This window comes from Coregonus clupeaformis, chromosome 31 (genome assembly GCF_020615455.1).
Source record: "Coregonus clupeaformis isolate EN_2021a chromosome 31, ASM2061545v1, whole genome shotgun sequence".
NCBI lineage: Eukaryota > Metazoa > Chordata > Actinopteri > Salmoniformes > Salmonidae > Coregonus > Coregonus clupeaformis.
Window position 1 is genome coordinate 18,292,128 of NC_059222.1, and position 72,089 is coordinate 18,364,216.

The 72,089-nt window shown below is 44.8% G+C and overlaps 1 protein-coding gene across 3 annotated transcripts; it reads right to left on the bottom strand.

The window, feature by feature from the left end:
• Nucleotides 1-3,183: 3,183 nt before the first annotated feature.
• Nucleotides 3,184-44,255, bottom strand: LOC121547678 (forkhead box protein N2). 3 transcript variants are annotated; one of them, XM_041859058.2, is made up of 6 exons: nt 44,107-44,255; nt 43,898-44,030; nt 13,801-14,387; nt 9,340-9,514; nt 8,520-8,591; nt 3,184-7,047 (listed from the first exon to the last, which is right to left on the bottom strand). In XM_041859058.2, exons 2-6 carry the CDS (start codon nt 44,007-44,009, stop codon nt 6,584-6,586), a joined length of 1,410 nt encoding a protein of 469 aa, XP_041714992.1. In that variant the 5' UTR covers nt 44,010-44,030; nt 44,107-44,255; the 3' UTR covers nt 3,184-6,583. The 3 variants fall into 3 exon arrangements, with proteins under 3 accessions (XP_041714992.1, XP_041714994.1, XP_041714993.1); XM_041859060.2 differs by lacking the exon at nt 43,898-44,030; XM_041859059.2 differs by lacking the exon at nt 8,520-8,591.
• Nucleotides 44,256-72,089: the final 27,834 nt, after the last annotated feature.

Here is a 72,089-nt window from a genome sequence, read left to right on the forward strand (position 1 = left end):
CTGGGTCTTAGTGCCATCCTTCAACTCCATTCAACACCACCCACCTATCTCTTAACACCATCCATATTGGATTTCTATTTGCCATATATTTTTCAACTGTACTGTGATGTTTTATAAAAGTACTGAACCTTTCTACTCTCATTGTTTCTACAGATCGTAAATTGAAAATAATTTTTTTTGTTAAAAGTATTGTTATATTATTGATCGATTGACTATGACTTTTCAGATCACCCAGTAATGCTATCTGCAGGGTTAGCTCCAGGTAAATATTGCAGTCCTTTACTCATACCTGGATCTGTGTCCAAAAACAAGCTACAAATGGACAGTACAAAAACAAATGATCTAATGATTCTGTCTCTTCGCAGCAAAATCTGCAGAGCTGGGAAGATTGTATCCCCCATATAAATAACATTATATTGGTAGCAAGCATTGTATATAATAATTTAAATTGAAAAATTATAAGTTTTGAATCCGGCGTCGTTTTGCGTATCAGTTCATAAACACTATGCCATGGAATCGGTACGTCAAAAATCTCTTCCCAACAATCAAATTGGCTTCTTACCAAAATACTGTACGACAGACAACGTGTACACCCTTATTAACAAACAAACAAAACAAAAGCAAATTCTTCTCATGCTTTGTTGATTTCAAAAAAGCTTTTGGTTTAATTTGGCATGAGGGTCTGCTATTCAAATAGATGGAAAGCGGTGTTGGGGGGAAAGCATATGACATTATAAAATCAATGTACACAAACAACATGTGTGCAGTTAAAATTGGCAATAAACACACATTTCTTTCCTCAGGGCCATGGGGTGAGACAGGGATGCAGCTTGAGCCCCACCCTCTTCAACATGTATATCAATGAATTGGCGAGGTCACAAGAAGAGTCTGCAGCACCTGGCCTCACCCTACTGGACTCATAAATCAAATGTCTACTGTTTGCAGATGATCTGGTGCTTCTGTCCCCAACCAAGGAGGGCGTACAGCAGCACCTAGATCTTCTGCACAGATTATGTCAGACTTGGGCCCTGACAGTGAATCTCAGTAAGACAAAAATAATGGTGGTCCAGTAGCCAAGGCAACAAATACAAATTATACCTAGACACTGTTGCCCTAGAGCACACAAAGAATTACAACTACCTCGGCCTAAACATCAACACCACAGGTAACTTCCACAAGGCTGTGAACGATCTAAGAGACAAGGCAAGAAGGGCCTTCTATGCCATTAAAAAGGAATTAAAAATCTCAACATCCCAATTAGGATCTGGCTAAAAGTACTTCAAACAGTTATCAAACCCATTGCCCTCTATGGTTGTGAGGTCTGTGGTCCTCTCACCAACCAAGAATTCACAAAATGGGACAAACACCCAATTGAGACTGCATGAAGAATTCTACTAAAATATACTTAGTGTACAACACAAAACCCAAAACAATGCATGTAGAGCAGAATTAGGACTATACCCGCTAGTTATCAAAATCCAGAAAAGAGCTGTTAAATTCTACAACCACCTTAAAGGAAGTGATGCCCACACATTACACCATAAAGCCCTCACCTACAGAGAGATTAAACTAGAGAAGAGTCCCCTGAGCCAGCTGGTTCAAGGGCTCTGTTTACAAACACGAACAGACCCCACAGAGACGAAGGACAGAAACACATTTAGACCCAACCAAATTATGAGGAAGCAAAAACATAACTATTTGACACACTGGAAAGAATAAACCAAAAAACATAGCAAATTGGAATACTATCTGGCCCTAAACAGAGAGTACACAGTGGCAGAATACCTGACCACTGTGACTGACCCAAAATTAACAAAATCCTTGACTATGTACAGACTCTGTGAGCATAGCCTTGCTATTGAGAGAGGCTGCCGCCGTAGGCATACCTGGCTCACGAGAGAAGACATGCTATGTGCCCACCGCCCACAAAATGAGGTGGAAACTTAGCTGCACTTTCTAAACTCCTGCCAAATGTATGACCACATTAGAGACACATATTTCCCACAGACCCACAAATAAATTAAAAACAAATCAAACATTGATAAACTCCCATATCTGTAATGCGAAATACCGCAGTGTGCAGTCACAGCAGCAAGATTTGTGGCCCGTTGCCATGAGAAAAGGGCAACCAGTGAAGAACAAACATTGTAAATACAATCTATATTTATCTGTTTATTTATTTTCCCTTTCATACTTCAACTAATTGCACATTGTTACAACACTGTATATAGCCAATAATAACATTTGAAATGTCTATATTCTTTAAAAACTTTTGTGAGTGTAATGTTTACTTAGTCTATCCCCCCTCCCCCGCTTAGACAGGGCTTAGACTCTTATGGGTTAAGGATATGTTTCAGTATTCTATATTTGTAAAGAAGTCCATGCAACAGTTTTTTTGTTGTCTTAAATTGCCAGTCATGTGCAGTGCACTGTCTGATGATGTGTAAGGCTCTTTTGAACTAGAACCATCGCATCAAAGGGCTTAACTCCTTAGTTTAGAAATGAATTATTTTCACAATTTTAACCACGTTAGCGCTCTGTTTTTAAGTAAGAAACTGACATGTGTTGCACATTTTAAAAGGAGAATGACACAAAAAAAAGACTTATTCAGGACAATGGGACCTACAATTATTTGCAATACAACAGTCACTTCTGACCTCCATTACGTTTGACATTTTAGTGATTGCCTCCTTTAAACAGCAGGTGGCGATGTTGATCACCATTTATTACTAAACATGATCTCTTGACTTTCGGGTTTCATAACCAATGACTTTGGCTGAGTTTCCACAGGCAGCCCAATTCTGATATTTTTTTCCATTAATTGGTCTTTTGACCAATCACAGATCTTTTCACATTAGATATTTTTCAGAACTGATCCAATTGGTCCAAAAAATATCAGAATTGGGCTGCCTGTGTAAAAGGAGCCGGAAGAGATGCATTTTTGGTTGTTCAAATGTGTGTTATGGAATGCATAATGATTTTTCCCAAATGCACCAATGTCAATGTCATTTTGGATTTGTGATCAGTGCCTCAGTGGCAATGTGGAAATTAGATGGGGATATAATTATTCTTTAAGACTGATGAAACAGTCCATTTATCCTGATATATCCTTTGATTAGACAGAACTTTCTTTATAATAGACCATTTCATCAAAGTAAACAACAACACATGAAAACACACAAATGATAAAACAATAATTTTTTTATTTTGTAATACCATATATAATGCAATTGCATATCTTTGGCGAAAATAAACTTTATAAACATTTTATTAACAGAGGTTAGCATACAAAAACCAAAAGGTGTGTCTAACAGACATGGCAGACGACTGACACTGACTGATACTGGGTTGGCAGCTTTAGTTAGTTCAACACAAAACGCTTTATCAGAATCAATAAATTGCAACTGCATTTTTGAAAAATCGCATAATCAATATTCAATAACACGTTTTCAAACAATGAAGCAATCCTATGTATGCAGCTTAGAGTCTACCATAATGTATCACTGTGTAAAGTGAACAATATAGACCCCCGGGGTACCCCACGGTGTGTATTCAAGTCTTAGAGCCCCATGTCATGCAGGTAGTCCTAAAGATCCATCTCAAAAACATTCACTTAAACTTTGAGTCTGAAAATATCTTTCTTCTAGCTACAAGTGCTACAGCATGAACAAGTTACTGTAAATTGTCCGCAACTATCTATCTACGTTTAAAGTAAAGTCCATGGGGGTACCAAGACTTTAACACCAGGGCAACCCTCAGATGTTTTTTTTTTTGTGGCAGTAAGTGGGGATGATGACTTCTATGGTGGCAGGATCCTAACATGGAGAAGGAGTGCCAACTAATATCTATGGTGTGACTACTTACGGCAGTCAGAATATTATATAAACATAAACAATACAAATTCAGATAATTTGTGAAGTTTGATGATTAAATCAACTTTCCAGAGAAGAAGTTCTCAATAGTTAGGGAATATCCATTCATCTGAAATGTCTACGTCAGCTTTCTCTGTACAACACCACTGTTGGCAAAAAAGGGTTCAGGATCAATATGTTCATCAATTATCTTCTATCCAGTTCAACAACAAAACATCGGTACACTTGGCAGTCATGGTTAAATTGAAAAAGCCCTGCGCGAAAGACAAAATACATTGGCAAAATACTTTCTCTGACACAGATATCTTTATCACTATATCACATAGTGAACGTATTGGTCTATGGCAGTAAAATATGATAAAATATAATAAAACAAAATAAAAGTCATCAAAAGGATTTTCCAGAGGGGAGAGAGGAAGTAACCTTTCCTCTTGCTTCAAATGACCATTATTTGAAAGAAGTTCCATTCAATCGTCCATTATAAATTAATTATAATAAATAAATTGATGATTTAAATGGGCAACATTAATTTGTTCTTTGTTTATTCACAGACAGTGTATTCTATGTCCATCTTATTTAGGAGAACTGCGGTTTAGTTCTAAGAACAAAATTCCCATTCTAAGAACAAAGCGATTCCCATTCCAGAACAACCTAAATAAACTGCATGTCAGACTAAAGTCAGTCCACAAGGTCAGAGTCCTCCTACATTTCCTGTTAGTAGGCTTCAAGGGTAACAATATTACTGTCAGTCACACAAAAACTGTGAGAAGAGGAACATGGTCGCAATGGCACAAATTAATGTTTGGCACTGCATGCAATCTATATTTATGAAAGTGATTTAATTTAACATTATACAAAACAGGTGGAAAGTTAACTTGCACTTAAGTTGGCTCATGACAGAGGGCAGTATACTGTTATACAGTGAACCAACTAAAAGCGATTCTATCATGTGGGCTTTTGGCGTTTTGCTTACTAATGCAAGTTAATGCATGCAAGCCCCGAAAGAAAACCAGTCTGGCCTCTTCATTTCGCAAGTTCTGTTGCAACATCCTGTACTTCCCGTCACTGAACTCTATGCAATAAACTGGCAGTAAACACACTACTGTACAGCGGAGCGAAGAGAGTGGTGTGCTTCCTTATTTTGCCCACCCTCCCCCTTTGTTTTCTTATTGTGGAGCAAGACAAAGCAAAGCCACGTTCTGTCAACACAGTCTGAACTTTGCAACAGGGTCAGCCAACACAACAGAGCATTCAGGAGGGGCAGTAGTACAATAGCAGGCTGGATTCTCACAATATTGTCAATCTAACCTCACTACAACGTTATTATAACAACTAAATCCTTGTCTTAACTTCCCTTTGGCCTGAATACTAAAACGTTAGTAGGTGTGACTAGTATTACATGATTGAAAACTGACCAGCACATCTGCCAGTGAGTGCTCTCATGCAAGCGCATCATCTTGGGATCACTATGGTTACAACATTCGCTATGTTTCAGCCAGATTAGTCTACACTACACCTTGCATAGGATAGGATAGGATAGGATGTAGGATAGGGTAGGGTAGGATAAATCAAGAGAAGAAATAAAAAATACAGGGGCCTGTATCAAATGTGTTATTTCTCAGTTTACACACTAAATACACAAATAACTAATGTATGACAGAATAAGAGAGGCCACAGAAGAAAAGTGATGAAGAGGAGTTTGTTCTAATGGCATGACGATGTAATTATGTTTTCCCCTCAGTGTAGGAAACGAGAGTGGACTCTTCCCGACCGTGCCAATCTAGCACAGTCGGTCATCTTTGTTTTATTCCCCTTCTTAACATGGCAGTAGCAGAGTTCCAACATTTCCTTTGATATGTTTCCACTCCCTGCTATTAAATCCTGACATGGAACCAGTCCAGTGTTCTGCTCTGTGATAAGATTGTTCCGATCAGATTCTAAACAGACCGTTCCATCGATCATCTCACTACTTCAATACATTCCCTATAATTTATTGTTTTTAGACACCAGTGTCGTCATCAACCCAGGAAAAAGACCAACATTGAAAAAATTAAATAATATAAAGAGCAGTTTAAGGTTACGGATCAATTATTGCATCTCTCTTTGTATGATATTTCCAGTCCAAGGTTGTCACCTATCAAAAAACAGTGGCATCTTTTTTTTCTTTTTTTTGCACGGAAAAGGGAGAAACTGACTACAACATGAGAGGAGAGGTTAGTTGTTTGTTACAGACATGCACTCATTCTCTTAGAAATAGGTTCACTTGGAAGATGACACAGGTTGAGGAGGAAGCATGCAACGCTTTGAGTTATAAAAACTTTAAGCCTTTTCCCGTCTTGTCTTTCTTTTATCCAGAAGAAAATCCTTTGAATTGCGAGGATCTGCGGCGATGCCATCAGAAACAGGTTCTTCACAGTAGTCCCCAAGCACCCCACTTAACCCCCCCACCTGACATGCCCGAGTTACAAAAGTCTCAATATGGCTTTATTCTCCTGTGTGTGAATGATACTATTGCCATTTGTTGTGTTGGGATAGGGAGGGATTTCCCATCCCATCATGTGTCAAACCAAAAAACTGGCTCAAAATCAGCCAATCAGAAAAGGAGGAGGAGGCACAACCTGGACCTATCAGTAGGACACACAATCAGATCAGGGGTTACAGGGGCGGGAGTCTGAGGGCGAGGGCAGTGAGAGCAAGGTGGTACGACGACCTCATTTCCTGTTCAGTTTTTTGCTCTTGGCACTGCGTTTGTTGAGCTCCATGGAGGTACGGATCCCAGCCAGGTGAAGCAGAGACCCGGCTGCCTCCTTCAGCTCCTCATCCAGCTCCGGCTTGGCTGTCACCTCCCTATGCGCCCTCTTACCCGCCGGGCGCTTCACCGAGGAGGAAGAGGGGGAGGGGCGGCGAGGAGCAGGCCGGGGGTGGCCACCCCTCTCGTCCCGGTCCCCGAGGTCGGAGTCCTCGTCGCTATGGAAACCCTCGCTGCCGGAACGGCGTGGGCGGGGCATGGCGTGGCCTGGGCCTCCTTCGTCCAGGGAGGAGAGGGAGGAGGAGGAGGAGGAGCGGGAGGAGCAGCGCTGCAGGGCCATGCTGCTGTAGTTGTGGTCCTGCTTAGGATCGCTGCTCACCAGGACCATGTCTGGCCGGGACAGGTCCAGGGGACTGTCTGGATCACCTGGGAGAGGGAGGGAAAGAAGAGAGAGATGAGGATGTAAGGAGAGGAGAGGGGGAGTAAGGAGAGGGAGAGAGATTGAAGAGGAAATCATCTTCACACTAAAGAAACAGTGTTTCTGAATGCAACAGGGTAGTAGGAGTAGCTTATGTGATAAAGAGAGTAAAGTGTTTTTAATCAAATAGGCGGTGGGCTAGGGAGTGTCCGTGTGTTCAGCAGGCTAGGGAGTGTCCGTGTGTTCAGCAGGCTAGGGAGCGTCCGTGTGTTCAGCAGGCTAGGGAGCGTCCGTGTGTTCAGCAGGCTAGGGAGTGTCCGTGTGTTCAGCAGGCTAGGGAGTGTCCGTGTGTTCAGCAGGCTAGGGAGTGTCCGTGTGTTCAGCAGGCTAGGGAGTGTCCGTGTGTTCAGCAGGCTAGGGAGTGTCCGTGTGTTCAGCAGGCTAGGGAGTGTCCGTGTGTTCAGCAGGCTAGGGAGTGTCCGTGGTGTTCAGCAGGCTAGGGAGTGTCCGTGTGTTCAGCAGGCTAGGGAGTGTCCGTGTGTTCAGCAGGCTAGGGAGTGTCCGTGTGTTCAGCAGGCTAGGGAGTGTCCGTGTGTTCAGCAGGCTAGGGAGTGTCCGTGTGTTCAGCAGGCTAGGGAGTGTCCGTGTGTTCAGCAGATAACAGCAATTAAGATTCATAACAATTAATGACAACAGCAGAGGCATGGGGGAAAAGGGAAATGAAATACACCACTTATTCACAGGAAGATATTTCTATATGCAACATTGTCTGGCTTGGAACGGGAATATGTGTGACTTCAACTGTGCTGTTGAGTGTACATAGTAAACAATGGAGAGACACAGGGAGATGTTTTACAAGGGGTGGATAGATGCTGGGTGAGTGATGCAAAAGCAATAAAAGACGAAAGCGTGAAATGGGTGAATGACCGAGAGACAGAGAGAAAGGGGAGAGTAGTAATGTAAAGGTGTAGACAGAGAGAAAGTGGGAGAGAGACAAAGTGCAAGAGAGACAGAAAGTGGGAGAGAGAGAAAGGGGGGAGAGTAGTAGTGAAAAGGTGTAGACAGAGAGAAAGTGGGAGAGAGACAAAGTGCAAGAGAGACAGAGAAAGTGGGAGAGAGAGAAAGGGGGGAGAGTAGTAGTGAAAAGGTGTAGACAGAGAGAAAGTGGGAGAGAGACAAAGTGCAAGAGAGACAGAGAAAGTGGGAGAGAGAGAAAGGGGGGAGAGTAGTAGTGAAAAGGTGTAGACAGAGAGAAAGTGGGAGAGAGACAAAGTGCAAGAGAGACAGAGAAAGTGGGAGAGAGAGAAAGGGGGGAGAGTAGTAGTGAAAAGGTGTAGACAGAGAGAAAGTGGGAGAGAGACAAAGTGCAAGAGTGACAGAAAGTGGGAGAGAGAGAAAGGGGGGAGAGTAGTAGTGAAAAGGTGTAGACAGAGAGAAGCAGAGAAGTGGAAGAGGCATGGTGTGGGGTGGAGTCTCTTACATGGGTCGGCGTGGTGATGATCAGGGGCAGAGTTTAAGAGCATCATGGCAGTGGCAGCATCTATGTCAGACTCTGGAAGAGGAGAGAACATGCATGGTGGTCAGTGGAATAGCATGAGTGTGTGTGTGTGTGCATGTGTGTGTGTGTGTGTGGCCGGCTGGCTGGCCAAGGAGGCTGTAGAGGGGCTAAAGGAAGAGAGGTTTCCTAGCTTTCCTCATACCACACTTCAGGGGCTCTAAATTATTTATAATCAACTAGAGTGGAGACTGAGTGCTCTGCTCTACACTCTATCAGCATCACCAGGGCCTCTGTAGTCAAGGTTACCAAACAAGAGGGTAGGGGAGAGAGAGAGAGTTAGAGAGACAGATAGATAGAGGGAGAGAGAGAGGTGGAGGATACAGATTGGAAGAATCTACATTGAGGCATCTATGGTTAGAAATCAAATAATGACTAAAATGACAGTTGAAGATGAGTGGATGGTCTTGCAGCCAACGTTGCATGACGAAAATGGCAACAACCATGTGAACTTGAAATCACATGCAGCGAATGCTGAAACTGGATCAAATCTAATCTCAATCATATTTCTAGATCAGGGATGGGCAACTGGCGGCGGCCCCCCTTTTTAAGCCCATCTTTGAGTAGAATTGCAAAATGAGTTGTATTGCATGAAATTAGTTATACAATTGCAGAATCTTCTCTCTGCTCCATGGCCAAATGTGTAGAATTGCAGCAAACTTGCTTTAAAACTGCAACATTGTCTTTACACCTCATGGGAAAATGCGTAGAATTGCACGAAATTAACAAAAAACATAGGACTCACCTTTGAAGGAGCAGCCCTGCAGAAAGAGGTGTCTGGGGGGTGAGGAGGCACTGGGTGGGGAGGCGGGCGGTGTGCAGAAGGTATGAGCTGCAGGGAAGTGCTGCTTCTTCAAGGCCTGGATCAGGTTAGGCCTGTACTCTGGGTCCACACACCACAGAGAACCCTTACCATTCACCTGAAAAAAACATCACATACTACATTAGAAAGTACAGCAAGAATGACCTGAGTGGCGTTCATTGGGGCACACCGTAGCAAAATGTTTCAAAACTGAGCATTTCTTATTGGATAAATTCATATAGCATCTCACTGTAGTATCAAGAGACGCTTTGGTAAAGTACTCATCATGACTAGGATTTTTGACGGCAAACACCTATAACTTTTTTGCCTGCATGGCTGACTCTCATGGTAGTCTCCCTGTAGTCTGACTAGGGCTGGGCGATATGGCCAAAATAATATATCAGGATATTCTCATTTTTGACGGTAAAGCGGTATTTTATGTTTCTGAATAATACAAGTTCTAAATATGTTTTAGACCCTAGGATATCAACAAATGAATTCTAAGTGGTTTTAATAGGCTTTCTCCATTCGGATTGTTTTATACTCAACCAAACTAGGACAAACTTGACAGTAAAGTAGTCAAATTTGTAGAACTTTTCATTTGTTTAGCACTGTATCAAAATATTGTTATTGTAAAAATCCATACCGGTATGTTGATCCATACCGTTATACCTTAAAATACAATATATGGCCCAGCCCTAAGTCTCACTGTAGTCTCACCAGGACTTTAGTTGCTCTAGCTGCCATAATGACTCATAATGTAGTCACCTGAGCATGTGATTACCAATCCAGACCCTGCTGGGTGAACTGCATGATGGGAGGAAAACAGTCGATAAACAATCCACACCATCCTTAAATGACTTATTACAGGGTTGGACTGCGTTGAGCTTTTTACAGTCCTGTCCATGTGACTTGCCTTTGTAGAACCTCTCACTATTGAAGCCAAAGACGTGTGAAGACATTGTCATATCCCATATGCAGGTTCATGAACTACCACTGAGACAACACACGTCTCCATGATGTTTTGACAAGAAAAACAAATGTTTACGTGTGTGTGCTTGTGTGTGTGTATGTGTGTGTGCGTGTGTGTGTGTGTGCTTGTGTGTGTGTGTGTGTGTGTGTATGTGTGTGTGTGTATGTGTGAGAGAGAGAGAGAGATATAAAGTGTGTAAACGGTTCTCTCATTATCTATCGCTGGTGTTCTGTCCAGGAGAAGAAGGGGGGAGGGAGCGAGGGAGCGAGGGAGGAGAGGAAGGAGAGAGGAGGAGGGATATAACCTTGACTCAGATTACCAGCCGGCTCGTAGGCAGGAAGGAGGAAATGTCACCATGGCAACGCAAACCACCAGGCAGTGTGTGTCATCTGAAACCAGTGCTTCTCTCTCTGCTGCGCTCTCTAAGCTCAGCTCAGCAGACGGGTGGGCTCACACTGAGAACCAGCACACTGAGCCTACCTGCATTGTGATGCACTGTGCTACAGTAATGCTGCCGCTAAGCTAATTTCTACTTCTAGCTAGTCATCAGCCCCTCCTAGCAAACTAGTTGCTAGCCAGCCACTGAGCTGATTGTAACAGTATAGTTATATTCCCTGTCTGCCCCGAGCTGAGCTTGAACCAGTGTCCAACACAACTACAGAAACAACTGACTTGTCTGCCCCGAGCTGAGCTTGAACCAGTGTCCAACACAACTACAGAAACAACTGACTTGTCTGCCCCGAGCTGAGCTTGAACCAGTGTCCAACACAACTACAGAAACAACTGACTTGTCTGCCCCGAGCTGAGCTTGAACCAGTGTCCAACACAACTACAGAAACAATGTCTCTTTCCTATATGCTCTACTCTTCTCCCTCACTTTCTGTCCTTTCGTTTCCCTTCTCTACCCTTTCTTTAACAGACTTGTCTCTCTCCCTCTCTCTGTGTTTGTGTAGGTCAGGTCTTCAGCCCTGGGCTTGTCCTCTGCCTGGCGCTACAGTTGCAGTGTGTGTGTGTGTCCTCTCTGCCTGGTCGTGGCTCTACAGTTGCAGTGTGTGTGGTGTGTTGGGAGATAGCGCCCTATCTTAGTGCTGTGTTTGCATTTCCTCTGAAGGAGGGTCTATGACCTTGACTGGTATACACCCAGCCTTATCACAGGGAGGGGAGGAACACAGGGGGCCGCAGGCAGGGTGCTGCACTACACTGGCCCTGACACACACACACACACACACGTCAGGGTGCCTCAGGGTGGTTTAAAACCCTGGCCCTGCCACTGTCCATGAGCCACACAGACAGCTGCAAATACTATACAAGCACATGCACACACAGTCGAAGGTGTACAGTTAACACTGTCAGTCAAACAGTTTGAGCACATTGTCAATGTCACTACTGCCTCTGCCACTACAAAATGTCAGTGAAGAGCTCTAATGATTCTTCATGACACCTTAACACAGCCAATAATCTCAATGGGGCAGGAAACTTTGAGCTAATTTGAACGCCATTAGAAGACCACTTCAAACCCACTGAATGATGTCATCGTCTCAATCTCACCAACGTGAGTAAGACATTTAAGCACGTTAACCCCTGCAAGGCTGCCGGCCCAGACGGCATACCTAGCCGCGTCCTCAGAGCATGCGCAGACCAGCTGGCTGGTGTGTTTACGGACATATTCAATCTCTCACTCTCCCAGTCTGCTGTCCCCACATGCTTCAAGTTGGCCACCATTGTTCCTGTACCCAAGAAAGCAAAGGTAACTGAAATAAATGACTATCGCCCCATGGCACTCACCTCTGTCATCATGAAGTGCTTTGAGAGACTAGTCAAGGATCATATCACCTCTACCTTACCTGTCACCCTAGACCCACTTCAATTTGCTTACCGCCCCAACAGATCCACAGACGATGCTATCGCCATCACACTGCCCTATCCCATCTGGACAAGAGGAATACCTATGTAAGAATGCTTTTCATTGACTATAGCTCAGCATTCAACACCATAGTACCCTCCAAGCTCATGATTATGCTCGAGGCCCTGGGTCTGAACCCCGCCCTGTGCAAATGGGTCCTGGACTTCCTGACGGGCCACCCCCCAGGTGGTGAAGGTAGAAAACAACATCTCCACTTCGCTGATCCTCAACACTGGGGCCCCACAAGGGTGCATGCTCAGCCCCCTCCTGTACTCCCTGTTCACCCATGACTGCATGGCCAAGCACGCCTCCAACTCAATCATCAAGTTTGCAGAAGACACAACAGTAGTAGGCTTGATTACCAACAATGATGAGACAGCTTACAGGGAGGAGGGGTGAGGGCTCTTGGAGTGTGGTGCCAGGAAAATAACCTCACTCAATGTCAACAAAAGAAAAGGAGATGATCGTGGACTTCAGGAAACAGCAGAGGGTGCACCCCCCCTATCCACATCGACGGGACCGCAGTGGAAAAGGTGAAAAGCTTCAAGTTCCTTGGCGTACACATCACTGACAAACTGATATGGTCCACCCACGTAGACAGTGTGGTGAAGAATGTGCAACAGAGCCTCTTCAACCTCAGGAAGCTGAAGAAATTTGGCTTGGCACCTAAAACCCTCACAAACTTTTACAGATGCACAATTGAGAGCATCCTGTCGGGCTGTATCACCGCCTGGTATGGCAACTGCACCGCCCGCAACCGCAGGGCTCTCCAGAGGGTGGTGTGGTCTGCCGAACGCATTACCGGGGTCAAACTACCCGCCCACCAGGACACCTACAGCACCCGATGTCACAGGAAGGACAAATAGATCATCAAGGACATCAACCACCCGAGCCACTGCCTGTTCACCCCGCTATCATCCAGAAGGCGAGGTCAGTACAGGTGCATCAAAGCTGGGACCGAGAGAATGAAAAACTGCTTCTATCTCAAGGCCATCAGACTGTTAAATAGCCATCACTAGCACATTAGAGGCTGCTGCTGCCTATTGAAATCACTGGCCACTTTAATAATGTTTACATATCTTGCATTACTCATCTCATATGTATATACAGTATTCTATAATATTCTACTGTATCTTAGTCCATGCCGCTCTGTCATTGCTTGTCCATATATATATATGTATATATTCTTAAATTCCATTCCTTACTTAGATTTGTGTGTATTGGGTATATGTTGTGAAATTGTTAGATATTACTTGTTAGATATTACTGCACTGTCGGAGCTAGAAGCACAAGCATTCCGCTACACCCGCAATAACATCTGCTAAACACGTGTATGTGACAAACAAAATTTGACTTGATTTGACCCTACAGTGTCAGCATGAGAACTTTGCATTTTTTACATAATGTGTTTGTGTGACCTTTGCGGATATCAAACCCACAACCTAGGCACTGCCAGCTCCTTGCAAGGTAAACAAACAAAGTGTGTGTGTGTGTGTGTGTGTGTGAATGCATCTCATAGTTCCCTCACCTTTCCCAGGCTCCTCTCCACCTTGCGGAAGCACTTGTTGAGTGACAGGTTGTGTCTGACGCTGTTCTTCCAGCCGGTGGGGGCCGAGGAGAAGTAGGGGAAGTGCTGTAGGATCCAACCATAGATGTCCTTCACCGGCAGGCTCTTACTGGGGCTCTGCTCTATGGCCATGTAGATCAACAGAGAGAATGAGAATGGAGGCTTGGACTTCAACGAGTCCCTCTGCGACGAGGAGTAAGAGGATGAAGAAGATGGGTTCTGAGGGGCTCCGGGGTCACCCTCGATGTCAAAGAGTGGGCTGGCGCTGGGTTGGGCCCCCCCGGCCACGCCGGGCCCCCCTAGGGTAAAGTTCTGGAGCAGGTTCTCATGGAGCCAGTTGAGGTTGGTGAGCTCCTCATCCTCGGAGCCACCGGAACCCCGGTCCAGACTGGTGGCCAATGGGCTGGCTGCACCGCACTCAGCCTCCGGGAGAGTCCCCGCCCCCCCGCATACGCCCCTAAGCCCCACCCTCTCTTCCTGCATGCCCGGCGTTTCCGCTTTCTTATCCGGCGACATCCCGATGATTGGACCCATTAAACCAGGTAGGTCTGTAGAGAGAAGAGAGGACAGGAAAGAAATGGTTAAGAGTTGGTTAGAAAACAACTGCAAGAGAGGACACACTAGTGGAGGGGGCAACATAAAGGCAGTGGCTACAGTACACAGAGACAGTAGCTACATAGAGATAGTGGCTACATGGAAACATAGTATTTTCCTTCACACAGCGATACAATCACAGCAGTTACGCTGGGGAATGAGGAGGGAGCTGCTTTCCCAACATGACTGGAAACGTGAAATAAATGGATGTGACACATTGAAAAGATGTGCTCTTCCAAGCAATCAACGTGTTTGTCTAAGGTTGGCCCGAGGGCAGGCATGGGCATGGGCAGGGTCCACCACCCCCGTCGGTCTGTCTGTCCTGTATGTCTCCGTCTCTCTCTCCCGCTCCTCTCACACGCAGGGCGAAATGGAGAGGCTATCCACTCTCCTCCTCCTTTCTGCCCCCTCTCACACGCAAGCTGATGGTGGAGGGGCTATCCTCCCCTCCTCTCTCCCTCTCAAGCCTTTGAGGAGGACCTCTAAAGTGTCGGAGACGACTCCAGTCTCTCCAGACTGCTCTCCTCTCCGCCCACCTCATCTCAGACCACCTGCTTGTTAGACGCCAATGAGCATGAAACCATCTGCAAAATCCTCTCATGACTAAAGGAGGGGGAGAGAGAGGAGGGCATCCTTCCTTCTTACACTGTCTTGAGTGGAAAGCTCTCAAATACAGAGCCGCCCCTGCCCTGCAATCATCTAGGAGTCAGGACCACTACTTAGCTTAGCTCAACCCACCTGATACCAGAGGGCCTTGAGATGAGAGGAATTCAACTTACATTCCTGCCTGTCCTCCTTTCGGTATTCAAAAGCACTGAGGAATTCAACCAAGTCAATATAAATAGTGGTGATTAGCCAGGATAGTGATCATCTGGCCTCCAAAAAACAGCTAAAATCAACGTAAAGTGAAGCTAGGCTACACAATGTTCAGTAGGCCTGTCCTGACAGACTCAGACCCTCTCTCTCCCTCCATCCATTCCTCCCTCCCCAGGAAGTAGTCTCACATAGTTCAGTCCTTCTCTAGAATGTTCGCACACATTCAGTAGCTACTTCTACTTCATAAAACCAGCAAAAAAATATAGGCTATATAGTCCAATTATGTGAATGCAGCTGCAGCAAATCATACAACAGATCTGCTAGTGTGTAGAGCACTGCATGATGGTCAATGAGGCCAACCAAGAACACAGCAGGCAGCCAGCAAGAGACATCACCCCTCTCCTCCTCCTCTCCCCCTCTCATCCTCTCCCCGCTCACAACAAGCTTTAATCTATGTCCCCAGTGTCACCATGACAACCCTGCTGCTGTCACTTCAATTAAGAGCAGAAATCCTCCCAACAAGAGAAAGAGAGAGAAAGAGAGTAAATGGGAAAATAAGTTATCCATCTAGGCTGGGCCGTGTCTGTCAACTGTAACCAACAACCAAATCAGCATTCGGCTTTTGGCAACCTTACAGTCTGTGGGGCACCACCAATCGTCCCAGTCTAGGCAGGTTGTGGCTGAGGTGGTGCTGGGGTGATGCTGCTTGGGCTTGAGGTGGGGCTGAGGCTGGGGATGGGGTGGGTTGTGACTAGAGTGGTGCTGGGCTCGGGTGTTCTGGGTTATATCTGGGCTGAGGCTGATGCTTGGGGTGGGGGTTGAGGGACACTGGGAGACAGAGGGGTGGAGGGCGGCTGGGGCCCATCCTTTCGCTGTTGTTGTTGTTAAAGAGGAATTGGGTCAAGCTCTGCTCTGGACTGAGAGAAAGCAGGAGAAAGAGGGGGAGACGGGAGAGGGAGGGCATAGAGTGAAAGAGAAGAGAGGAGGGAGCGTAGCGATGGGGATGGAGGGATGCTAGGAGCAGAAAAGAGGTCAGGGATGTGATGTACACCAGGAAATCCCCAGCCACTCATCTCATCTCTAGGTCTGGGGTTGGGTACTCACTGTCAGGGTTTAGAGTAACCCACCCCGAGGAGGAGAAGGGCGAGGGCCTAAGGACACTGCCATGTTCAAAGAGAACACACAACACCTGAAGGAGTGGCGAGGGCAAGGATCTATGAGAACAGATAGTAGAGACAATGGCAGACAGGAAGAAAGGAGATTATGAGTGCATATAGCCTAACATCAAGATAGAGACAGTCCTTTTTACAATGATAGAGACAGACAGAGGGTAGTAGGAAAGAGAGCGAGGGTAGTAGAAAAGAGAGAGAGGGTAGTAGAAAAGAGAGAGAGGGTAGTAGAAAAGAGAGCGAGGGTAGTAGAAAAGAGAGCGAGGGTAGTAGAAAAGAGACAGAGGTTAAGACCTCAAGGGCACAGACAGATTTTTCACCTTGGTCGGCTCGGGGATTCGAACTAGCAACGTTTCGAGACAGAAGAGACAGAGAGGGTAGTAGAAAAGAGAGAGAGAGGGTAGTAGAAAAGAGAGAGAGAGAGGGTAGTAGAAAAGAGAGAGAGAGAGGGTAGTAGAAAAGAGAGAGAGGGTAGTAGAAAAGAGAGAGAGGGTAGTAGAAAAGAGAGAGGGTAGTAGAAAAGAGAGAGAGGGTAGTAGGAAAGAGAGGGAAAAACAAGCAGTAAAGAGCCATGGAAACAGTAAATTAATAAATAAGTCAGATCTCCAGTAGCAGGCTAGCTGAGGATGAAGATGAATCATAACTCAGGGTAAAGTAGAGCAATCAGACATGTCAGACAGCGAGAGAACTGCCCTTTTGTGTTAAAGAGAAAGAGCTCCATGTACAGAACCACAACACAAATACATCCCCCGTATTTCCACATGGGAGGCTGGGTGCCACTCCTGCTCTGTCTGGTCTGAATGAGAGGAATAAATCAAGCCAGACAGACAGCTCTGTAGCCTCTGGAGAAGACAGGAGTGGTGCTGCACCAAAACGTTTGTATCATTTCAGCCAGTAGTTTTCAAAGTAGTGCTCACGAGCCAAAACGGGTTCCCGAAAACTGGTTCCCCAACTTTTTCTTTCTACAAATTCGGACAATATGTTAAGAATCTGTAAGTGCTTAAGATCCTGGACTGCATCTTTAATACAACATAAACATACCTGTAGTAACAGGCAGCACTTTAGACTAGAGTGCAACCTGCTCTAGCCTCTCTTCTGCTGATATGTATTGTATAGGGCTTGTAGGAACCAATCACAATTGTTGTCTCCATTTATGTCACTTGTTATATTCATCTACAACTAGCCTATAATTTTGATCCAAGCTCAATAACCACTGTGTAGGTGCGTGTTTGTCTGTTTTTTAAGTGCATATGAGACATTGGCATCACATCATAATAATAATCATAATAATAATTTGGTGGGTTCTTATATTTGTCCTATTTCACACATGTACATAGTGCTGGGCAATATGGCCAAAATATCATCACACAGTATAAAAAAAAAATGTAACGGTATTTGACGGTATTTTATGTTTTTGAATAATAAAAACTTCTACATTTGCTTTATGAGTAGTGTGTGACCCTAGGGTGGCAACACATACATTTTAAGTGATTTCAATTAGTCTTTCTCCATTCTGAATGTTTTATACTATTAAATTAAACTTAATCACAATGTTTTTTCTGTATTTTCATCAATTTCTGCATTTCCTGCACTCATTTGAGATCATTTCCACACTGCCACGTAGGGCTGCACAATATCTAGGCCTTATTTTACCAAATGTTGCAATTGCAATTTGACTTGTGATTTAGAGCAAAACACTTGGGTGAACTGTTGGAATCATGGAAATAGAATGATTATTCTAATTCTAGTTATATAATACAATACAATACATGTACATACGCATGTGTGAATTGTAAATGTTATTTTTTTTATATCCCAACTCCCGAGACTCCACCGGAGAGTGGGGTCACGGTCAGGGTCAGCCATGATCAACGACGACCCAGGAGCAATTACGGTTAAGACCTCAAGGGCACAGACAGATTTTTCACCTTGGTCGCCTCTGGGATTCGAACTAGCAACGTTTCGGTTACTGGTCCAACTCCTAACCAAATACAGGTGTGCCACCCTACACGGGCTCTTTCTTCAAGCACACGTTAGGTGTGGCAAAGAAAGCTTTTGTGTGTAGGCTAGATTGTGTTCAAACAGGTGTGGCGGAGAGGTAATGTTTGGTGTAGAAACAGTGTGTGTCCTACTGCAGGCAACCAGGTACCTTCCCTTCCTCCCTTCCCTCTCTGACCAACACACATAGCTTATATATTACACTTCTTACAGTAAACTTATAGCTGGCTGCTGAGGCATAGACAGTGTATTCGGAAAGTATTCAGACCCCTTGACTTTTCACCACATTTTGTTACGTTACAGCCTTATTCTAAAATGGATAAAATCATTTTTCCACTCATCAATCTACACACAATACCCCATAATGACAAAGCGAAAACAGGGTTTTAGACATTTTTGCTAAAATAAAAATAAAACAAATAATATTATTTCCATAAGTATTCAGACCCTTTGCTATGAGACTCGACATTGAGCTCAGATCCATCCTGTTTCCATTGATCATCCTTGAGAGGTTTCCACAACTTGATTGGAGTCCACCTGTGGTAAATTCAATTGATTGGACATGATTTGGAAAGGCACACACCTGTCTATTTAAGGTCCCACAGTTGACAGTGCATGTCACAGCAAAAAGCAAGCCATGAGGTCGAAGGAATTGTCCGTAGAGCTCAGAGAAAGGATTGTTTCGAGGCACAGATCTGGGGAAGGGTACCAAAAAATGTCTGCAGCATTGAAGGTCCCCAACAACACAGTGGCCTCCATCATTCTTAAATGGAAGAAGTTTGGAACCACCAAGACTCTTTCTAGAGCTGGCCGCCCGACCAAACTGAGCAATCGGGGGAGAAGGGCCTTGATCAGGGAGGTGACCAAGAACCCGATGGTCACTTTGATAGCGCTCCAGAGTTCCTCTTTCCTCTGTGGAGATGGGCCGACCTTCATGAAGGACAACCATCTCTGCAGCACTCCACCAATCAGGCCTTTATGGTAGAGTGGCCAGACAGAAGCCACTCCTCAGTAAAAAGGCACATGACAGCCCGCTTGGAGTTTACCAAAAGGCACCTAAAGGACTCTCAGACCATGAGAAACAAGATTCTCTGGTCTGATGAAACCAAGATTGAACTCTTTGGCCTGAATGCAAGTGTCATGTCTGGAGGAAACCTGGCACAATCCCTACGGTGAAGCATGGTGGTGGCCGCATCATGCTGTGGAGAGGTTTTTCAGCGGCAGGGACTGGGAGACTAGTCAGGATTGAGGGAAAGATGAACGGAGCAAAGTAAAGAGAGCATTGATGAAAACCTGCTCCAGAGCGCTCAGGACCTCAGACTGGGGTGAAGGTTCACCTTCCAACAGGACAACAACCCTAAGCACACAGCCAAGACAATGCAGGAGTGGCTTCGGGACAAGTCTCTGAATGTCCTTGAGTGGCCCAACCAGAACCCGGACTTGAACCCAATCGAATATCTCTGGAGAGACCTGAAAATAGCTGTGTAGCAACGATCCCCATCCAACCTGACAGAGCTGGAGAGGATCTGCCGAGAAGAATGGGAGAAACTCCCCAAATACAGGTGTGCCAAGCTTGTAGCGTCACACCCAAGAAGCCTCGAGGCTGTAATCGCTGCCAAAGGTGCTTCAACAAAGTACTGAGTAAAGGGTCTGAATACTTATGTAAATGTGAATTTTCCATTTTTTATTTGTAATACATTTGCAAAAATGTCTAAAAACCTGTTTTTACTTTGTCATTATGTAGTATTGTGTGTAGACTGCTGCACCACCACCGGACCAGGGGTGCTAGAGAGCACCAGCATCCTTTAGATCACACACACACTCCTCCACCAGCCACGCACATTTAAATATCAACGGAGTGTGTGTGTGTAAAAAAAATAATTTAAAAAAAGAACGTCCGAAGAGCATCCATCTGAGGAGTACACAGGAAGTGCTTTTAGGCGATTAGCGTGTTGCCGCTGCGCTGGATAGTGAATTATCATCGATGTTATGATTATCCTCATTATCCTTGCTCTTATCAAAAAGGCATCAAAGCGGGAGGCGGCAAGGAGAGCGAGGGATGCTCTAGCTGGTTAATGGGCCACTTGTGTTTGTGAGTGGAGCGGTGGAGAGAGAGAGCTAATGAGAGAGATTAGCCTGTTGACAGTTAGCGCAATGCTAAGCAAATCGCTACCGGAGCAGCACCAGCCCGGGTGGTGCCCATCGGCTCATCTGCAAGTTAAAACAACCCGCCTCTCCGTCGGGCCAGCCCCTGCCCTCCATTCAAATTCATGATATGATTGTGGTAACAGACAGACAAAAGACGACAAGTGCCGAAGCACATATTAGGCAATTTTGCCTTTGCAAACTGCTCTCTTTTATCCTTCCAATGCTACAAAAGAACATATGGAGGCATTAGGTTAGTGGTGACTTAATCACTGACGTCTCTTCGGGCAGTTCTCTATAGATGTGTACAGAAGGATGGCAATAGTGGGTAGAGGTGACAGATTACACCAGCTCAGGGTTATGTTCATTAGCAAAACGTTTTAAAATTTTCCCAATGAAAAAACCCCCAAAACAAATGGTTCTTATTGGAGTCCATGTAGTCTGTCACTGTTTCAGTGCGCTTTCTTAAATTTGATGCATTATAAAAACAAACCAGGTCATGGAGATGTACAACAGAAGAGGAGACAGAGAGACCTTATACCAGAAGCCTATCTCCTGATCTGCAGTGGTTGCCGTGGCAGCAGGGCCAAGCTGTAAAGGGAAGTGATTGTATTCTAGGTGGTGGTGGTGGCGGAGCGAGGCATGAGAAGAGGCTAATGTGGAGGGATCAATACACGCTTCGCTTAAAGTGCTGAGGCCAGCAGTCTAGCCCCATTCTCCTCAAACCTCCATCACAAAGAGGCAGCTAGGCTACAATGACTGACTGGGAGAGAGAACGATCAGCCCAGATGTCAAAATAACACTGTCATTCTTTGAGAGTGCAGTAAAAGCATGAGACCCTACCTTACAAACATAACAATTTTCAATGGCCCCACACCACAATTCAAACGTTGCATTAATATTTCAACAACATGCCATTTTGATGTTAATAGAGGTGGATAAAGGCACACACACACACACACACACACACACCCTCCCTCTGTTCTGCACCAAAACCACTGACTCAAACCTGTAACACCTCTGTAATAGATACACAAAGGTGTGTCACGATGCCTACGCACACATTATGACTAAGGTCAGTTAGATTTCAACTGATACTTGTTACAGAGGGGGTTACTTTACAACATGGTCTGTCTGATATTGAAACAAGGAGTAAGATATATGTTTCAACAAGTTTGCGTCTTACTATGTTGGTCAAACTGGTTTATACATGTTTTTAATTAAGTGTGTGTGTGTCTTGTCTGTCTGTCTGTCTGTCTGTCTGTCTGTCTGTCTGTCTGTCTGTCTGTCTGTCTGTCTGTCTGTCTGTCTGTCTGTCTGTCTGTCTGTGAGTGCAGTAAACACAGGTATGTCCACTGATGGAAAAGGACAGAAAGATACTAGCCTAATGGGGTAATTCTTTTTTTTCCAGAGGCCTCTGAAAAACCTTTCAATTAGGTTTTAAAAATCTCCTCTGACTCTGAGAAATACATGTGGGTCTAATCTGTGCTAGAGGTGAAAGCAAACAAGAGAGTTGAGTTGACAAAAAAACGTTAGATTCGGCCTCGCATTCTCCTAATATAAAGGAGCGATTGTTTTTGCTCTGGCGACGTTTCGTAACCCACACAGTATTCAGAGAACTGAGCAAGGGGGAAACACTTCAGGCCTGGTGAGGAAGTTCATTTACAGAGACACACCAACTCACAGACAGACACCTCTATGGGACTGTGGACTCGACCGGTGAAAGGAGTGGAGGTTAGGTGGAGTTCCCTACTTGAGAGAGACTAGCCCTCTCACAGAAGGGTTATATGGCTGTGTGTGTGTGTGGCTGCGTGTGTCCGCTGAATGTACTCATTGCCAGAACATGCACTGTCAGACAAAACAGTGTCCACATGGCAGGCATATGGAGAAATACAAAACAGTTTAAACCAAACAGAGAGTTGAGGATGAAAACAAAAAATGTCAAAGAACAGCAATGAGTGATGAGCACCACAACACACACAAACCCACATAGCAGCTGCAATGTTTAGTCACCTGACTACCAGTCACATGAGTCCGACAGCTAGTATCAGGTTGTAACGATAAATCCTGTATCCTTTAGCTCACCCACTTACAGACTAGTGGAGAGAGTGACATACAGTTGAAGTCAGAAGTTTACATACACCTTAGCCAAATACATTTAAACTCAGTTTTTCACAATTCCTGACATTTAATCCTAGTAAGAATTCAGTTGGGATCACCACTTTATTTTAAGAATGTGAAATGTCAGAATAATAGTAGAGAGAATTATTTATTTCAGCTTTTATTTATTTCATCACATTCCCAGTGGGTCAGAAGTTTACATACACTCAATTAGTATTTGGTAGCATTGCCTTTAAATTGTTTAACTTGGGTCAAACGTTTCAGGTAGCCTTCCACAAGTTGGGTGAATTTTGGCCCATTCCTCCTAACAGAGCTGGTGTAACTGAGTCAGGATTGTAGGCCTCCTTGCTCGCACACACTTTTTCAGTTCTACCCACAAAAGTTCTATAGGATTGAGGTCAGGGCTTTGTGATGGCCACTCCAATACCTTGACTTTGTTGTCCTTAAGCCATTTTGCCACATCTTTGGAAGTATGCTTGGGGTCATTGTTCATTTGGAAGACCCATTTGTGACCAAGTTTTAACTTCCTGACTGATGTCTTGAGATGTTGCTTCAATATATCCACAATTTTCCTTCCTCATGATGCCATCTATTTTGTGAAGTCCCTCCTGCAGCAAAGCACCCCACAGCATGATGCTGCCACCCCCGTGCTTCACGGTTGGGATGGTGTTCTTCGGCTTGCAAGCCTACCCCTTTTTTCTCCAAACATAACGATGGTCATTATGGCCAAACAGTTCTATTTTTGTTTCATCAGACCAGAGGACATTTCTCCAAAAAGTACGATCTTTGTCCCCATGTGCAGTTGCAAACCGTAGTCTGGCTTTTTTATGGCGGTTTTGGAGCAGCGGCTTCTTCCTTGCTGAGCGGCCTTTCAGGTTATGTGGATATAGATACTTTTGTACCTGTTTCCTCCAGCATCTTCACAAGGTCCTTTGCTGTTGTTCTGGGATTGATTTGCACTTTTCGGACCAAAGTACGTTCATCTCTAGGAGACAAAGCATCTCCTTCCTGAGCGGTATGACGGCTGCGTGGTCCCATGGTGTTTATACTTGCGTACTATTGTTTGTACAGATGAACGTGGTACCTTCAGGCGTTTGGAAATTGCTCCCAAGGATGAACCAGACTTGTGGAGGTCTACACATTTTTTTTTCTGAGGTCTTGGCTGATTTCCCCATGATGTCAAGCAAAGGCACTGAGTTTGAAGGTAGGCCTTGAAATACATCCACAGGTACACCTCCAATTGACTCAAATGATGTCAATTAGCCTATCAGAAGCTTCTAAAGCCATGACATAATTTTCTGGAATTTTCCAAGCTGTTTAAAGGCACAGTCAACTTAGTGTATGTAAACTTCTGACCAACTGGAATTGTGATACAGTGAATTATAAGTGAAATAATCTGTCTGTAAACAATTGTTGGAAAAATGACTTGTGTCATGCACAAAGTAGATGTCCTAACCGACTTGCCAAAACTATAGTTAGTTAACAGGACATTTATGGAGTGGTTGAAAAACGAGTTTTAAATGACTCCAACCTAAGTGTATGTAAACTTCCGACTTCAACTGTAGATAGCCTAACGTAGGCCTACATAGAGGAAGACCAGGAAAGAGGACAGAGAGAGAGAGGAGATAGAGGAAGAGGTGGTCGAGTAGGAGAGAGAAAGAGAAAGAGAGAGAGTGAAAGAGAGAGAGACAGAGGAGAAAGAGGGAAAGGGAGAGTTGGTCGAGTAGGAGAGACAAAGAGAGAAAGACACACAGAGAGAGAGAGAGACACAAAGAGAGACAAAGAGAAAGAGAGATACAGACACAGGAGAGAGCGAGAGAGAGACAGGAGAGAGACCGAGACAGAGATAAAGACAGAAAGACAGACCGACAGAGAGAGAGAGAGAGAGAGAGACAAGTATAGACACAGACAGAGAGAGACAGAGACACAGACAGAGAGAGAGAGACAGACAGGAGAGAGACATGAGTGACAGACAAACAGAGAGTGACAGAGACAGACAAAGTGACAGAGATAGACAGGGTCAGGGAGAGAGACACAGACAGACAGACAAACCGAGAGAGACACAGAAACAGAGTGAGAGAGACAGACAGGAGAGAGAGAGGGAGACACAGAGAGAGAGACAGAAACAGAGCGAGAGACACACAGAGACAGAGAGGGACAGAGAGCGAGACACAGAGAGAGACACAAAGAGAGAGACAGAGACACAGACAGAGAGAAAGAGACACAGAGACAGAGCTGAAGAAATTCGGCTTGGCTCCCAAGACCCTCACAAACTTTTACAGATGCACAATTGAGAGCATCCTGTCGGGCTGTATCACCGCCTGATACGGCAACTGCACCGCCCGCAACCGCAGGGCTCTCCAGAGGGTGGTGTGGTCTGCCCAACGCCTCACCGGAGGCACACTGCCTGCCCTCCAGGACACCTACAGCACCCGATGTCACAGGAAGGCCAAAAAGATCATCAAGGACATCAACCACCCAAGCCACGGCCTGTTCACCCCGCTATCATCCAGAAGGCGAGGTCAGTACAGGTGCATCAAAGCTGGGACCGAGAGAATGAAAAACAGCTTCTATCTCAAGGCCATCAGACTGTTAAATAGCCATCACTAGCCGGCTACCACCCGGTTACTCAACCTGCACCTTAGAGGCTGCTGCCCTATGTACATAGACATGGAATCACTGGTCACTTTAATAATGGAACACTAGTCACTTTAATAATGTTTACATACTGTTTTCTACTGTATTTTAGTCAATGCCACTCCGACATTGCTCGTCCCAATATTTAAACATTTCTTAATTCCATTATTTTACTTTTAGATGTGTGTATTGTTGTGAATTGTCCATGGCACTCAAAAGGAATCCATTCCCACCCTCCCAGTCGTAGCTCTGTCTAGGGCTGGGATTTTGCCAGGGACCTCACAATACAATATTATCATGATACTTAGGTGCCCATACGATATGTATTGTGATTCTCACGATTCTATATGTATTGCGATTTGATACTGCGATTTATTATGATTTGATGTTCCAAACTCACTATGTCTGCTGCAGAGAGACGAGAGAGAGAAAACAATCAGTCAGGGAAATAAAAAAGCTGAAAACATGTTGGCTACCTATTTAAAAAGGAGTTTTGGCGCAGGTACAGCCGGCTAACGCTACCTACATTAGCAAAAAAATCTCTCTATTTAAAAGAAAATACATTAAATTTTTTACAAATCGATACTTGGGAGTCAAATATCGATATAATATTGCCAAAAATATTTCCCCATCACTAGTACTGACGTGTGTGTGTTTTTGGGGGGTTTAACTATCTTTGTAGGGACCAGAAGTCCTTACAGTGACAGTAAAACAAGGAAACGTTGCAGAATCATGTCAAAAAGAGCAGCACTAGGCAACTATCGAAACAAATTAAAATGCTTGTGCTCTTTTGAGAAGATGGGAAAAAAATCTTTAATTTGTGTGGAGAATGTCAGCAATGATTGTGAATACTTGTCTATTCAAATCAATGACAAACATTTTTCATAATCGAATAACTCTCATCTCATCAGCTTTTCTTGACTATATAATAACTTGACACCAATGTGTTGTTGTGCATTCTTTGAAAATAGTCCTTACACCATTATGAATTCTGTTTTACTGTACCATACAGAAGCCTTTAAAACCACAGTAGCACCGCCCTAGTGGTCACAAAGTGACAGTGCTCTATACACCTGAGCACCCTCCCTCTCCACCCGCCCCCCCTCAAACCCTGATCAGTGTCAGCCAAGCTGCTCTATGTCCTGCGTCGTCACACTGCGATCTCTATTAAACCCAGCCTGTTTATTCAAGCAGGAGTAACCCTAACCATGGGCCATTATGGGCTGTGACACGGTCAAGTCTCTCTCTCTCTCACCCACCCTCCCTTCCTCTCCCTCCAACAGTCACACTTTAGCATCGTTTCAACAGAGCTCGCCAGCTTGTAGTCCTAAAACCCGGAAATGAGTTACCTCTGGTTCATTCCGCTATCCCTATGGGAAAAATGAATGGGGAAAGAATAGTGGGGGGGGGGGCACACCTCTGCCTGAAGAGGAGAAGAGATCGGTAATACATTTGCAATCCAAATTCAGAGCAGCCACGTTTATTTGATTACTGCACTCTGATGTCACGTAACCAAGACAACGGAAGCGTTGCTCAGGGGGGGGGGGGTAAGGCTACCTCCTCCTGTGTGTCTGGCAATGAAAAATGTGTGCAGCTGCAGTCATTAAAAGCAGTCACCTCCAAACAAAGGCCAGATCGTATCAGCAGACAGACAAGAGCTTTGATGGGTTGATAGGGGGCAGCGGCCATAGCCAAAGCGGCTGGTTCAGTTGGAGAAATCAGAAGCCACCAGAGATGGACAGAGGAGAGAGGAGACACACCTTACCAACCCCACAGGGACAATGCACAGAGAAGACAAGATGAAGGATAGACGGTCATGACGAATATAACTGAATTAGGGCGACTTCAAAAAGAAAGAACCATGGCAAGAAGGCACACTTGTTTTTGGCTCATATTTCACTTCCTTTAAATCATACAGCCTGGGTTGAATGACAGGAATTCATTGTTTCACGTTTTCATGCAACACCGTTAGCAAAGTTCAAAGAGTTGCTCCTGTCCGTCTGTCCATCAAAACCAGACATCTGTGATTTAATGTGATTGTCCATGTAATCCTCCCACTGGCACTTTTTTCTTCCATTGTACTATAAACATGGAAAAAATTACCCAACCAACAACACAGAGGACAACAACGCATTTAAGGTCATTGTTAAATCACTCTGACCTTTTCTAGACTGACTCATGATCAGACAGCAAACAGAGGTCACTGGTACTGTAGTTTGCAAGATGAACTGCAAGAAACTCGTCAGTTTTTGTTCCTACAGGCAAATAGTGTTTTCCAATTGTAAAGCCATCTCAAACCCCACACACTACTACAGTCCAGATGGTTCAGTTAGGCCTAGTCGCTACACACATTGTTATGGTTGGACCACCAGTGGATTGTCTTCACACCTTGAGTGTTAATTGGGTATAAAAGGGTGTTGAGTGCAGCACCTTAGCACACTGGAGTCAATAGAAGAATAGGAGTGAGAGAAGTTAGTTTACAGTGTGGTCTTTTGTAGCTCAGTTGGTAGAGCATGGCGCTTGTAATGCCAGGGTAGTGGGTTTGATTCTCGGGACCACCCATATGTAAAATGTATGTACGCATGCATAAGTCGCTTTGGATAAATGGCATCTTATTATTATATTTTACATACAAGTCTGTTATCCTAATTGCTCCTGTAAGTCGCTCTGGATAAGAGCGTCTGCTAAATGACTAAAATGTAAATGTAAATGTTATTAATTATTAATTATAACAGACTTCCAGACATGTCAACTTATGCTAATCCAAATGGCCTCAATTAAACAGCACCAGATAAGAGACAATTCCCTATGCACACCAATACTACAGTTCTGAAGAGGTATAAGCTAACCTTTCTTCATTATGGGTCAAAGTCCATCACACTGTTATAACATGGCATTATTGTTAAAGGAATACTTCAGGATTTTTACAATGAAACCCTTTATTCAATTCAATTCAAAAAGGCTTTATTGGCATAGGAAACGTGTTTACATTGCCAAAGCAAGTGCAATAAACAAAAGTGAGAAGACAAAACATCAACAGAAAAATATTTGAATTTGACAGTAAATATTGCACTCAAAAAGGTTTAAAAAAGATAGACATTTGAAGTGTTATATTATTAGTTATGTACAGTGTTTTAGCAATGTGCAAAAAGTTGTAGTATGAATAGTAGGGGAAGATAAATGAAGACATTTTGGTGGTATTTACAATGTTGTTTGTGCTCCACTGGTTGCCCTTTTGTCATGGCAACGGGCCACAAATCTTGCTGCTGTGATTGCACACTGCTGTATTTCACCTAACAGATATGAGAGTTTATCAATATTTGATTTGTTTTTCAATTCTTTGTGGGTCTTTGTGATCTGTGATAAATATGAATCTCTAATGTGGTCATACATTTGGCAGGAGGTTAGGAAGTGTAGCTAAGTTTCTCAATAGCAAGGCTATGCTCACAGTCTGTACATAGTCAAGGACTTTCTTAATTTTGGGTCAGTCACAGTGGTCAGGTATTCTGCCACTGTGTACTCTCTGTTTAGGGCCAGATAGTATTCCAATTTGCTCTGTTTTTTGGTTGATTCTTTCCAGTGTGTCAAATAGTTATTTTCTTGCTTTCTCATAATTTGGTTGGGTCTACAGTGAGGGAAAAAAGTATTTGGTGAGGAATCAGCCCAGAACTACACGGGAGGATCTTGTCAATGATCTCAAGGCAGCTGGGACCATAGTCACCAAGAAGACAATTGGTAACACACTACACAGTGAAGGACTGAAATCCTGCAGCGCCCGCAAGGTCCCCCTGCTCAAGAAAGCACATATACAGGCCCGTCTGAAGTTTGCCAATGAACATCTGAATGATTCAGAGGAGAACTGGGTGAAAGTGTTGTGGTCAGATGAGACCAAAATCGAGCTCTTTGGCATCAACTCAACTCGCCATGTTTGGAGGAGGAGGAATGCTGCCTATGACCCCAAGAACACCATCCCCACCATCAAACATGGAGGTGGAAACATTATGCTTTGGGGGTGTTTTTCTGCTAAGGGGACAGGACAACTTCACCGCATCAAAGGGGACGATGGACAGGGCCATGTACCGTCAAATCTTGGGTGAGAACCTCCTTCCCTCAGCCAGGGCATTGAAAATGGGTCGTGGATGGGTATTCCAGCATGACAATGACCCAAAACACACGGACAAGGCAACAAAGGAGTGGCTCAAGAAGAAGCACATTAAGGTCCTGGAGTGGCCTAGCCAGTCTCCAGACCTTAATCCCATAGAGAATCTGTGGAGGGAGCTGAAGGTTCGAGTTGCCAAACGTCAGCCTCGAAACCTTAATGACTTGGAGAAGATCTGCAAAGAGGAGTGGGACAAAATCCCTCCTGAGATGTGTGCAAACTTGGTGGCCAACTACAAGAAACGTCTGACCTCTGTGATTGCCAACAAGGGTTTTGCCACCAAGTACTAAGTCACTGTCACGCCCTGGCTCTGGGGACTCTAATATGTTGAGCCAGGGTGTGTATAGTCTATGTGTGTTCTAGGTTTCACTTTCTGGTTTTGTAGATCTATGTTGGCCAGGGTGGCTCCCAATCAGAGACGGCTGTAGCTCGTCGTCTCTGATTGGGAGTCATACTTAGGTAGCCGTTTGGCACTCATTCATTGTGGTTTCTTGTTTGTATTTGGTTTGTGTATTACCATTGACTGTCACGTCATCGTTTTGTTGTTTTGATCGTGTGATCATTCTATAAATAAATATGTTCGCCTTCAACGCTGCGCCTTGGTCCTCCTCTCTGGTAGACGAACTTGACATAAGAAACCACCAAGATTTGACCAAGCAGCGTGTCCAGGAGCCATCGCCAGGGAGATCTCTAGCAGATCTCCTTCGCCTCCTCGACTGGGTCAAGCCGAGTGAGGAAGAGAAGGGCTTGAGGCTGGCGAGGGACATGGAGACCTGGTCCACGGGTAGGAGAGACGCCCAGAAATTTTTTAGGGGGGGGCTAACGCCGTGGACGACGGGCCAGCAGGAGACCGCGGCAGAGCGGCCCAGCGGATTGGCAGAGGAGGCCGCCAGGTTACGGGGGCCACTGGTCGAAGAGGGGGTGGAAGGTGTAGAGGCACGGCGAGAGGTACTGGGGTGTGTTACCAGTCCGGTCCGGCCCATTCCAGATCCCTGCGTAGGACCAGTGGTGTGTGTCCCCAGTACGGTCCGGCCTGTACCTGCTCCCGCACCAAGCCAGTGGTGCGCTCGTCAGCCCGGCTCGGCCCGTTCCTGCTCCCCGCACCAAGTCAGTGGTGCGCTTCGTCAGCCCGGCTCGGCCCGTTCCTGCTCCCCGCACCAAGTCAGTGGTGCGCTTCGTCAACCCGGCTCGGCCCGTTCCTGCTCCCCGCACCAAGTCAGTGGTGCGCTTCGTCAGCCCGGCTCGGCCCGTTCCTGTTCCCCGCACCAAGTCAGTGGTGCGCCCGTCAGCCCGGCTCGGCCGTTCCTGCTCCCCGCCCTAAGTCAGTGGTGCGCTTCGTCAGCCCGGCTCGGCCCGTTCCTGCTCCCCGCACCAAGTCAGTGGTGCGCTTCGTCCAGCCCGGCTCGGCCCGTTCCTGCTCCCCGCACCAAGTAAGTGGTGCGCTTCGACAGCCTGGCTCGGCCCGCTCCTGCTCCCCACACCAAGCCAGTGGTGTGCGTCTTCAGTCCGGCACGGCTCGGTGCCTGTTCCACCGGTGGCTGGTCCGGCACCGGTCAGATGCTTCACGCCGGAGCTAGAGCAATCCGCTCCACCAGTGTGCAGTCCAGCTCCGGCCAGCGGGGCCAGACCGGACCAGGGGTACTTTGGGGGGGTTGGAGAGGGAGGCGGGATCAGGCCCGGAGCCGGATCCGCCGCCTAAGCGGAGTGCCCACCCGGTCCCTCCCCGTGGTGTTTGGTGGGCGCGGTCGGAGTCCGCGCCTTTAGGGGGGGGGGTACTGTCACGCCCTGGCTCTGGGGACTCTAATATGTTGAGCCAGGGTGTGTATAGTCTATGTGTGTTCTAGGTTTCACTTTCTGGTTTTGTAGATCTATGTTGGCCAGGGTGGCTCCCAATCAGAGACGGCTGTAGCTCGTTGTCTCTGATTGGGAGTCATACTTAGGTAGCCGTTTTTGCACTCATTCATTGTGGTTTCTTGTTCGTATTTGGTTTGTGTATTACCATTGACTGTCACGTCATCGTTTTGTTGTTTTGATCGTGTGATCATTCTATAAATAAATATGTTCGCCTTCAACGCTGCGCCTTGGTCCTCCTCTCTGGTAGACGAACGTGACAGTCATGTTTTGCAGAGGGGTCAAATACTTATTTCCCTCATTAAAATGCAAATCAATTTATAACATTTTTTACATGTGTTTTTCTGGATTTTTTGTTGTTGTTATTCTGTCTCTCACTGTTCAAATAAACCTACCATTAAAACGGATCATGTCTTTGTCAGTGGGCAAACGTACAAAATCAGCAGGGGATCAAATACTTTTTTCCCTCACTGTAATTGTGTTGCTGTCCTGAGGCTCTGTGGGGTCTATTTGCATTTGTGAACAGTCCCAGAACCAGCGGGCTCAGGGGACTTTTCTCTAGGTTTATCTCGCTGTAGGTCAGGGCTTTGAGGTGGAATGTGTGGGCATCACTTCCTTTTAGGTGGTTGTAGAATTTAACACAGGTTTTCTGAATTTCGATAACTAGCGGGTATAGTCCTAATTCAGCTCTGCATGCATTGTTTGGGGTTTTGCGTTGTACACAAAGTATATTTTTGCAGAATTTTGCATGCAGAGTCTCAATTGGGTGTTTGTCCTATTTTGTGAATTATTGGTTGGTGAGTGGACCCCAGACTCCACAACCAGAGGACAATGGGTTCTATAAATAATAGAAGTATTTTTAGCCAGATCTTAATTGGGATGTTGAGTTTTATGTTCCTTTTGATGGCGTAGAAGGCCCTTCTTGCCTTGTCTCTTAGATCGTTCACAGCCTTGTGGAAGTTACCTGTGGTGTTGATGTTTAGGCTGAGGTAGGTATAGTTATTTGTGTGCTCTAGGGCAACGGTGTCTAGATAGATTTTATATTTGTTGTCCTGGCTACTGGACCTTTTTTGGAACACCATTATTTTTGTCTTGCTTAGATTCACTGTCAGGGCCCAAGTCTGACAGAATCTGTACAGAAGATCTAGGTGCTGCTGTAGGCCCTCCTTGGTTGGGGACAGAAGCACCAGATCATCTGCAACTAGTAGACGTTTGATTTCAGAGTCCAGTAGGGTGAGGCCGGGTGCTGCAGACTGTTCTAGTGCCCTCGCCAATTAATGTATATACATGTTGAAGAGGGTGGGGCTCAAACTGCATCCCTGTCTCACCCCATGGCCCAGAGGAAATAAATATGTGTGTTTATTGCCAATTTTAGATGCACATTTGTTTGTGTACATTGATTTTATAATGTCAGGTTTCCCCCCCCCCCAACACCGCTTTTCATCAATTTATATAGCAGACCCTAATGCCAAATTGAGCCAAAAGCTTCTTTGAATTCAACAAAGAATGAGAAGACTTTGCTTTTGTTTTGTTTGTTTGTCAATAAGGGTGTTCAGGGTGTATACGTGGTCTGTTGTACGGTATTCTGGTAAGATTCCAATTTGACATTTGCTCAGGACATTGTTTTCACTGAGGAAATGTTGGAGTCTGCTGTTGATGATACTGCAGAGGATTTTTCAGAGATTGCTGTTGATGCAGATTCCACAATAATTATTGGGGTCAAGTTTGTCTCCACTTTTGTGGATTGGGGTGATCAGGCTTTATTGGAGAAGATGCCAGAGCTGAGGATGATGTTAAAAGAGTTTAAGTATAGCCAATTGGAATTTGTGGGCTGTATGTTTTATCATTTCATTTAGGATACCATCAACACCACAGGCCTTTTTGGGTTGGAGGGTTTGTATTTTGTCCTGTAGCTCATTCAATGTAATTGGAGAATCCAGTGGGTTCTGGTAATCTTTAATAGCTGATTCTAAGATGTTGTTGATCATGCATATGTTTTTGCTGTTTGTTCTTTGTTATAGAGCCGAAGGCTACCTATCCATTTTGGATAGGTAGCTCTTCGTATTGTTGTCCGTTTACTCTGTTCCAATTTACCCCAGACGTGGTTAGATTCTATGGATTCTTCAATTAGATTGAGCTGATTTCTGACATGCGGTTCCTCCTTTTTTCTTAATATATTTCTATATTGTTTTAGTGTTTCACCATAGTGAAGGTTCAGGTTTTCTGCGTCTCTGTTTTTGGTTGGATATGTTGCTCAATTTATTTTGTAGGGTTATACAATCTTCATCAAACCATTTGTCATTGTTGTTAATTTTAGGTTGTCTGCTTGACATTTTTAGATTTGATAGGAAGCTGAAAAGGTCTAATATACTGTTTAGGCTTTTCAGTGAAACATTTTCTCCAGGAAGTTATCTAAAAGGGATTGGATTTGTTGTTACCCAATAGTTTTTGGCAGGTTTCTACACTATTTTCCTTCCATCTATAGCGTTTCTTAAAAGGTATGCAGTTTGTGTGGCTTTGATGCCTCATGATCGAGAATTGCAAAGTTCAAGTAGACTGATTTTGCTGTGATCTTATAGCGATGTCATTGGGCTCACTGTGAATGCTCAGAGACTCTGGTTTGAGGTGTGTGATAAAGTAATCTACAGTACCCATTGCCAAGGGATGAGCTGTAGGTGTGTACCTACCGTAGGATTCCCCTCGAAGCCTACCATTGACTATGTACAGACCCAGCGTGCAACAGAGCTGCAAGAGTTGTGACCCATTTTTGTTGGTTGTTTTGTCGTATTTGTGTCTAGGGAAGCATATTTGGGAGGGAATGCCTTCACCTCCAGGTAGGCGTTTGTCCTCGTGTGCTGAGAATGTCGGTTCTTGTCCAGTTCTGGCGTTTAGGTCACCACAGACTAGTACGTGTCCCTGGGCCTGGAAATGGTTGATCTTCCCTCTAGGATAGATAAGCTGTCTTCATTAAAGTATGGGGATTTTATAGGGGGGATATAGGTAGCACACAGGAAGCCATTTTTCTCTGTTGAGAGAATTTCCTTTATAATTTCTAGCCAAATGTTCCTGTTTTGATTAATTTAATGGAGTGGGTTATGTCTGATCTATAACAAATTAGCATACCCCCTGAGTCTACCAGCTCTGTGTAACAGAGGGCAACCATTGGGTCCATATCCTCTATATCATGTTTCTTGCAGGCAATGTCTGCATTTCTGATTTCTTTGGTGAAGTCTAGGTTCCTGCTCTTTAGGCCAAAAGCAGATGACCTCAGACCGGTTGGAAGTGTTTGAAGTTTCCATGCACCACCACTGTTTCAACCTTGTACAAATTGATAGAGGCTGTTTCAGTCTCAGGGCCCTCGTTTTCCAGTATTCGGAGTTTCCACCCTGGGCCAATACCCTCTCTCTTGACAGAGGGGTAGTGTGCTCTTACAGCACTGTGCCATGCCAGGGGATTGTCTGTGTGGAAAATTAAGTTGCTTATGTTCCCAGTCTTTTAACAGTCCACAAATAGTGTCTCTGGATTGTCCCCGAGGAGCTTCTGTTCGTAGTCTTTTCGTACAGTGTAATTTTTTATTTCTGAGGGGAACTGTACTATGATAGCCTCTGCACAGGGGTGTATTGAAGACATGGAGCATGGGGCTTCAGAGGCCTCTGCATTTGGGTGGGGGAGGTTGTGATTCTCTGTTGCCATTGTTGGGTTCAAGGGCTTTCACACCTCACTTCACACTTCAGTACTAATTGAAGTTGCAGCTGGGTCTGTTCTGTCCTAGCACGCTTGGTAGCTCTGTAGCCTTAACTTATCATTCAGTCTTTATAAAGTAAAATATCTAGAGATCATTGTAATGCCTTTTACGTCTTGGCTTTAGAAGCAGCTTCAGATTGAACATTACGCACTCAGTTCCAGGTTGGATAGTATTTTGATGTTTCTGCTGTGCTTCTTCTGCTGGTTGTTTGTTTACTAGAAAGTTAGCTGGATAGTCCTGGATAGTCCTTGGTAGTAAGAATCCTTCCATGTAATGTTTTCCAAAATCCAGGCTGTAGGTTTGAAGTTTTGATTTAAAGTGAAGGTTGTGTGTAGAGGGTAGTATCCTTTATAGGTCCTTGTGAAAAAATCCTAGTTTTTCTAACTCTAAATCTATATTTTTGCAGAAAAGTTCAAGAGCTAATGACCTCTAGCAGATACCATAGACGTCCAGTCATTTAGCGCAATGGTATCCACGAGTTCATCTGACTCTGGGAAAGTAGATGAAGGGCCTCATTGCCAAAATCCCGAAGTATCCCTTTAACGTAATAGGGAATGCTTTGTTTGACCTTAACATAGCATACATATAGGGTTTGTAAGACCCTATAAGGCCTTCTTAACACTAATAAATGTGATGTGACACCATAGAGATCCTATAAAATTATTCAAATTCCATGTGTGACACAACCCCCTCCTGTGATAGGTTATCAAATGATTAAAAACGAATAGGCCTAGATAGAGCATGCAATCTAACAGCATGTACTTTGTCACCAAAGCCCCATACACTACCCACCATTGTGACCTGTACGCTCTCGTTGGCTGGCCCTCACTACATATTCGTCGCCAAACCCACTGGCTCCAGGTCATCTATAAATCACTGCTAGGCAAATCCCCGCCTTATCTTAGCTCATTGGTCACCATAGCAACACCCACCAGTAGTATGCGCTCCAGCAGGTATATCTCACTGGTCATCCCCAAAGCCAACACCTCCTTTGGCTGCTATTCCTTCCAGTTCTCTGCTGCCAATGACTGGAACGAACTGCAAAAATCTCTGAAGCTGGAGACTCTTATCTCCCTCACTAACTTTAAGCATCAGTTGTCAGAGCAGCTTACTGATCACTGCACCTGTACACAGCCCATCTGTAACCCAACTACAGTGAGGGAAAAAAGTATTTGATCCCCTGCTGATTTTGTACGTTTGCCCACTGAAAAAGACATGATCAGTCTATAATTTTAATGGTAGGTTTATCTGAACAGTGAGAGACAGAATAACAACAACAAAAAATCCAGAAAAACACATGTCAAAAATTTTATGAATTTATTTGCATTTTAATGAGGGTAAGTATTTGACCCCTCTGCAAAACATGACTTAGTACTTGGTGGCAAAACCCTTGTTGGCAATCACAGAGGTCAGACGTTTCTTGCAGTTGGCCACCAGGTTTGCACACATCTCAGGAGGGATTTTGTTCCACTCCTCTTTGCAGATCTTCTCCAAGTCATTAAGGTTTCGAGGCTGACGTTTGGCAACTCGAACCTTCAGCTCCCTCCACAGATTTTCTATGGGATTAAGGTCTAGAGACTGGCTAGGCCACTCCAGGACCTTAATGTGCTTCTTCTTGAGCCACTCCTTTGTTGCCTTGGGCGTGTGTTTTGGGTCATTGTCATGCTGGAATACCCATCCACGACCCATTTTCAATGCCCTGGCTGAGAGAAGGAGGTTCTCACCCAAGATTTGACGGTACATGGCCCCGTCCATCATCCCTTTGATGCAGTGAAGTTGTCCTGTCCCCTTAGCAGAAAGATGGTGTTCTTGGGGTCATAGGCAGCATTCCTCCTCCTCCAAACACGTCGAGTTGAGTTGATGCCAAAGAGCTCGATTTTGGTCTCATCTGACCACAACACTTTCACCCAGCTCTCCTTTGAATCATTCAGATGTTCATTGGCAAACTTCAGACGACCCTGTATGTGTGCTTTCTTGAGCAGGGGGACCTTGCGGGCGCTGCAGGATTTTAGTCCTTCACAGCGTAGTGTGTTACCAATTGTTTTCTTGGTGACTATGGTCCCAGCTGCCTTGAGATCATTGACAAGATCCTCCTGTGTAGTTCTGGGCTGATTCCTCACCGTTCTCATGGTCATTGCTCCACGAGGTGAGATCTTGCATGGAGCCCCAGGCTGAGGGAGATTGACAGTTCTTTTGTGTTTCTTCCATTTGCGAATAATCGCACCACTTGTTGTCACCTTCTCACCAAGCTGCTTGGCGATGGTCTTGTAGCCCATTCCAGCCTTGTGTAGGTCTACAATCTTGTCCCTGACATCCTTGGAGAGCTCTTTGCCATGGTGGAGAGTTTGGAATCTGATTGATTGATTGCTTATGTGGACAGGTGTCTTTTATACAGTTAACAAACTGAGATTAGGAGCACTCCCTTTAAGAGTGTGCTCCTAATCTCAGCTCGTTACCTGTATAAAAGACACCTGGGAGCCAGAAATCTTTCTGATTGAGAGGGGGTCAAATACTTATTTCCCTCATTAAAATGCAAATCAATGTATAACATTTTTGACATGCGTTTTTCTGGATTTTGTTGTTGTTATTCTGTCTCTCACTGTTCAAATAAACCTACCATTAAAATTATAGACTGATAATTTCTTTGTCAGTGGGCAAACGTACAAAATCAGCAGGGGATCAAATACTTTTCCCCCTCACTGTACCTCATCCCCATATTGTTATTTATTTTGCTCATTTGCACCCCAGTATCTCTATTTGCACATCTATCACTCCAGTGTTAATACTAAATTGTAATTATTTTGCACTATGGCCTATTTATTGCCTTACCTCCATAACTTACTACAGTTGCACACACTGTATATAGATTTTCTATTTTTCTATTGTGTTATTGACTGTACGTTTTTGTTTATCCCATATGTAACTGTGTTGTTGTTGTTTTTAAATCGCAGTGCTTTGCTTTATCTTGGCCAGGTCGCAGTTCAATACTTGTTCTCAACTGGCCTACCTGGTTAAATAAAGGTTAAATAAATAAATAAAATATAACTAATTAGCATATTACCTTGTGAAACATACATTTATGACAGAAGTATCACCTATAGGTAAGGCGTGATGAATGTATTAAGTGTTTCAAGCACCTACAGTGCCTTCAGAAAGTATTCATACCCACTGTAAGTCGCTCTGGATAAGAGTGTCTGCTAAATGACTAAAATGTAAATGTAATTTACTTATTCCACATTTAGTTGTGTTACAGCCTGAATTTAAAATGGATTAAATTGATATTTTTTGTCACTGACCTCATAATGTCAAAGTGAAAATATGTATTTTGAAATGTTTACAAATTAATTACAAATAAAAAGCTGAAATGTGTTGAGTCAGTATTCAACCCCTTTGTTAGGCAAGCCTAAATAAGTTGAGGAGTAAAATGTTGCTTAACAAGTCACATAATAAGTTGCATAATAGTGTTAAAAATGATTTTTGAATGACTACCTCATCTCTGTACCCCACACATACAATTATCTGTAAGGTTCCTCAGTCGAGCAGTGAATTTCAAAACACAGATTCAACCACAATGCCTCGCATCTATTGGTAGATGGTAAAAATAAATAAAAAAGCAGACCTTGAATATCCTTTTGCGTATGGTGAATCAATATGTTTGGATGGTGTATCAATACACCAAGTCACTACAAAGATGCAGGCGTCCTTCCTAAATCAGTTGCAGGAGAGGAAGGAAACCGCTCAGGGATTTCACCATGAGGCCAATGGTGACTTTAAAACAGTTACAGAATATAATGGCTGTGATAGGAGAAAACTGAGGATGAATCAACACATTATAGTTACTCCACAATACTAACCTAATTGACAGAGTGAAAAGGAAGCCTGTACTGAATAAAAATATTCCAAAACATGCATCCTGTTTGCAATAAAGCACTAAAGTAAAACTGCAAAAGATTTGCTTAAGAAATTAACTTTATGTCCTGAATACAAAGTGTTATGTTTGTGGCAAATCCAACACAACACATCACTGGGTACCACTCTTCATATTTTCAAGCATGGTGGTGGCTGCATCATGTTATGGGTATGCTTATAATCATTAAGGACTAGGGAGTTTTTCCAGTATAAAAAAGAAACGGAATGGAGCTAAGCACAGGCAAAATCCTAGAGGAAAACCAGTTTCAGTCTGCTTTCCACCAGACACTGGGAGATTAATTAACCTTTCAGCAGAACAATAACATAAAACACAAAGCCAAATCTACATTGGTTGCTTACTAAGAAGACAGGGAATTATCCTGAGTGGCCGAGTTACAGTTTGGACTTAAATCTTGCAGTTTTACTTTAGTGCCTTACTGCAAACAGGATGCATGTTCTGGAGTATTTTGTATTCTGTACAGATTCCTTCTTTTCACACTTTCATTTAGATTATTCTTGTGGAGTAACTACACTGAAAAATATATAAACGCAACATGTAAAGTGTTGGTCCCATGATTCATGAGCTGAAAAAAAAAATTCCCCCAGAAATTCCATATGCACAAAAAGCTTATTTGTGCACAAATTTGTTTATATCCCTGTTAGTGAGCATTTCTCCTTTGCCAAGATAATCCATCTACCTGACAGGCATGGCATATCAAGAAGCTGATTAAACAGCATGATCATTACACAGGTGGACCTTGTGCTGGGGACAATAAAAGGCCACTTAAAAAATGTGCAGTTTTGTCACACAACACAATGCCACAGATGTCTCAAGTTTTTAGGGAGCGTGCAATTCGCATGCTGACTGCAGGAATGTCCACAAGAGCTGTTGCCAGAGACTTTAATGTTTATTTCTCTACCATAAGCTGCTTCCAACGTCGTTTTAGAGAATTTGGCAGTACATCCAACCGGCCTTACAACCGCAGACCACATGTAACCACGCCATCCCATGACCTCCACATCCGGCTTCTTCACCTGCGCGATCATCTGAGGAGGGGTGAGGAGTATTTCTGTCTGTAATAAAGCCCTTTTGTGGGGAAAAACTTTTTCTGATTGGCTGGGCCTGGCTCCCCAGTGGGTGGGCCTGGCTGCCATGTGGATGGGCCTATGCCTTCCCAGGCCCACCCACGGCTGGACCCCTGCCCAGTCGTGAAATCCATAGATTAGGGCCTAATTTATTTATTTTAATTGACTGATTTCCTTATATGAACTGTAACTGTAAAATCTTTGAAATTGTTGCGTTTATATTTTTGTTCAGTATACAATGTTGATCCATCCTCAGTTTTCTCCTATCACAGCCATTAAACTCTGTAACTGTTTTAAAGTCACCATTGGCCCCAGGCTGAAATCCCTGAGCTGTTTCCTTCCTCTACGGCAACTGAGTTAAGGACACCTGTATCTTTCTTGTGACTGGGTGTATTGATACACCATCCAAAGCGTAAATAATAACTTCACCATGCTCAAAGGGAGCAATAGATGTCCTTCTTTGAGGCATTGGAAAACCTCCCAGGTCTTGTGGTTGAATCTGTGTTAGAAATTCACTGCTCGACTGAGGGACCTTACAGATAATTGTATGTGTGGGGTACAGAGATGAGCTAGTGATTCAAAAATCATGTTAAACACTATTATTGCACACAGTGAGTCCATGCAACTTCTTATGTGACTTGTTAAGATTTTTTATTAATTTTTTACTCCTGAACTTATTTATTTCTAAAAACATAATTCCACTTTGACATTATGGGGTTTTGTGTGTAGGTCAGTGACACAAAATCTCAATCTAATCCATTTCAAATTCAGGCTGTCAAGGGGTGTGAATACTTTCTTAAGGCACTGGATAGCCTCCTACATGTTTCAGAAACATGTGTTTCATTCCCTTTGTCTCCAGAGTGAGATGTATAATGTCAGTCAGTCTGGTACACTTTAACATGTCCCAGAGGACAAGGACAGAATATTCACTAAAATTGAACCAGCTGGCTCTTTCTATTCCACTTCTTGATTAAATGGCATGGCTCCTTTCACTCTGTGGAATAGGCTATGTTTGTGTGTGTGTGTCTCAACTAGTGTGGAGCGCAAATTTAAAAAACGGGGGGGCAATTTAGATTCTAGAATCTCATGCAGGCAATCTAAATAACCGTATTATGTGGAGCAGCCAAGATGACCGACCGCACCCCCCCCTACACACACAGACACACACACACTTGTGACAATCGTTCAGCTCCATGTGCCTGCGCTGCACTGAGAGATAGCCATTCCATAGCGTGGTTAGCAGCAGCGTTATGGGCAGGGCATATTTATAGTCATGAATGCCATGAAAGAGAGCACGTCTCAGGCTATTTCAGGCAGCTAAAACACTTACCCTTCTGACTGCAGCCCTCCTCTACAAGCATGTATTCTTGTACACACAATGCTAATGGTATAAAAAAAAACATACTTACAAAAACACACACAGGGTATTAAAAGAACAAAAAAACAGCAGATGGTTCCAAGAAAACCAATCATGATGTACACTGTGCCCACCCACGCACACTACACAAACACACTATGGGCATGAATTCCTGGCAGTAAACAAATGACAGGTTGATCACTTCTGTTCCTCTCCTTTTATCTCAGGCCTGCTTTGTTTTACTGTTTATCTGAGGTACATTAGTCAGCAAACTGTTTGTCAAAAAAAAGATCATTGCCCCTCTCCACCTTCATGTCAAACACACACACACACACAAACCGTTGCCTGCATAACAAGACAACTAAAGTAGGCAACACTTTTCAATCCAAATAATTGACATAGGATATTTGTGTAACTTTTGTAAGATAGGAGAAAAGGGGTCACATGATCACACAGACACATGAGAGGGGAAACTATCATTGTATGTTATCACACCAACTGACATACCTCTTTAGAGAAAATAATGAATTGGCCGCCAACAGTCACTCATTGTTTGGAGAGTTAGCTAGTATTTTGTATCTGGGACAATCTTGTGATCATCCATTACATCATGGACAGAATCACAGGTGCAGTTCTTGAGTTAAATAAGCATCAAACATCCCATCATGCTTAGGGTCATGTCTAAAAATGCCCAGTTGCCCATTATTAGCCTAATGGTTAAGAGCATTGGGCCAGTAACCGAAAAGGTTGCCGTTCGAATCCCTGAGCCGACTAGGTGAAAAATCTGTTGACTGTGCCCTTGAGCAAGGCACTTAACCCGAATTACTCCTGTAAGTCGCTCTGGATAAGAGCGTCCGCTAAATGCCTGAACATTTTAAAGTACATTATTTGGACTATCAGGGCTAGAAGAGATCTCAGTGACTTTGAAAGAGGGGTCTCAAATGAGCATAGGGGGTTTAAAAGGTGTGTGTGTGTGTGTCTCTCAGTCACCAGATCTCAACCCAGTTGAAAACTGGAGCGGCACCTGAGACAGCGTTTTCATCCACCATCAACAAAACACCAAATTATGGAATTTATAGTGGCCGAATGGTGTTGCATCCCTCCAATAAAGTTCCAGAAACTTGTAGAATCTATGCCAAGGTTACTTGAAGCTGTTCTGGCTGCACGTGATAGCCCAACGCTCTATTAGGACACTGTTGGTGTTTCCTTTATTTTAGGCAGTTACCTGTAGCTACACCAAAGGCAATTTTACACTAAACCCATTGCATGTCCAGTGATATGCTGATATGCTTCAATATGTGAAGAGCCTTTTCGGAGTTGCTGTGGTGACTTCTATCAACAGTGAGCTGTGTCGCTGTCCAATAATGCATTATGACAAAGGCCACGCTCCTGCCTCACGAGCTCCATAAATGCGCGTGGATGGGTTTGGAACTGTGTGTGGGACATTTCAACTGACAAAATTGCAACACGGCGACAATCTGTGCGTGTGAGTGATTTTGAGGAATTGACTCAACGTCAATCCAGACATATTGCATTGTGTGCAGGCCAACTCATGGGACAGAGGAGGTTTAGCGGATGAAAGTAAATGTTAGCAAGCTGCTAGCAAGCTACCTTTTGCTTGCTCAGCTCTTCGATAACCCCTGGAACACTTTCCACTGGCAATGTCACTCAACGAGGAATCAATAACAGTAAAATAACTCACTGACTGATATCATTTCCAAGAAGCTAATCACAGCAAATTGGCTACAAAGTCACAAACACGGAAACCTATCCACCTCCGCTTGCTACTGTCGCCCAACAAAGTTGCCCTACATTTTTTTATTTAAAAAAATGAGTCCTTGCAATTACGACTCACTGACAAACGTTTTACATTTTATTTCAGATGACTCATATCAAACTGTTAAAATGGTCCAAGCTCCAAATTACACCAAATTGACACGACCTCATTGCTAAATATGAAATAAGTTCAAGCAGTTATCGATGTGGTGTCTGACAGAAATTGTCGAACTCACTGCCAGACTCGTGGAATGGCAATTGAATGTCAAATAAAACGGGCAGCAAGCCAACACTTCACAGAATCTAGAATGAGACATTTTCATCGTATGACTGCATGCGCACACGAGCCATTTGTTATCTGACCAATTAACATTGGTGGAAAAGTAGCGAAGCCATCCAAGCTGGATACAAAATATCCACCGTCAGTACACATTGTTGCAATTGATTTCTAAGTCAACAGTGATTCAGGCATGCTCAAATGAGAATAAAAACACATTGGACGGTCCATTTTATCTCGTTGTTGGCTAACTACTGCTCGACCACAAAATAAGTTTGCTACATCTAGATAACTCGACAGCTACAGAGCCACATGGAAGGCAACAGACGCCAAAAACAACTTATTAGCACATTTGGCAAAATTCAACAAAGTCTAACGAATTGAAAAGTTTCGATATAACATTGTTTCTATTGCTTACCATTCCATAACGCAACGCTAGAGCTCGGAGAACAAATGGGGGAAGTACAGTACATGTTGTCCGCTATAGAACTGCCATGCTGGCTGCTCGAGCTATCAGTCACTGCTCCCATTTACTTCGCGAAGCCTTTCACCTGCCACGGAAAACACACCAAAGCATTCCGTAATATCTCACACCATAAAATAAAGACTCCTTTTCCAAGTACTTACATTCATGCAAGCGATGCCTGCAAAGTAGCAGTATGGCAGGAATCGTGTGTTCAGATGTCTGTCTCAGTCTCTCACAGTGTCAGAGATCACATCCGCAGCTGCTTCCTCCATCCACGCAGCGCGCAGATCACGCAGCACAGCAACGCTACCAAACCCCTCGCCGTCGTCAAGGCAACAAACCCACTTCAACCAATCATAACCCCTCCCCTTCCATATCCCCTGGCAACTGCCGCAGCGCAGAAGCACAGGGTTATTTCGTGGCGCCGCCGACGCCACCCCATTTTCTTTTTAACTTTTTTCACACGAGTTCATTATGTAGCCTAAATAGAATATGGCATATTGTAAACTTAATTAAATAACAGAAAACAAGCGCACAGTACACTTTTTTTTCTGTCTCCAAGAATACAGTTCATTTCAACCGTTAGAATAAACTACACAGCATGTTGTGGTGAAAGTGGGGATTAAAGGAATAGAAGGCATCTGCGTCATTTTGGCGGGGGACTAAGCAGTCTCTTCCGCCAGCAGATTAATTTGTGGTATAACTCTCCCTAAGGGCTCCAACGGGTCATCATTAAAGGGACATGTTAAGCTTTGTAATGCCTCAATTTACATCCAACACTAACCCCTGATTTCAGTACTTATTTGACTGATATGCACAGTATTAGTCATGTAGACCTACAGTATAATGGCAAGGGCTGCATTATTTGTATTCTGGAGTCGACCCTATTATTCATTTGGTATGGGTCACAGTTCAACTCTATGGGTTCTCTTAGTATCAGTGAGTTTACACCAAACTGTAACTCTCACATCAGTGTGATACCTGACCCCTTTAGAGCTCCTCCTCCCGCTCCTCTGTTCTCCTCCTCTGTCCACCTCTATCCTGTTTTTTAGAACCTCCCTCAGAGAGATAACTCTGAAAGATACCAAAGTAGCCTACCCCATTAGATTTTTTCCCTGCCAAAGGTTCTTCTTTCAATATGTTGAGTTCAAAGGTTATAATTTCTCTATTACATTGTAATTAATTTCCTACCTTTTTGTTCACTTTGAAATGTCATAGTCTTTCTACACCATTATTCTGTTTGGGATGTTGTAGTATTTACAATGCTTTTGCATCCTTCTTCTAGTGGAAACACAGAAACACACCCTGTTTCACTTCATGCCCTTCAGTTAGTTCAACTGGACAAACAGGATCTTCTGTGAATCATAGGGTGGTGGTATGCTCCAGCTACGCTGGATTCAAGTAAACCAGCCATTAGAGGGTTTAACAGGACCTGTATTTTTTGTTTACCCAGGTGCAGTGTTGTTCTAACCCATATAACTCCTTTTCATGTTTTAGTTTTGTTTTCTGGGTTTTGAGGCTTGAAATAAATAATACAATCCCACATGTGGTGCTCTCTCAAGTTTTCGATCTGAAGTCTCAGTTTTGAGTTGTCCTCATTCACTAGTATTTTTTTCTGAAGCTGCTGTTTCAGTTTTTTACCCAGCACATTTCACCATGTCTGCTGTTGGTGACTGGGTCACATGGCCTATCTCGTGTTTGGAGAAGAGGAAAGGATGGACAAACTATGCAGGAAGCTGTCTGTCTGTTTCTGGTCTACTGGTTAAAAGTCCTTTGTGGGAGTGGCATGAATCATCACAACAAAATTCCCCTTTAAATAATCAAACCCGTTAAGGTCATATATTTAACCTATATGTCTTATTGTGAACCACATTCTGTTTAGAGATGTATTTGGAGAGCCAAGGCCCATTATATTTCTCTTGAATAAATCCTTTGTGTGTAGCTCTGACGGTCACGATTCACATTCATTATTCACATGTTACACTGTTTATGTAATCCTCTCTGAATGTACAGGTATGTTTCAGTTTGTGAGTGTATGTACGTGGTGTTTGTTTACTCTCACACAGACCTAGCTGAGATAAAGAGGAATAATAATACACTTAGAATGGTATTCATGGTATTTTCCATAGCCAATCCCCCTGCTATTCAGATATAGTAGATAGATGTGCCATACTCTACGAGAGCGTATGAGAAGGCGAGCGTTAGGATTTATGACCAACGTCAAAATGGAACCCTTGAGTTCATCCTCTTCATTCACTTACTGTACTGTCTGTCCGTTGCTTTTGCTCAGGTTGCCGTGTCATCATTTCCATACAGGCTAAGAGCTATTCACAGGGCCATACAGCCAGCATCAGTCTACAGCCTATAGCACAGACTCACTCTGCCTCATCTTTATTCTCCTCCTTCCCTGTATCACTCCTTCCTCCCCTTCCCTAACTGGATGATGAAGTTGCAAAGACAGCAAATGGGAGAGGAGGACAAGATATAGCAATCACCAGGGCAACGGAGCTGATTGAGGATGCCTTGAAAAGACAGAGCCATTAGTCTGTGCGCCTGCAACGGTGCTAATCTGATTTTAAAGCTGTTACTACAATCTAAAGCATTATGCCCTAGCGACCACTGACAGGGATAGGTCCAGAGACCTAATTCAGGGAGGAGGGCATGGCACAGACCAGATCACTGACAAACAGTCTGCCTTGGATTTCATTTAGGATAATATTTATGAAAAATAGAGAGGCAATGGTAGAGCATCAGGTAATGTAGTTAGATGGGATGCTAGGTAAGAGGAGGTTATGTATTGATGGGGGGTGGGGTTATGGTGGCTAAACTGAAGGAAGGGGATACATACAGTAGATGGAATGAAGAGTGTGAGAAGATTGAGGAGAGATGGAGGAAGAAATGAAATGTGGAGAGGTACCTATGAGAAGGAGGAGTTAATATATATTTTATGGTCACATACACCAGATAGGTGCAGTGTAATGTGTTGTTTTACAGGGTCAGCCATAGTGGTACAGCACCCCGGGAGCAAATTAGGGTTAAGTGCCTTGCTCAAGGGCACATCAACAGATTTTTCACCTTGTCGGCTCAGGTATTCAAACCAGCAACCTTTACGGTTACTGGCCCAACTCTCTAACCGCTAGTCTACCTGCCTAGTGGTTGAACTTAGTGTCTGAGACTACCTGAGTGTGTGAGGTGGTAGTGGAGGGATGAAACATGAGGATGCACTGTAGATATGGTGTGTTTTCTGTGTGTGCGAGTGTGTGCGAGAGAGAGTGTGTGTGTGTGTGTGTGTGTGTGTGTGGACCAGAAGTCCCCACAAGAATAGTAAACCAAGAGGGGGTTTAGGGTTAAGGTTAGAATTAGTGTTAGGATTAGGAGATAGGGATAGTTTTAGGGTTAGGGTTAGGAGCTAGGGTTAGGTTTAGGGTTAAGGTTAGGTTTTTGGGTTAATGTTAGGGTTAGGTTTAGGGTTAGGGGTTAGGGAAAATAGTATTTTTTATGGAACTGAGTTGTATGTCCCAACAAGGTTAGCTGTACAAGATTGTGTGTGTGTGTGTGTGAGAGAGAGAGTGTGTGTGTGTGTGCGCAGTGTGTCAGATTAACAGGCTGCAGTGTGTTAGTAGTGGTGGTGGCGTTGTGGTCAGGAGGAACAGGAGTCCTGCTGCTTTAATGGTCTATAAATCTGTGCGGCTTGGCTAGCCTGACACTGCCCCACTGAGACCCACTCATGCGGAAATGAATCAGGCCCTTTTTACGGAGCGCAAGTGTCCAGGCTCCCACACAAACAATCGTATGCACACACACTCCCACGCACGCATGCACACACACACCCCTGCCAGACGGCTAGTCGATAAGAAAGGCTGCACACACACACACACACACACACACACACACAGCAACACTCCATTCCAACCTTCCTGGAGCACCTAAAACACTCCATTAATGACAAGTCCTCTTCATTCTGCCTCTCTTCTGTTTTCCCTGGCTTGTTTTCCCTGGCTTGTTTTCCCTGGCTTGTTTTCCCTGGCTTGCTCTTTCTCCTCCCCTTTACTCTCATTACACCTTAGTTAGCTATCCAGAGCGTGAGCACGCACACACATGCACACGCACGCGCGCACATGCACACACACACACACGCACACACATGCACACGCACACACACAAGCACACACATGCACATGCACACACGAGCACATGCACACACACACGCACACACACGCGCAAACACGCACACACGCTCACACACACGCACACATACACGTACACACGCACACACACGCACACACGCACACACGCACGCACACACACATGCACACACACACACACATGCACACGCACACACACACATATTACACACACATATTTGTTCCAATATCGGCCAATGAGGATCTGAAATTGTGGTAACACTCAGTCACTGTGCTGGAGTTGTTATTGAATTAAAGCAGCTCTTAAAGTAGACATGCCTGTAATGCATCTCTTAAGAAGATTAGGTTATGGCTGCTACAAGCCTGGTAATGTCATTAATACGCATATGAACCCACACGCTCCCGACTGGGCACAGACGTCAGTTCAACGTCTAGTTTTGATTTACATTTGGTTGAGTTGTCAACTACACACACCCACACGCATGCATGCACATACACACGCCTGAACACACACGTACGCAGGCAGGCAGGTGGGCTTGCACACACACACACACACATATGTGGGGGTATGCATGCGCACGCACACACACACCAAAGGTGTTTAACCTGTGGCCCGCTGGAGGAAACAGGAAGCCAGTGGTGTTCTCATCACTCTGTGTCTTCAGCACTGGGGATATGGATCTAATTATTTTGTTGAATTAAATTGCTAATTGGGATTCCACCAGGGTGTGTTTCTGAAAGAGAATGTGTAATTGGATTGCAAGGTGGGAGGCCATCTTGGTCTTGTGTGACTGGTCTCTGATGAGGGTTCCAGGGGGACAAGGGTCATACGGTGGAACTGCCTTCTCCTGTCACCTATTCTTTATGGTATGGCTCCCGTCAAATGATATTCTCACAGGGAGCAGACGCCGATGACAGCACTGGTGAGAATGAGGCTGAATACGAGCTTTAGGCGTATCATCATGCTACAGACACACCGATTGGGATTGCCATTTGGGCCGAAGCCTAATGATCCCACTTGTGCAATGTTTGCACTTACAGAACGAGGGTGATATGAGACACACCACTCATGCAAAACATTCAGATGCACATTAAAGAAGACAGTGAAGAATCATCCATCTTGTGGATAGGTGAACGCTGTCACCTTTGTCTGACTGAAACATCCTCTGTCTTTCTGGTCAGACAGTCAGTCCATCAGACAGTTACACCATCACCTGCAGTTCTCAGGGGATCACTACGCTCAGGCCAACTTCTGCTAATTAGTTGGAATTTCTCTAAGAAACTGAAGTTGAAGAGTATAAAACTCATGAGCACACAAACACACACACACACACACACACACACACACACACACACACACACACACACACACACACACACACACACACACACACACACACACACACACACACACACACACACACACACACACACAGCCTGCTCTGCTCAGCCATTTATCTGTATTTCCATAGATAAGGATCTCAAGGCCAGTGGACAGGGTAAACAGGCAGTATTTGCATTCACCCAAGGGCAAGTACTGCCTGTCTGTCTGTGGAGCCGTCACTGCACCCATCACCTGGTGTAATGAAATGCAGTCAGTAAGTGTAACTGACTACATTTCATTACACCAGGTGGCAGGTGCAGTGACGGCTCCACTGCCAGACAGGCAGTACCTGCCCTTGGGTGAATGCAAAGACTGCCTGTTTACCCTGTCAATGAGCCCAGCCCTAACTCAAGCGTATTACTCCATTACATGAGGATCAAAGTTCACTATAAAATTGTGGGGGAGGCAATCAAAAACAAAATGGGTTGACAGACCACAAGAAACCTTTGGACATTCTGATTTTCAACGAAAACCCCTTTACCTTTGCTGCTGCACCCGTAGATAAAAAATAAATAATTAGATATACAGTGTCTTTTGTACGTTTATTGGTGGAGAGAGATATAGGTGAAAGGTAGGAGATAGAGGGCTGATAGAGCAGTAGGCTGGATTTGAACCCATGCTGGCAGCGGTACATTGTACTCCAGCGGCAGTGGCTTAGACCGAAGACCTGCCCAAGAACCGGGTGCGGTTAACAGGTTTCTTTTAACAACTTCTCTGTTCTTCAGGTTTAGTTCCCTAGGTCTTTCCCTCTCCTCCCACTGCTGTCCCCCGCTCCTCCCCTGTCCTCTCCTCCCTAGCCTACAGTAATAATCCTAAATGCAGTACTGGAGACTGTTTGTTTACAGAAGCCCTGTGTTTGACAGGCCTTTGTGCTAACCAGGCCTTATGAATTGTGTCAACAGGCGCTGGTTGTCTCTTATCTGTAGCTTGATAAAGGCCTCCTTCAATGAAGAGGCAATAAAATAACTCAACAGACAGGCAGGTAGGAAAAAGGGAACACACATTCAGAGAGACTTAAGCCAAACAATTAGCCAGTAATTCTCTATTGATTCAGCCTATTTATTCAGGTTAGAAATGTAAATAGTCGTAGGCTTTTATGAGGTGTTGAACTGTTGATTCACTCTAGGGCAGGATGAAGACCCAGGCCCTGGCTGCATCCCAAATGGCACCCTATTATCTATATAATGCACTACTTTTTAACAAGAGTCCTATGGGTCCTAGTTAAAAGTAGTGCACTATAAAGGGAATAGGGTGCCATTTGGTACACAAGCCCTATAACATGAACAAACGACAATAGGCAAAGTTTTAACTAGTCCTGATAAAGAAGGACTTAACTGACTTTTATGCAGGACTGTTAAAACAGCTGCTTAGTAAATGCTGTTTTATAAACCTGTTGAAACATCCTGTAAACCAAGTCCTGCTGCGGTCTAAGGTTACTGATGGATGAATGACAGCCTGTACATTTTGTGTTCAATTGTCACGATCGTTGTAAGAGGCAGACCAAGTCGCAGCGTGATAGGCGTACATCTTTTAATGAGTACTTAACACCAACAACAAAACGATACGTGAAGTCTAAATGTTCACCAACACAAACCTATACAGAACAAGATCCCACAATCAACTGTGCAAAACAGGCTGCCTAAGTATGGTCCCAATCAGAGACAACGAGCAACAGCTGCCTCTGATCGGGAACCACCCTGGCCAACATAGATCTAAACGATCTAGACAGAAAACAAGGAACAACTAAACATAGGAACTAACACCCTGGCTCAACATTAAAGAGTCCCCAGAGCCAGGGCGTGACATCAATGAACTGTGGAAAAAGAGTTTCTGCCTTTTATAAATATTTCTTTAACTTCTTTGAAACAGTTTAAAAATCAGTAAGAAAGTTTTAATCTACTCCATTATAACTAAGCAGGAAGACAGAAAGGCAGGGATTAGGAGAGGAAGTGTAGCCAGAATGACACTATTATTATCTCACATCAACCCCAACAGTCCAAACAGCATTGGCCATGGGGCTTTATCTGTATAGGGCAGTCAGTGGTTGAAAAAGGAATCACTCTCTGCTCTCGAGTGGCTATCCTTTTCACAGGTCAGGGTGAGAGCTGCAATAGTGTGAGGCACCAAGGCATCACAGATCAAAATCAATAGGCCCCAATAGGCCACAGGCTAGGCCTATTCAGCTAGGAGGGTGGGAGGGGGCCTGGATGGAGTGGGGGGTTGGACATTCCATAAAGGAGGATGACATCACAATAGGGAGTTGGGAGTTGCTGGTTGGAGCACTGACCATGAAATAGATGCCTCTCTCTGATCACGGGATCAACCCACTTCCTAGAGAAAACCTAACCACTCCAGTTCCTGGGATTGTTCAAGAGGAGTGGGATTCCACAGCTCTACCCCTGCCTCCATTTCCATATCTACAGTCTGAGGAAGACTGGTTAGTCGAAACGTGTTGCTCAGCTATGTAATTCTGCTCCTACCTCTGTTTACACCGTATGTACATTAAGTATCTTCTCTGCATTATACAGGCCACCTTTTTTGTTTTTTTGTTGTTGTTGCATATCCTCAACTTTGCCTGACTACTGAGCATGGAGATATACTGTAGCACCAACACAAACACAATCACTGCCCACAAAGCAGTATCCCTGGGCCTGGCTTGGCCTGGGCTTTGTTGTAAAGCCTGGTACTAAAGTGTTGACCGATGGGGATCTCAGGAGTCAGGACCTGGATTTACAACCTCAATTGGTCACAGCTTCTCCTGGAAGGACAAAAGGTACAACTGGAGAGTATAGCGGTGCAAAGTTTCACTCCAACCCGATGAGTTGGACTGCCAATAGAGTGCTGACAGCTAGGGAAATGGCATTGTCCAAGATGTCTAGGAAGGCTTGGATATATGGCATGTGACTTACCATGTTTTTATCACGGTGACTCCTGCAGTTCAGTTTAGCAATGTAACAGCACTGAACTTTGCCTGCTTTTATGTCATTGTAGCAACCAATTCAGTGCTGGTAGTAACTACAGTTGGACAGTGTTTCTTATTGAGCAATAACAACAGTTTCTGTTAAGCCTGGTCCCAGATCTGTTTGTACTGTCGCTATGACAACCACAAGTAAACTAGACAGCACAAACAGATCTGGGACCAGGCTAGTTTCTCTTCTTTGCTGTGATTGTGGTTCATGGTTTATAGCCCCAGTAAAACTGCATGGGAGGATAATTCCCCTCTATAAAAGCTCCTGCAAATAGCCCTGCAATACAATCCACCACATACAGGGGCAATTAAATTAGCCTATTGATCCAGGACTGTTCTATTACCCCGCTAAATTATGTTTTCTACTGGTAATGACTGCCTCATGCTGGCAAATGAACACCTTGGCAAGTCTATTAACTGACAAGGGAAAGAGGATGAAAAGACAGACGGCTGGACGGGCAGACAGGCAGACAGACATAGAGATAGACAATCAACTCTGACATGTTGTGTTGTGTTCAGTATAGTTTATTACAATGTTAAAATGATCCAAAGTTGTAAATGTACTCATCCTCACTCATCAGTTGTTTGTTGTTGTTGGTGTTTATAGTGAAAGAGGATTTCAGAGTAAGTCTTAGTACATGGACGTTTCCTCGACATCTTCAGTGTAACCAGTGAAGGCTTGCTAGAGGTAACAACACTGAGTACTTTGTGCTCTATGCTCTTAGAAAAAAAGGTGCTATCTAGAACCTAAAAGGCTTCTTTGGCTGACCCCATAGTAGAACCATTTGAAGAACCATTCTTGGTTCCAGGTAGAACCCTTTTGGGTTCCATGTAGAGCCCTTTCTATAGAGGGTTCTACATGGAACCAAAAATGGTTCTGCTTGGAACCAAAAAGGGTTATCCTATGTGGACAGCCGAAGAACCCTTTTATCTTTTATTTTACCTTTATTTAACTAGGCAAGTCAGTTAAGAACAAATTATTATTTACAATGACGGCCTACACCGGCCAAACCCGGACGACGCTGGGCCAATTGTGCGCCGCCCTATGGGACTCCCAATCACGGCCGTTTGTGATACAGCCTGGAATCGAACCAGGGGGTTTGTAGTGACGCCTCAAGCACTGAGATGCAGTGCCTTAGACCGCTGCGCCACTCGGGAGCCCAAGAGTGTACCAGTCCCACTGCCACCACATTAATTTACACAGCATCCAATCCACCCCACTCTGCCTTGGGCACAAGTACACTTTGTGTTGGGGGGACAATTGTGGTGTTTGTGCCCTGCCAGTGTTGTCTGGCACCATCAGCTCCATAGTGGGCTGCCGTGGAGGGCTGCACATGTTATGGGCTAGGCTGGCCTAGCTATTGTTCCCTGAGCAGCATGTGTGTGTGCTTTGTTAATAAAGTTAATGTGTGTGTGCAGATGGTGTGTTATGAAATAGTGCAATTACCATGCAGTGACTGTCAACGATATGCATCACAAAAACTTGGGATACAGTCTGTACACCATGGGGGTTGAGTGTCTGTTAGTGTACTGTTAGTGTTACATAAGTATATGTCCTAATTAGTTTGAATAGAGTTAGAGTGTATAGAGTGTTGGAAATGTAAAGAGCTAAAGGGCAAGTGTTAGCATGGTAAAATGTTAGTTGTGGAACTATAGTGGTGTGGACATTGTTAGTGTGTAGACGTGAGTGTACAGTGGGGTGTAGGGCTGTGAGTGAGTGTGACCCGTTGCCTGGGGGCGTGGGGCTGCGTAAAGGACTCTAGGTCTATGGGGAGCCTGCCTGGCTGGCTGGCTGTGGCTATGGGCAACACGGATGCAGCCAGTGTGAATGTGGATAGAAAGAAGCGTGTGCTGCCTCTCTCTGCCTCACTGAGCACAGGGTAATGAAGCATGGCAGAGGAGACGAAAGAGAGGAAGGAGAGGAGGGGAGAGAGGAGGGGAGGAGGAGAGGAGGAGGGGACGAGGAGAGGAGAGTAGGGGAGAAGAGGAGGGGAGAAGAGTAGGGGAGGAGAGGAGGGGAGGGGGAGAGGGGAGTGGAGGAGGGGAGGGGAGGAGGGGAGGGGGGAGAGGGGAGGAGAGGAGAGGAGAATTTGGCTGCAGAGTAGGTAGGGCCCCGCAACCAGGACCAACGTTGAGGAGGTGAGACAGCACAGCAAATCAAAATCAAATCAATAAGACAGACTTCACAGTGAAATGCTTCCCAACGATGCAGAGTAAAAAAAAAAAGAACAATTAAAATAGTAACACAAGAGGAATAAATTACACAAGTATGAAGCTATATACAGGGAGTACCAGTAGCAGTACCATATCACTGTGCAGGGGGCTGCCTGCCTGGCTGGCTCTGTTCTGCTCTCCGGTCATGGTACTGCTGCTAGCCCTGCCACACTCTTTGGTTGCGTCACAATAATCTCTCCTTTCTCCCGAAGCGTACACTTGTTCACTTCCTTTCATGGATTTAAAAGGAAATTACTGGTATATGGGAACTCCCTCTAGCCCATGCCTACACCAATCTAATACTTAAACATTTGTGGGGAGTAGTGAACGAGTGCACACTTCAGTGAGAAGGAGAGATTATTGGGACGCACCCTTTCTTTCTCTTTCTCCTTCTGGTCGGTCGACTGTCCTCTCGTGTCCCTCCCTCTTGTTTTTTCTCGTGCCATCTCTCCTCCCTTTTGCTCTTCCTGCATCCTGGCCTGTCACACCCTCACATTCCCTGCTTCACTCAGCAAAAAGCTCTCTATTGTACATCTCAAACAGAACAGATTTCTGACAAAAGACAAGCCTTATTACATTTACATACATAATGATCCAGGGGCCTTGAAACGTGAGTCTCCTGAGTGATTGCCTTTTAGGGTGAGAGAAGATATGTCTTTTTGTACATTTAGATACATTTTAAATCAATGCATGTATTCAGGGCCTAGTTGACTGTTAGGAGTCAATGAACCAAGGAGAAGTGAAATTTATGCAGAAAAACCTATTATATAAGTTTGAGTTTGTATGTCAAATGTATTTGTAAGATTTAAGATGTATGACAGAGCACCTTTCAGAGTACAAGAACCATCAATCGTTCAACAACACACTATCATGAAACATTGATGGATTTTTGGTTGATATACCAACAGGTTCTCTGACTTAGGAGTGAGTCAGCAAGTGTGGTGCTATTCATAGTCTGCGACCCAGGCCCTAACACTTCTCTCTTCCGGCTCCCTGCTCCTAGAGGGCCGGAGAAGAGAAGGTGTGAGCTCCCTCTGCCAGGTACCACTGTGCTGGCCACACACACACGCGCGCATGCGCACGTACACACACACACACCAGGCCCCACTGTGCTGGCTCAGCCCTCAGCCTGGCTGCAGCTGTAGCACTGGTAGGGCCCATCGGCCATCTGTCTCTGACCAGCAGAGAGAGAGGCAGGCACTGTCCCTGGAGCAGGGAGGACGCACACACACGCACGCACGCATGCACACACACACACACACACACACACACACACACACACACACACACACACACACACACACAAACACAGTCCCCAATGCAGGGGACGAGGGGGTGTGAGCTGGGATGAGGTCGAATGGGAGGGTAGGGGGAGTCATACAGTCAGGCAGTCAGACAGCATTGTGTGGCTCCAGAGCTGTTTTCTACCTCCTAGCAACGGCCTCCTATTTCCTGGGTTTTTGGGCGGCATGGTCCCTTTGGTTGGTGTGGGGATGGTGGGGGTAGTGGCCCCTCTCCCTTGCACTCTTTCTGTCTCTAGCTGTCCTATTTATGGTAATGAGCCATCTGCCCTCTCTGAACACAGCGGCCCAAACATGGGAGGGGGCTAGGGAGTGGGGGGTTGGGGGGTTGGGGGGTTGGGGGGACAGGCTCTGACAGACTACTGGCGGGACACAGAGACAAAGACTCCTCCTCTGCCAGTTGTGTCTGTCCCTATAGATCAGGACTCTCCAACCATGAAGGAACCTGCAAGTATGACTAAAATGTAAAATGTAAAAGTAATTTCGTTGGACGATGTACACCATGTGTATCCCGTACATGCGACTAATAAAACTTGAAACTTGTTCCTGGTGAGCTACTGTCCTGTAGGTTTTCACTCTAACCCTAATCTAGAGCACCTGATTCTAACAAATAGCTGGTTAATAAACTGAATCAGGTTAGTTACAACTGTGCGAAAACCTACAGCAGGGTAGCTCTCCAGGAACTCTCCAGGGTTGAAGAGCTCTGCTATAGATACAGTACCTTCAGACCTTCAGACATTATTGAGGATTTATGTGGATGAGACAGAGGATTAGAGTGAGAATGACAGACAAGCTAAGGATCTTAACACCATGAGACAAACTCATCATGGCTTCTCTCTCACTTTGCACATTGTGAAAAATGCTGCTGAGCATTGTTGGTGGCAACCAAACACTTGACAGCAATTTAATAGAGGTCTTGTTGTGATCGCTAAAGGTTACATCAGTGTCTGATAGTGATGAAGCCTATTACCAGGTGTGACTAAATACAGGCTCAGTGCTGCTTATACAATGGCTGGTGAACTGTAATGACAACTGTTAGTGCAAGTGTGCTTGCGTGCGTCTGTGCATGCATGCGTGAGTGTGTGTTGAGTGTGTGTTGAGTGTGTGTTGTGTGTGTGTGTGTTTTCGTGAACTAAAACTCGCACTTGACTTCTTAGTACTAGCACTGACTCTGCTGACAGCTGCTTTATTGAGGTAATTACTATTATAGCCACTTACTATGACTGTGATATGTGGTTGTCTCACCTAGCTATCTTAACATGAATGCACTAACTGTAAGTCTCTCTGGATGAGAGTGTCTACTCTAAATGACTAAAATGTGTGTGTGTGTGATAAAGGGTAGCTGTGTTCACTGCGGCCACCTGCAGGTTTCTGTCAGTAAGTCGTTTCTTACAAAGAGCTGTTGGAAGATCAACTGCTACAGGTGCTGATAGATGGACAGCTAACTAAACACACATGCTGATGCAATTATCTCTCTCTCTCTCTCTCTCTCTCTCTCTCTCTCTCTCTCTCTCTCTCTCTCTCTCTCTCTCTCTCTCTCTCTCTCTATCTCTCTCTCGCTCTCTCTCTCTCTCTCTCTCTCTCTCTCTCTCTCTCTCTCTCTCTCTCTCTCTCTGTCTCTCTCTCTCTCTCTCTCTCTCTCTCTCTCTCTCTCTCTCTCTCCATCTCTCTCTCTCTCATCTCTCTCTCTCTCTCTCTCTCTCTCTCTCTCTCTCTCTCTCTCTCTCTCTCTCTCTCTCTCTCTCTCTCTCTCTCTCTCTCTCTCTCTCTCTCTCTCTCTCTCTCTCTCTCTCTCTCTCTCTGACGTAGTACTTACAACTGGTATACCTGTAACGCAAGATGGCGCCGACAGACATCGAAGCTCTGCTTCTAGCTCCTAAGCAACTTTGCAATTTTGTTACATAGCATTTGTAAATAGTAGGTAATAACTTGGTTCTAGTGACACTTAAGCAGGACCTAATTTTCTTTTAAGGACAAAGCTAAAAGACTAGTTAACTAGTTGATGGTTTTCTTGCAGTTGCTGGTGCCTATGTTGTGATCGCTAAAGGTTACATCAGTGTCTGATAGTGATGAAGCCTATTACCAGGTGTGACTAAATACAGGCTCAGTGCTGCTTATACAATGGCTGGTGAACTGTAATAACCCCTTTTAGTAATCAATGCCTGTTATGTGAATACTCTTCATAGGGACTGTCTCTGTGACACAGGCGTGTGGTGGGCACAGAGCAGCCAATACAGAGCCATCGCTGGCTGCTCAATAGACCTCTGTTGCCACTGGATACTAGGTTGGTTACCAAGCCAACACATATGCCTCCCTCACCACACCAATATCTGAATATAAAACACTAACACACATGCATGCACATATGCTTGCATGCACGCATGCATGCACGCGTGCACACACACACACACACACACACACACACACACACACACACACACACACACACACACACACACACACACACAGTGTTCTATATTTTAATAGACATCACAAGTTTGTTGACACTAAAACAGTACAAAGTCAACCTGATGGGGGATGTAAAAGCAGTTACTCACTTACAGCTTTACAGTATAAAGTATGGTGCTGTTTCCATGCAAACTAGAAAGAGAGGGAGAGAGAGAAACTGGCACAACTGGTGAAATTAGACACTAAAGACAAGTTTAGGGAGGGTCCATAAGCATTATCATGATGTGTGGAGTAAAGGTGGTCTATAGTTTTTTTCCCTCTGGTTGCACATTTAACATGCTGGTAGAAATGAGGTAAAACGGATGTAAGTTTCCCTGCATTAAAGTCCCCTGCCACTAGGAGCGCCGCTTCTGGATGAGCGTTTTCCTGTTTACTTATGGCCGTATACAGTTCATTGAGTGCGGTCTTAGTGCCAGCATCGGTTTGTGGTAGTAAATAGACAGCTACGAAGAATATAGATGAAAACTCTCTTGGTAGATACTGTGGTCTATAGCTTATCATGAGATACTCTACCTCAGGCGAGCAAAACCTTGAAACTTCCTTAGATATCGACTTCCTGCCGATACAATGTATAACCCGCCAGCTGTATGTTATTCATGTCTTCGTTCAGCCACGACTCGGTGAAACATAAGATATTACTGTTTTTAATGTCCCATTGGTAGGATACACGTGCCTGTAGTTCGTCCACTTTATTATCAAGCGATTGTAAGTTGGCCAATAGTATCGATGGCAAAGGCAGATTAGCCACTCGTGGCCGACTCCTTACCAGGCACCCCGATCTCCTTCCGCGATATCTCCTTTTCTTTCTACAGCGAATGATGGCCCTGTCGGGTGTCTGGAGCAAATCCCTCTCGTCCGACTCATTAAAGAAAAATTATTCGTCCAGTTCAAGGTTAGTAATCACTGTTCTGATGTCCAGAAGCTCTTTTCGGTCATAAGAGACGGTAGTGTTATGTATGGTACGACGTGCTGTACGTCGTACTGTACGTTGTTATGGTTTACGACAGTGTGCTGCTTTACGGATGAATGGGTTGTCAGAATGTGTGGCACATGTCATTAAACGACAGAGTGATTGTACAATGTGAAACTGTGCAGATGTCCGTTCTTCTACAGCTAGGCTAGATATAACATTGGCGACGAAGATGGCTGAATTCAGTTTACCACCGCCAGCACCATTCCTCGCCGTGCCTGGCAAACCTCCAGTCCCGTGGAATAACTGGCTTGAAAGTTTTAACACTTATCTCGAAGCTATGGACTTTTCTACAATCTCCGACAAGCGGAGGACAGCACTGCTCCGTCACTGCCTTGGTACAGAGGGACAGAGGATTTTCAGAGCGCTTGGATCGGCTCCTACATTCACTGCTGCAGTCAGCCTCCTACGGAACCACTTCGCCGGGAAAGAGCGAGTGCTCCTCCGACGCTACCGGCTACGGAAGAGACACCAACGGCCGGGTGAGTCCATTCAAAGCTACGTGGCTAATCTGAGGGATTTGGCTAGCTCTTGTAACTACGGGACACTTCAGGACGAGATCATCAGGGATCAGTTGATAGAGGGGACGTTATGTGAAAAGACAAGGGAGAAACTGCTTTTGGAATCGGATAATTTACAACTAGATGGAGCTATTAAAATAGCACTCCAGGTTGAAGCGGCGTTGGAATGCTCTTCTATGCTAACAGACAGTTCTGCAGCATACACTCGGCCCCCAGCCATTCTCACACAGCAGCTTCAGCCGAGCAGGCGCACTACAACGATCACGCGCTGCACACGCCCTCCCACGTCGATAGCTGCATGGACACAGACACCGGCATGCCCGTGCAGCAGGCACACAGACAAACAAACAGAAGTAGCTGTGGCAACTGTGGGGCTAGCTCTCACAATTCAAGGACTCCAAACTGCCCAGCCCGTGGGAAAATATGCAAGAACTGTTCAAAATACAATCACTTTGCGAAAGTGTGTCGTTCTGCCCCTGCTACTAGCTCCACCCAGAACAGGCCCTTAGTTTCATCTCACTCTCAACATGAACACACGGAAATCCGAACCGTCTCCACCAACCATGTGTCATTCAGGACATGCACTGTGCAGCTGGGTGAGGTGGGTTTGCCTTTGCTGCTGGATACTGGCGCTGCGGTGTCGTTGCTCAACCTTGCCACTTGCTACAAGTTTTTCAGTCACCTACCACTCCAACAGCCCTCCACTGCCCTGTGTGGGTACGGTAGATCCAAGATAGACATTGTAGGCACCCTCCAGGTCCCAGTACACTACGGCACCAAACATCTGCCATCATTCACATTTCATGTTTCAAAGCGGGGTGCCAACCGCCTGGGCCTCGACCTCTTCACAGGCTTGGGATTCACACTGAGAGATGACAGTGGGTCAGCTATCTACCAGGTTACCTGCACATGGCAACAGAACTGGCCGACTCTGTTTGATGGACTGGGCTGCCTCACAGCCTTTACTCACAGGCCCCTAGTGAATCCGGAAGTGACCCCAGTCATGCAGCCCCTGCGGTGCATTCCCATTGCACTGCGTGATGACGTCACAAAAGATCTCCAGTCACAGTTGGATGCAGGCATCATTGAGCCAGTCAACGCTGCCCCCTGGATTTCAAACTTGGTCATTGCAACCAAAAAGTCAGGTGGAATCCGGACCTGTGTGGATCTCCGTGCTGTGAACAAGGCCGTTGTCCCGGATAAGTACCCCTTGCCTGCAGCTGAGGTGCTGACTGCACAATTCCATGGCTCCACGATCTTCACGAAGCTTGACCTTCATCAGGGTTATCTTCAGGTACCCCTCCATGCAGCTAGCAGAGACCTCACGGCCTTTGTCACACATGCTGGCGTGTTCAGATATACACGCATGCCTTTTGGACTTAGCTCCGCCCCCAGCTGCTTCCAGAAGGTGATGAGCACCATCCTCGCTGGAATACCTGGGGTGGCGGTCTATCTGGATGACATCGTGGTCCACGGCCCTGACCTCCACATCCATGATTATCGACTCCACAGAGTATTCAGTGCTCTACTGCGGAACAACCTGACCCTTAACGGTGGAAAGTGCACCTTTGCAGCTCCAGCCATCGAAGTTTGTGGGCTTCCGCCTGTCGGCGAAAGGCATTGCCCCACTCATGTCGAACATTGAAGCCGTCCACCGGATCCCGAACCGACCTCAGCCTCTCAGGTGGCCTCATTCTTGGGCATGACAGCTTACTACCTCCGGTTTCTGCCCCACTACTCTCAGACCACAGCGCCCCTTCGCCAGCTCCTCAAGAAGGATGAGCCATGGGCCTGGACGGCAGCCTGCTCAGACGCGGTCCGCTCACTGAAGAGCCAGCTCACCACAGCTCCAGTCTTGGCTCACTTTGACCCCGTCTGCCACACCATTGTCACATGTGACGCCTCAGCTGGAGCACTAGGAGCTGTCCTCTCACAGCTGCAGAATGGCATTGAGAGGCCCGTCGCCTTCGCCTCAAGGGGCCCTGAGCCCCACAGAACAACGGTACTCTGTGGGCGAACGAGAAGCACTGGCCTGTGTCTGGGCGTGCGAAAGGTGGCACCTCTACCTATATGGTCGTCTGTTCACACTCCGAACCGACCACCAGTCCCTCACAACGCTACTGTCAGCATCAGGAACTGGCCACAAGCCACTTCGGCTGCAAAGATGGGCCGACCGCCTCAGACAGTATGACTATCAGCTGAAGTTCACTCCGGGGAGGGATAACGTGGTGGCAGACCTCCTCTCACGCTCCTTTGACGCTCCTACTCCGACCGTCTTGCCAGACGACAACGAAACAGAGCTTGTACAAATGCTCTACGCTCCTCTTCAGTCAGTCGTCTCACTGGAGGAGCTGAAGCAAGCATCGGAACAGGATCCCACACTGTCTACCCTGCGCAACTACATACGCACTGGATGGCCAGCACATGTGCCGGAAGAGCTGGCGACTTTCGCCTGGGTGAAGCACAAACTTTCTTGCTGGGAAGAAGTCTGTGTCTCTCGAGGGTTTTGCACTGTGGTCCCGAGTGGCCTGCGTGCGCGTGTTCTATCCATGGCACACGAGGGTCACTTGGGCATAGTGAAGGTCAAACAGCGATGTCGAGACCTTGTGTGGTGGCCAGGCAACGACCACGACATTGAAGCCCTGGTCAGGGATTGTGCTGCATGCCTCCGCAGTGGAAAAACAGGACAGTCCGCCCCACCCCCCCTGCAGCCTCTCGCATGGCCGTCCCACCCCTGGGAGCACATCCAACTGGACATCTGTGGCGAGATCCATGGACACGCAGTCCCTCACCATCAGCGCTTCCTGGTGGTGGTGTATGACCTCCACTCTAAGTGGCCATAAGTGGTTCCTGTTGGAACTGTCACAGCACAGGCCATCGTGGACATCCTAGACAGCCTGTTCACAAGGTGGGGCCTACCCCTCACCCTTACCACGGACAATGGGCCCCAGCTAACCTCTGCCGAGTTCTCCTCATATCTCAGCAACAAGGGAATCAAACACATCCGCACGGCCTACTACAACCCACAAGCTAACGGAGGGGTGGAACGCTTCAACCAAACGCTGAAGAACGGCATCAGAGCGCACCTGGTCCAGGGGTGCACGTTCCAAACTGCTTTGAATCAAACGCTAATGCACTACAGAGCAAGCAAACACACAACAACACAGGTCTCCCGGCATCCCTCATGCTAGGTCGTGAGATGGAACTGCCACTGGACAGACTCAGAACACAGAGAGTAGCAGAACCGGCAACTAGGGCGCACCCAAGAACAGCAGGCAGTGACCAGGCACCAAAGAGCAATGAAACAGCGTTTTGACAAGGCACACAGGGTGAAGAAGTCGATCATCCAAGTGTCAGACTGGGTCCGAGCCCAACGGCCTCAGCGGTGCAACAAAATGGCCTCATTCTGGTCGGACCCCTTGCAGGTCAGTCGACAACTGGGGCCCGCCACATTCATGATGAGCAATGGATCACGCTGGCACGCCAGCCGCCTCAGAAAAGTCCCTGCCCCTCGAGGAACACGAAGGCACACAAAACAGACATGCAGGCCAGAGACGCCACCGGATGGACCTCCTCCACCACTACCACCCGAGCCCCAGCCTCTGTGGGCTCCCCAAGGGCCAGAGCCACAAGCGGTGGCGGTTGAAGAAAGGCCTATGCGGGCACGAACTCGCCCTGCTTATCTGGGGGACTACTTAACCTCTTTTCATTCTTAGGCTCCGTTAGGTGTCTTAGTCAACCTCCAGGTTAATGGACTGAACTGGCTAGTTTGGAGAGTCCATCCGTTTAAGGGTTAATGTTTATTTCCTACAGGTATCACTCTAGGTTCTTGCCCTATGGACATTTTATATATGGTACCAGTCCCTGGTTTTGGAAAGGGGGGGGAAATGTTATGTATGGTACGACGTGCTGTACGTCGTACTGTACGTTGTTATGGTTTACGACAGTGTGCTGCTTTACGGATGAATGGGTTGTCAGAATGTGTGGCACATGTCATTAAACGACAGAGTGATGTACAATGTGAAACTGTGCAGATGTCCGTTCTTCTACAGCTAGGCTAGATATAACAGGTAGCAGCAACATTATGTACAAAATAAGTTACAAACAATGCGAAAAACACAAAAAATAGCATGGTTGGTTAAGAGTCCATAAAACGGCAGCCATTCCCTCCGGCGCCATATGCTCACATGTACGCACACGTCATATTCATAATGATAGTGCATTTGCATGGGGGGGTGGGGGGTGGGGTGGGGGGTGTTAACTGTCTACAACTGAAACAAAAAGTGTATGTGTGAGTGTGGTTTTATGTGCATGGAGTGAAGTGTCTGTTTTGTGTTTAGTGTGCATCAACAGGACAGGACACATGACATGGTTGTCATGGTAGCAGCCTGGGGTTATGAGTCATGACTGTGGTGGTGGACGGGCGGGAGGATGAACAAGGACAGTTCACTATAGCAATTGGTTGGTTTATATTTATAACAAGATATTACGGTGTACTTGTTAACTTTATACTCTTAGTTTTACTGAATATTTGGAGATAGGAGAGTGGGGAGATGGTAGGCTACAAGGAGGTTCACTGTCAAATTAAATTATAAAGATTTAAAGAAATGTACTATGAAATTGTGTCATGGTGTGTCAAAAGAGTGTGTCAAAATTGAATGAGTTTAACATGATATATTGAGGTTGAGTTTCTGTTCTTCTATTGTCAGCTGGGAAAATATAAGTACTTGAACTTCAACATTTTGCCACATCCTGCCATCATGTGCACGCACGCGCGCGCACACACACACACGCACGCACGCACGCACGCACGCACGCACGCACGCACGCACGCACGCACGCACACACACACACACACACACACACACACACACACACACACACACACACACACACACACACACACACACACACACACACACACACACACACACACACACACACACACACACACACACACACACACACACACACACACCAGCCCAGCTGGAGTGTACTGATACTCCTCCCCACCCATGCACGCCCTGCCTACAGCTTCCTGTGCGCTACACTGTCACCATGGAAATGGTGGAAAAGTGTCACTTTGTCAGAGGGCATGATAGCATTTTGGTTTTACTCACTGCTTCTATATGTCCCCCAGTCCCTCTTTTAAGGCTCCTTTAATTATATAATTAAATGAGCTTTTAAAAATATGTATATAATCTGCCTGATTAATAAATGGTAAAAGCAGTTAGGCAGACCTTCCAATGCCACCCATTTTGTGAGAGAGTGTAGTAATTGTCGTTTGCAGGATCAAGATCAAAAGTCTAACAAAGTACCCGCTACCCACCTGTGCTAACCATCAAAACAGAAATCTATTTGAAAGGGCTTATTATGTTTGAATATAAATCCTAAGTGGCCGTTTCATAGCCTGGGTTATGTAGCCTACATTTTCTGATAACCTGGATAAAGGGAGCATCGTTTTACCATGTCACTCAGGGTCCTGTGTCTATGGTTGGAAAATGCATGATAATTTGAGGTCAGCTCCCTCACTGACTAGGTCAAGGAGGAAGAAAAGAATAGACTACTATGCTATTTCTGACCTAATTTCCACTCCGTATTATTTCGAAAACCCCAGAGAAAATATTGTGAGACACCACCACCTTGTGGCTTGTTAAAGAAATGCAATCAAGCAGAATTGCACACGTGACAGTTCTGTAAGGAGGATTTACCATGATCTCTCTGTCTATTTCTCTCTCTCTCTCTGCCCATTTTCTCTCTCTCTCTCTCTCTGTCCATTCTCTCTCTGCCCATTCTCTTTCTCTCTCTCTCTCTCTCTCTCTCTCTCTCTCTCTCTCTCTGCTCTCTCTCTCTCTCTCTCGAATACATCAATGTCAACATAGAAGACAGCCAGAAAAAAAAAAAACGTCATTATTTATGATCTAGGACTGTGTGTGTGTATATGTCTATGTGAGTGTGTGTGTGATGGATGCTCCATCAGAAATCCTACTAACGACACCTCCCTGTTAGTCAATTAGTCATGGAGGTCTGCTATATGAACACACTGTCTGTGTCCCAAATGAAACCCTATCCCCTATATAGTGCACTACTTTTGGCCAGAGCCATTAGGGCTGCATGTGTGACCCTGAACAAGGGCTCGTCTGACTAGCCCCTGGCCCCGTTGGCACAGCCTCTATTGTTCAGTAGAGCCCTGTGTGTATGTGTGTGGGTGCTATGTGCATCCGTGTGTGTGTTCGTGCGTGTGTGTGAGAGAGAGAGAGACAGAGAGGGTCTATGTGTTCGTGTCTGCTGCAAGCGGTGGCCTCTCCTCTTCTCCCCACTGACTGACTAAATTCAGTTCACTAGAAATCAGAGCAGCGGTTTAGGCTTCCACCCCCCTCTCCTATCCTACACAGCCCTAGCAACCACACCACGCCAACAGTTACCAGGCAACCAGAGAGCTGGAGCCACTGGCTCCACAGTAGTGTGTGTCTGTGTGTGCATGTGTGTGTGTGTGAGAGAGAGAGAGAGAGAGAGAGAGAGAGAGAGAGAGAGAGAGAGAGAGAGAGAGAGAGAGAGAGAGAGAGAGAGAGAGAGAGAGAGAGAGAGAGAGAGAGAGAGAGAGAGAGAGAGAGAGAGAGAGAGAGAGAGAGAGAGAGAGAGAGAAATTGGTTTATGACAGCTTCATGCATTACAGAATTAACATCTGGGAATAGAAACTGGGCTATAGAGGATTATAAAAATCTATCAACAAATGAGATTTTAGAAAAAACTGTAGAGATTACAAGGGACAAAGCCTGGACGAAATTTTCCCAAAAGAAGAAGGATAAGACAACAGCACATTAAAATATAGCTGATTTTAAAAACGTGATTCATTTTAAAAAAATCACAAACTGTTTTGAAAGGTTTGCAGAATTGGCAAAGACTATCCCTGACATAAAAAAAAAACACAGACAAGTGTGTGTCTCTTGATCTTGGAGGAGTCGCTATAGTCACGGCGGCCTTTCACAGGTTTGCCGATGGTCGAGGATTTAGAAATTGCTATGACCTGGCTTTTTGTTCAAACTCACCTGTTTTGTATTCTAGGGACTCTATTGAGTAGACTAGACCCTGGTTTTATGGACACAATCGATCGTTTGTCCTGTACAGTGCTATATTTCTATTTATAAACCGGGTAGTTTGGCTCGTGGATGCTGATGGGCTGAAAGCTGTGGTTTATCAGATCGTATAACACGGTATGATAAAAAAATTATTTGTACTGTTCTAATTGCATTTGTAACCAGTTTATAATAGCAATAAAGCACCTCAGAGGATTGTGGTATATGACCAATATACCACACCCCCTCGTGCCTTATAGCTTAAGTATAGACGGTTGGCTGACAACTTCACGAAAATGATGCGCGCGCATCGTTGTGGCCGGAAGGAGTTCGTTGTTATGATTCTGAATGGTCAGATAGCTAGCAACATGTTGGGAATCGTAGGTGGCTCGTTTCAGCTCGTTGTATCTGATTATTGAGCCCCACAGTGGACGCGCCATTATAACCATAAAACCGAGCGGTCAAAGACGGAAATAGTTCCAATTGTTTTTCCACCATTAATTTGATCTATTTTGGATTTTAGAAACACTTCAAATAAGGGCTATGTTTTGTGTAGGCTTACCCTGGCGTGACGTTTTGATAACCATGTAAATCTCTCTGACAAGGTGCCTTTTATCAATATATTCGCCTCTATTTACTCTCATATATTCGAAAATGCTAATTAGCATAAAAGTAGACATCATGCAAGACTACAACTCCCTGCAAGCTCCTGCACGTTATCTCTAGCTGACACCTTTGCTGTCAGCTAGCTATCTACTAGCTACTTTGATCCAAAACGAAAGATATATTGAACATTTTTATTTACTGTTCCATATTTTATTTAACTCATATTTGTTGTCTTATGCATATGGTCATTTACAAAATACTATCCTAGTAGCAATCAGATATTTATAATGTGCCATGAATAATACTAGGCTAGTTTTTTTCAAAGAAGCTACATAGATAGCTACCTACCTAGATGATATTAGCAACATACCCTTATTTTACCAGATCCTCTTCTCCTTCAGCCAGTGGAGGTTTTTATTTAATCGCTTATAATTTCTGCCAACTATATGAACAAAGTGAAATCTATTTCAATTCATGGTGTCAGAATGCACTGCTGTATTAAATCATTTCAGTACTAACTTGTTTGACATGTTCTGTTGCAGATTCATGGCAAATTAACTCATTGCAGAATGTATCCATAATCATGAATTTATTTGACAAGAATACACCTAGTCACACATCAATCACGTCAAACACCTGAACACCAACAATTACCTTGTTTTAAAGAAATCTAAATTGTAAACAATGCATACATATGCCTTTTATACATAAAATATAAACATCTGAATAAGTAAACATTAAATGGTTTATTCATCAATGCCACAAACCTGGGACATGGAAGAGCACCATATGAAGTATTATTACTATCCGAGAGCCCACAGATTCTTCTGCTTTTCCATTTTAGGAAATAGACCAGCAACAAATAACACAAAATGTAAAACAGCATATTGTGATTTCGGTGGGTGAGTTACAAATGAAAAAATGGATGCGTAAGGTAGGTTTTATATAAAATACTAGGTCAACTCCAGCAGAATGAGAAACACTTAGACTCAAAACAAGGAAGCCATGCCTAAAAGAAGCTATATCAACACCCTTCTTGTCGATTTAACAGGTCCATGTTGCTGCTGTCAATTGTGAGCAGCACATTTACCACTGCATTCAGTCTGAAACCCAGAATAAGCAGGAGGACAGCATTACACAGGTGAAAAAAAGGTAGCAAAAACAATACACCACAATCCCCGGGACCACCCATACGTAAAAATGTATGTACACATGACTGTAAGTCACTTTGGATAAAAGCGTCTGCTAAATGGCATATTATATTATATTATTATACATTTAAACGTGTTACTGAGTCTAGATGTTAAGAAATCAGGAGATGAACAAGAGAAGGAAGCAGCATAGAGAAAATGGGTGAAGGTAGGGATGGTTGGCCATGGAATAAACATAAAATGGGGTGCTGGTGTGCTTCTGCACCCCTTTTAGGTCCTAGTCACAAATATCTGGCCTATGTCCAGTCATACTCGGGTCTCAGCGTGTGTCCCTCGACTTCATTCCGTCTCAGTTGCAACATTCAAATCGTGGTCATTGTGTGTCTGTGAATCACTACATTAAAGACTATGAGCGATCACAGCATTTCCACAAATTGAACCATAGACAATACAATTTAAGCATTGAGGACAGCATTTGTTTACAACATGGTGGTTTACACTATGTCTACTGTGTGTGAATTATGGATGAATCTTACCCCAGCTGTAGGTCCATTTGAGTGTGTGTGGTCCCTTAGGCCTGAACATCAACCAGTACTGGGACCACTGGAGACTTGGGATGCTTGCTCTCAAAGTGCTGCTTGAATGTCTTCGGGTCTGCATCTATAAAGGTAAAGTACAAAATGAAGGAAGTTAACAACCTGTGGCTTAGATTGAATTCAAAGTTGACACAAATAGTACCGAATAATGACTTAAACGGGTGGACATCTCCAGATCTGAATGGCAGGAGTATAAGCTTTTGTTCCAGCCCAGCCCAGCCCATACCTGATTACAAATCATAGACTATCGCCATGATTCGGTTTGTTGATTATTTAAGTCAGGTGTTAGAGCTGGGCTGGGACAAAACCCTTCACACACTCCTGCTTTTAAGGACTTTTTTTTTTTTTTTTTTTGTCATTTAGCAGACGCTCTTATCCAGAGCGACTTACAGGAGCAATTAGGGTTAAGTGCCTTGCTCAAGGGCACATCGACAGATTTTTCACCTAGTTGGCTCGGGGATTAGAACCAGCGACCTTTCGGTTACTGGCACAACGCTCTTACCCACTAAGCTACCTGCCTCACTGACTTCCTGCAATGACTGACACAGACCAAAGCAGGAGAATAGTGTTCCAGATTGAAACAGCTGACCTAGTTGAGAGGTGACAAGACTCAGGCACAACCATTGGTTCTGGAAATAAGGTTTGCAATTTGGCATCAATAACATGATGTAATTCTACCTAAAAAACAAACCTGTGAATACCAATTATTTTAAAACCCACCATAGCAGGTAGGACTAAATAAGGTTACATAACCTTGCCTACTAGTTATACTAATGGTCTGCTGTCCAGAGGGTAACAGCAAACATATCCATGTTTTCCCACAGTAAAGTAAGCACACTGTTGACTCAAGAGAGGATGCTAATCAGTCCATCTCTGAAACCTCTCAAAAACCCACACTAAAATAATACAGGTAGCTAGGGTAGCTACAAGTCAAGTAGTACTTGAAGTAGGCTACCCACCCCTCAACCACAGACTCAAACAAACTTGATCAAGAATGCCTAGCCCTAGCTTCACCATCTAAGTTAGCTAGCTAGTTAACTAGCAAGCTAGAGTGATAGTTTATAAAAGCCAAAGAAAGCTCAACTCTTTTTTTATGAATTTCTCATGCATTTAACCCTCCCGTTGTCCTAGGGTCAAAATGACCCGCCACTGTGTTGAACCAACTTTATTTAATTTTTATATTTTTTGGATCATTTGTGAGAAGGAGGCAGTAAGACTTTAAAGAAAGTATCACTGCCTCCTTCTCACAAATGATCCCAAAAATATAAAAATTAAATAAAGTTGGTTCAACACAGTGGCGGGTCATTTTGACCTAGGACAACGGGAGGGTTAAATGGCTAGACAAATAGACAGCTAATGTAGTCTCGGCAGTCTCGTCCAGATCAACAAGGCCCTGGTGATTGACGTGAAGCTTGAGACAGGCATTTGTAGTTCTATATGATAGCCACATTAGCAGTAAATACAGGCAAATATATTGATAAAAGTCACCTTGTCCAAGAGAGATTTACACGGTTATCAAAATGTAACGCCAGGGTAAGCCTACACAAAACACAGCCCTTATTTGAAGTGTTTCTAAAATCCACAATGGATAAAATGAATGGTGGAAAAATGATTGGAACCATTTCTGTGTTTGACCGCTAGGTTTTATGGGTATTATGACTCATACTGTGGTAGACTATTGATACCATGTCTTGTTTTGAGGTGTTTTGTCTGATGTCATGTCTATGCTAATATGGCAAAAATTCGCTCGCTAGCTAACCAACAACTATAATGATGTATTTGAGAGACAACAAGTGCTCATTGTGCTAATGTATTTATATAAAACATTTATAGTTTACACGTTGTTAACAATCTAAGTCAATCCCTCTTGCCCCATAGTTGCGCACAGAATCTATTTTGTTGCTAAACAAAACAACCAACCATCTAAACAGAAATGTGTTATTCTTTATTTGACCTTCGAACATGTTTTAAAACCCATGAATAAATACAGGGATGTCCCAAGCATCCTGGATTACATGGACCCCTTTCAAATACAGTGCATTCGGAAAGTATTCAGACCCCTTTACTTTTTCCACATTTTGTTACGTTACAGCCTTATTCTAAAATGGATTAATATTAAATGTTTCCTCATCAATCTTTACACAATACCCCATAATGACAAAGCAAAAACAGGTTTTTAGAAATTGTTGCTAATTTATAAAAAATTTAAAACAGAAATACCTTATTTACATAAGTGTTCAGACCCTTTGCTATCAGACTCGAAATTGAGCTCAGCTGCATTGTGTTTCCATTGATCATCCTTGAGATGTTTCTACAACTTGATCCAGTCCAGCTGTGGTAAATTCAATTGATTGGACATGATTTAGAAAGACACACACCTGTCTATATAAGGTGCATGTCAGAGCAAAAACCAAGCCATGAGTTCGAAGGAATTTTCCGTAGAGCTCTGAGACAGTATTGTGTCGAGGCACAGATCTGGGGAAGGGTACCAAAAAATGTCTGCAGCATTGAAGGTCCCCAAGAACAGTGGCCTCCATCATTCTTAAATGGAAGAAGTTTGGAACCACCAAGACTCTTCCCGCCCGGTCAAACTGAGCAATTTGGGGAGAAGGGCCTTGGTCAGGGAGGTGACCAAGAACCCGATGGTCACGCTGACATAACTCCAGAGTTCCTCTGTGGAGATTGGAGAAATTGGAGAACCTTCGAGAAGGACAACCATCTCTGCAGCACTCCACCAATCATG

Bases quoted from the DNA above. Each gene is read 5' to 3' on its own strand.
- LOC121547678 (XM_041859058.2), bottom strand. From the start codon at position 44,009: ATGGGAGCAGTGACTGATAGCTCGAGCAGCCAGCATGGCAGTTCTATA. The intron at 14,388-43,897 runs GTAAGCAATAGA...TTCTCTCTACAG, and splicing joins TAGCGTTGCGTTATGGAATG to ACCTACCTGGTTTAATGGGT. The intron at 7,048-8,519 runs GTAAGAGACTCC...TCCCTCTCCCAG, and splicing joins TCATCACCACGCCGACCCAT to GTGATCCAGACAGTCCCCTG.